Below are 72089 nucleotides of genomic sequence, written 5' to 3'. Positions count from 1 at the left end.
CACTCCCAACAATACGGACCTATTTATCCTTTTAACTCATGATTACCTTTAGACAAAATAAGAGTTAAAGAAGTTCACCAAACACAATGAAGAATCGTATGTTTTGTTTTGCTACTACCAGTTAATCTAACTCTGCCCTAAAAAACAACCTTACTTTTACACATGTAAGATAGCTAAATAATATTTTTGATATAATATATTCATTTCTAATGAAACATGTAAACTGATTAAGCTTATCCACTTAATTTATCTAACACGGTTATTATATACTTAGAAATGCATGAATGTCATATTCATGCTTCTATGGTCCAATGGGAAACAGTGTCATGGATCGACCAAATTATTATGTAGGGATATCATCCTCATATATATTTCTACAAGTAGTTTATACAAGCCTCAACAATGGTTTCCATTAAATCTTCTCTCCTTTCGGTCTCTATATTCAGTTGCTTCAAATTTCTAAAGTATGTAACGAATTTGACACTGAAAAAACATAAATATAGCAAAAAGAAATTAATAATTATTTTTTGGCACATATTGGAAATACAGAGAAGAAAGGTTACTGGAAACAAAATAAAATAAAAGCCAAAGAGTGAGAAGACATTCTTTGAATATATTTTGTCACTTAGAAATGAACTAATAAAAAAATTGTAGACACGCTTCATGTGCTTCAGGTTGAAGTCGATGGATGGGTGTTTCAGTTTTTTCTTTTCATGATAGATTTTACTTATGCCAAAAAAAATGCAAAAGACTTATAGACTAGCCCATGCAAATGCACTGGTTGGCGACTAGTGATTACAATTAGGTAATGCATGCATGTCTTATTTCCAAGAAATCAGACTATTTTTCAAAGGATGACGACAACGACTGTAATTCAAGAGTCTGTAGTGTTCACATGCTAAAAAAATATGCATAGGATGCTGAAAGGAACTGCCGAACTGCCCGTGTGGGTGCTACTTAACTCCTCAAATCGAGTCGTACTCAGGTAGGCACATGTCATGCTCGACATCAATTATTCAGGCATCACTGCATCCCATCGGTCCAGCTCACACTCACTCTCTCCTAGACGCAGACGCAACACATACGGCCTAATCTAAGGCTGCTGCCAATGCATGGATGCTTAGATGAGGTGCTAAGCACATTAAATAACTTAGCAACTATACTCCCCAATACATAGGTGCTTAGCTTATGGTTGCTAAGCTTGTTTTATTTAATGATTTAGCAACTAAAGCTCTTCATGTATTGGTGGGCTTCTTTTTTTTAGATATTTTGCCTAGGTTCATGCGCTTAGCATTGGTTCTTCCTGGGGTCACCACACTCATCTCTCTTCTCTTAAATAACTTGTCACATCAGATTTTTTACCTACGTGGAAGGCTTAGCACCTGTACAAGGTGGAGCATTGGGAGGGGCCTAACCAACTTGTCATCAATTTTCCACCAGCTCTGTTACCGAGGGTGCTCGTCACTCGTGAAGGCGGTGGTGGCAGTTCATGAGCGGCAACAGCTTCTATGCCCCCCCCCCCCCCCCCCCATGTAGCGGCGTCGGCCACGCCTCCAACTCCAGCAAGATAACACCGACAATGCAGCCACCCATGCTTCTCTGTTTAACACTTCCTTTCAAATTAGGAGTGTACATGCCCTGAGCATAGCTCGTGTATGCTTCTCTGTTTGATGTGGAGTATTCCTTTCCTTGAAAATTTTGGAAGCCTTAAATTTGGTGATATATTTGACATTTTTTTGCAAGACTCTAATTTCAAATATAGCATGCTATAAATGGTAAAGAATTTGAAGAAGGGTGACCCTAAATCTTTAGCATGCTATTTTTTTATTTGGGTGAGATAGGATAAGAAGCTTTGGATTATTGGTTCAAAGGAGGAGGTTCAAGCCAAACAACGCGAGCTCCTCCGCCTCCGTGACGAATAGGTTGCGCGAGATCCAGCAGCTGCTTCTGCCAGCCTCGTAGTCATTACGCGACATGACCCTCGAGGTGGAGGCCGACAACTTGCGTTTTTAAGGTGAAGGCGGTCGGCCAACTGCGAAGATGGAGGACAAAATTTCTGTTCTGACCATCTCTATAAACTTAATCACGAATTGACCTTGTTTTAAAAAGATTTTTGGATCTGACCTTTTTTGATTGCACGGCAGACGCCGGGGTGCGTGGCGTTTGGCCCTGGCCCACACTTGCCTGGTTGGCGCTGATGTGGGGACGCGGAGACGCCATCCATCTTGGCGTTTGGGGGGAAACGCCATAGCCCTTGGCCTTTGGTCCTACTCCATCACATAGGCTGGTCATAGTGGGAGTAAGGCTAGTCATAGTGGGAGTAACTAAGCTAATAACATAGCGCACTTCAATTTTTTTTTGCTTATGTGGCACATAGTTAATGGGAAGTGGTAACATAATATGTTACTGTAACATAGCGCTTCCCAAGGCAAGATGAGCCTACAAGTTAATAAATGAAGTCCTCTATGACATTACTACTATGTTATTTTGCACTATGAAGATAGTAACTTAGACTAGTGTCATATGCATGACACTAGTATAAGCTACTCCCCACCATGACCAGCCTAACTTAGCGAGTAACATAGCGCACTCCAAGAAATTTTTGCTTATGTGGCAAGTAGTTAATGAAAAGTAGTAACATAATATGTTACTGTAACGTAGCGCTTCCCAATACAAGATGAGTCTACAAGCTAATAAATGAAGTCATTTATGACACTACTACTATATTACTTTGCACTATGAAGGTAGTAACTTAGACTAGTGTCATATGCATGACACTAGTATAAGTTACTCCCCACTATAACCAGCCTTAAACAAAGAAAAGGCTACATGCACCATTAATGAAGTTGCTTCTACTAGTATACTAGTACTCCCGTAAAGAGTAGTGAAAAATTCTCTTGATTAACTCCCGTAATTAATGGCCTGCTTGATAGCCCAGCCCATGCTAGAGCATGTATGGCTACCTCATTCTGATTTGGTATCATGCACGCAAAAAGATAATGAGAAGAAAATCAAGAGATCTGCCTTCAATTTTAAGGGATTACATTTACAGTATTCCCTCCATTTCAGTTTACAAGTCCTGCGTGTATACTTAGGTTGTCAATTTTATCATCCTGATATAATCTATATAACATAAAAATTATACCGTTTGAAAATAGAACATCTGAACTTTATATTGGTATATTTTTTTATAATATACGACTTGTATTAGGTTGGTTAAATTGACGACCTCGAGTACGCGCACGTCCTGTAAACTGAGAGATGTCTTGACCAAATCACCACTTGTTCTTTTCTTCACAGAATTTGCAAGCTGCTAGAACACACAAATGCAGTCTTCATACATACCCATCTGGGTATGTTTAGCAAAACGAGAGAGAATGTTAAAAAAAGATCAAAGTTCAGGATTCAAACAAAATACCTTGGTCTTGGCATAGGCACGTCTAGACAACAAATGAAATACTGCTCTGCGTGGGTTTGTCAAAGCATCTACAATCAGACTTGGCAAATCTGAACCCTCAAACACCCGCAGACGCGTTTAGGCGCGTCCGTGGATAGTGACCGCTCATACCTTAAAAAATGCATTCCACATCCACGGAGTCCGCCCGCTGCCGTGCACGGGCCTCCTCCCGGGCGCGGCGGAGCGTAATCCGGATGACCATCTCCTCTTCGGGGCCACGTGGGATGAGCTCGGGATCGACGGATTTGGAGGTGAAGTACTCGGATCCACTGCCCGCCATGCGGGAGACGGTCAGAACGAGCCGGAGACGAGCTTGGGTGGCAGAGCAGAGTGGATGGAAGGAGAGTGAAGTGGCTAGGGTTTGGTCCGGCGAGCGGATGGGGAGGAATTTATGTGGGATCGGGTGCGCCAGTGTGGCCGGGTCCGACGTGGCGGGCGTGCTCAGACGCCTCCATATCTGCCCCATATTTGACATTGATATGAGGGATGCCGGTCAGTCCGGACGTTTGAGGGGGTCACGTTCAATGTAGGCGGCAGACGGAGGGACGGACTGCCGTAGTGTCGTTTGAACGTGGAACAGACGCCTGCACCGGGAAGCGGTTCGGGCGGTGCTCTTTCGGTCGGCGCCCTGCTTCAATGATGGTGCCAGTGAGTGGTCATGTCCGCTCTGGCCCTCATGAATGCGGACACTGACGCTCTGGATCCACGCCGACCGTTTCGAGCGGGAAGCATGCACCGGCGAGGGAGGAGCGCTTGGGTGGGCCGGGGATGTCAGAAGCGGGCATGATAGCTGGCCCGACTCCTGGAAAGCTCCCCACATTTTTTTCTCTGGTTTGCGGAAGAAAAATTGTCGGGACCACGCCTTGGACCGATACAGTTCCACGTTGGATGGATTCCTTGTCCGAACAACATGGTCCGGACGGTTCCGGAGGTTTGAGGGTCAGTGTTGGAGATGCCCATAATAGGCTAACAACCGCAGATATTATAGAAAAGTAAATCATCATGCGATTAATTAATTTAAAATCAAATCACCATATTAATCTCCTAGAAATCCGCTCCATCTCACCCTCACGCCTCATCCAAGCATCGAGTCCAATGTGCGCATAAAGAACAATAGAAACGTCCTCATAAACTTTTTCAATTGTGATGTTGATAGGAACTGCCCAACTGCATCTACGGATGTTAGTGTCACCGAGGCGAGGCACGGCACATGTCATGTTTGATACCAATTAGTCATGCTACGTGGCTTTACATGTATGTGTTTTCTTTCTACTCTGTTTTGTATGAACTTGTTGTTCGTCTGGTATGACAAAGCATGTGCGCTTCATATCAGAAGGTCTAGAATGAAGAAAAGTTAATTTGCACGGCACGTCTATGTTGTACTCTATGTTTGCATAAGCGTGAACGATATGCACTACCTGGTTGCCATTAGTGGGAATGCCTATTACTACACCACTGGAATAGTATTCATTTACTCCCTCCGTTTTTATGACTTTGCATATTAGATTTGATTAAAGTCAAACTCTGTAAACTTTGACCAAGATTATAGAAAAAAAATACAAAAATTTACAATAACAAACCTATATGATATGAAAATATATTCAATAATGAATCTAGTGGTGTTAATTTCTTATTGTATATGTTCATTTTTAGTCTATAAACTTTGTCAAAGTTTACCAACTTTGACTTTGACCAAAACTAATACGCGGAATAAATAAAAACGGAGGGAGTCTTCATTATATAAAGGGTGGTCCTCTGCTGACCAAACATGGAGACAAGAATTACCCACCTGCCTGCCTTAATTTGGTTGTGTGCATCTTGACCTTGTGTGGGTGGAGTGGCTAGATATATTTTGCATCATCTTAATGCATTAATATCATGCCTATTATGAGAAAGAAGATCTTCCATACAAAACTGCATGGATGAAAATCTGGAAAATGCACCATAGATCAGAAGATCTAGCATGAACAAAAAATAATGTGCATAATGCATCTATGATATACTCGATAATAATAATAATAATAATAATAATAATAATAATAATAATAATAATAATAATAATAATAATAATAACATATATCTTCACTGCTATATAAAAAAGACGTATGGTTTACTATTTCACCCACCAGCGTTTTGCTGGCAACCTTCGTCCAACCGACACCATGTACATTCTCTCCTCCCCTCCTCTAGAGCATTTAAGGAAACATATGACAATTTGGGTTTCGAACGCACAGAACTACCACATTCAAACTGTCAAAAAAAACCAGTTGAAGCATAATTTTTTGCTAAAAACTACCACTTTCGGATAGTGGCCAGTTTAGACGATTTAAATGCGTTTATGAAAGGTGAGACCCATTTGTCAAGGCAGACGTGACGGGAAAGCCAACTCCTTTTATTTTGACTATTATATTTACCGTTAGTACAACATCAACCTTCATCTTCCTCCTCCTCCTCTCTCTATTTGGCATTTCAACAAACAGCACCTATGCATGGGAGGGAAGCACAGGAGCTCCTCGGACGCACCACAATGGCTACTGAAGACTCCCCACCGCTCCTGATAGAGGAAGATGGTCCATAGGAGCTCCTGCACCTCATGCCCGAGTGCACAGACGGCGGCGACAACCACTTGTCTTCGTGCGGATAGCTATGGCTGGCTTGGTCGAATTTGTTCGTGTCCACTACTTGCCAAGCTTGAATCTGTGAGCATACGTCCCTTTCTCTCCTCTCATTCGCTCTACGGGCACATAGAATCGGGGAGGGCCTAGCAGCAGCACGACCATCGCGTTAATTTCTGCTCCGCGTTGCCGCACGCCTAGCAGCAGTAGCACAGGCACGCAGGGGCCGGTGGAGTAGCATGAGCCGTCTCCCACCTTGCGCGCCTAGCCCGGCACGCCGCACCCCACCACTATTAGCCTCGAGGGCCTGACCGGGCTGCCCCATGGACAAGCTCTCCCGTGCTCGCAGCATTGCTGGCGTTGGCAGTCACTGTAGCAGTTATCTGAAGAACCATGACGCACAATGGTGTGACCGGCATGGTGCCGCAGAAGCTCTTGGGAGCCCGCTATGGCTGCTTTCCCTCTTCCTCCTTGTCCCTCCTCCGCCTCGGCCAGCTGTATGCTGACACACCAGTGCCACCGCCTCTCCGCCACGGCTGGTGCTGGCTTATCCTAGATGCACACGAGGTGTTCGAGGAAATGCCAGAGAAAGAGAGAGACATTGATGCAGACGTGTGGGTCCCACCTATAATAACGGTAAATACAACATTCAAAATAAACGGATTTGACTTTTTCTCCACGTCAACCTTGACAACTGTGTCCCGTCTGTCATAGACGCATTTACATTGTCTAAGCCGGCTACTATCAGAATGTTGTTGTTTCTACCAAAAATTAAGGTTCAACTAGTAGTTTTTTGTTGACAGTTTGAAAGTGGTAGTTATGTTGGATCTAAACCCCAATTGTTGTTGTTTTTTGTTAAATACCCCCTCCTTTATGTCTTGATCTTTTCCCCTCCCACCTTTGATTTTTTTCTCACTGTTTTTTTGAAAACCGCACACGTGTTATGAACGAGGCTAAGGGGGGAAGTTCCCGCCCTTAACTTTCGGTGTTAGTAGGTGGGGAGAATTGAACCCAGATGGCTTGAGTAGAAACAGAACACACTTGGTTTACCAAATGAAGTCATGTCTTCTTTTGATAAGTCAATAAGTGATGATTCTTGTTGTTTAAGGCTGGTCACAATGAAAAGTACCAGTTACTAGTATCATGCATATGATACTAGCATATGGTATATTGATAGTACCTCCAGAAGGCATAGTATCGTAGCGGTTTATTTATTGACATGCATGACACATAATGTTACATCATTTAATATGATACCGTATCCTATCATGATACTCCATTCTCTTTTTCACATTTAATAATAATAATAATAATAATAATAATAATAATAATAATAATAATAATATGCACTTCATGTAAAGTGTCCGAAAATGTTGTTGGATGGGGCCATCAGTGGGAACACAAATGACTACAGACCCTTAAAATCATCATAATAATCATGGTGCGACAGCTCAACTCGAGGATGGTCCTCAAAAAACAAAAAGGTGGTCCTCCTGAAGGAGCAACGAGTTAAGCACCACTTACCCCCTTAGTTATCTATCCTACAATGTTATATATACACTCGCCCCAAATGGAGTTGGTCATTGCCGCTTCTACTTGGTCTTCCTCCCACGGGTCGGAGCCTGCGCCTGCCTCACCATGAGCGACCTCGAAAGTGGATTAAGGTTAGTCATTTGCTATATATTCTTGTCATATTTTCTTGTGGTAACTACTTTGCCCAGTAGGTTCTAATTTATCTGGGATTTTCAAAATCTCAGAAGCATGAAAACTTCCTAGACGGCTATCCTTTTCTACTTGTAGAACTATATCTAGTTTTCAATTGTACATTTAATAATTTTGCAGATCAAAAGCATCACCGGAACCATGGGATGTTGAGGTCGTTGAAACCAAAACCATGGCCTGCAGCCCTGTGAGGGGTTCGACCTCTGATGTCTCATATACACTGCGCCCGTCAAGCCCAAGTAGTACTACAACACATGCAGGTCCGTATCATTCAGTTATTTAACATGTCCAAAGGTGTGTGTTGTTTTACCACCTCTTCCAAGGCTATATATATTTTTAACGATGTGTTTTTGCGCTGGTCGCAAAGTTTTCTTGGAGGAAACATTGGTGAGAATGGCAAAGGCTGTTCCTACAAGACTAGGTGAGGCGCTGCCCACCATCTACAAGGTTCCCAAAGAACTTAAAAGGGGTGATATGGACAAAGGCTATGAGCCGTTCGCTGTTGGCATAGGCCCCCTTGCAGAGAGTAACAACAGCAGCACCGCCCAACTGGAGAACTATAAATGGTGCTGCGTGCGGCAGCTGATTGGCTGGCAGTGGCACGAAGACCACCCAAACAGTGACGAAGAGCACCCAGAGAGTGAAGTCACTGCAGGTCTCCTAAACAATTGCCTGGGGAGCATGAAGGGTCTCGAGCAAGAAATTCGGGCGTCCTACTCAGAAGAGATTGAGGGCGACAGCGATATGCTGGCACTCTGGATGGTACTCGATGGCTGTTTCATCCTCCGTCGCTTGCTCAAGTACGCACGCCTCGGGGAAGGGGAAGCAGAGGGCATCGCTGAAGACTACGATAGGACGCAGGTTATCGGCAGGGTGTGTGTGTGGAAATTAGTGGCAAGCGACCTACTGCTACTCGAGAATCAGATCCCTTTTTTCGTGCTGAGTAAGCTCTTTGAGCAGCTCTGGATCCCGAGTGGTGATCCCAGTGACGCCCTGGTCAAGGGCAGCCTTGGGCTTTTCCGCTCTTTCTGTCCCCACATGCTGCGAACTTCAGTTACTACCAATTCAGAGATTGATCACCACGGCTTGCACCACCTGCTGCACGTCATCCGCCTCTCCCTCGCCGGCCCAACTGAGGCTGAGAATGACAAGAACATCAAGCATTCCAGCCACCAAACACTCGATTACAGGGGCGTGCGTGTCCACCACCTGCTTCACCTCTTCTACCTCTCCGTAGCCGGCCCGAGGCCAAAGCCGAGCTACCAAGCATTCCAGCAGCCAAGCTGCTGATGTTTTAGTGCTGGATCTCCCGCCATGGATACCCTGTGCCAGGGAGCTGGAGGAGGCCGGGGTCCGGTTCATAAGTAGAACGGGGGCCGAGAGCTTCCTGGACATCGAGTTCGACAGCTACAGCGGCGACCTTAAGATACCACCACTGAGGCTCTATGATTTCAGCGACAAGCTGTTCCGGAACCTCATCGCTTTCGAGCAGACCTACCCACTCACCGGGCGTGACATCACCACCTACGCCGCCTTCATGGACTGCCTCATCAACACGCCCGAGGACATGCGGATCCTGCAGCTGCGTGGCATCCTTGTCAACCAGATCAACGGCGAGCAGGATGCCAGCCGCTTCTTCAGCAGGATCTGCGCGCGCTACGCTGTGGGCTACTGGCCGGACAACAACTACCTGAAAGATGTCACGGACAAGGTGAATAATTACAGGGGCTCCAGGTTGCACAAGTGGCGCGCCGCGCTTGTGCGCAGCTACTTCAGCAACCCCTGGGTGGCCATGTCGGTGCTGGCTGCCGTGCTCTTGCTAGGCATGACCATCCTGCAGACCACCTTCACAGTCTATCCCTACTTCAGCGGTTCAGCCCTCCAAAGTAAGAACCTGAAGCAAGAAGCAGCTACTTCCACTATGTCCATGGGGTCGGGACAACTGCTTGTACTTTCATTCCATCAACAACATCCAACAGGGCACGGCCGAATTTCGTTTCTTGTCACTGTAATTATATGTGCATGTACCAGACAAGGCTGTCCAGTTATGTGCTCGTCCGCTGGCTGCGTCTATGTGTATGAGTATGATAGTGTAAAAAATAAAAAATTTGAGGGTTGTGTATGATCGTGTAATGCCAGTGGCGATTCCACTAGGGAGGCTTCAATAGGCTTAAGCCTACCCTCCAAAATCCTATTTAAGCTAAACATACCATTTGACAAGTATATTCTGGTGGTTTACATGCAACAATTGCAATGCATTTGCTAATTAGACTTAGGAAATTTGTGCTTTAAGCCTACCCTCCAATGTCCTGCTAGATTCGCCACTGTGTAATCGACTAACAGCTAGCTGCATCCACTACATTAAAATCATGACTTGTCACGTATTTGGATGTAAATCGAGCGTAAATTCACCGGTACACGTCTTAGAGTATCTCCACTCGTTCGGGCCCCCAGCGCACCCGGCGAATGCGTTTTGGCGTTTGCGCCGGTGAATTTGAGTTGCCAGCCGCGACCCCAGGTTTCGGCCCCCAAATGCCCAAAAAATCAAACCTGTCTTTCCTGCTAGCAAAAAACACAAAAGTTCGGCGATCACCATGCCATAAGTCGGCGATCAACATGCCACAGTTCGGCGATTAAACATACCCGAAATTCGGCGATCAAAAGGAAGGAAGCATAGACAAGGAACACATCAAATGGCAGGCTCCTCTGGCGTGGGACTGTTGGGGTCGGCGTGGACGCAGGCATGCTCGACGTCGGCGTGGCTTATGTGCTCGGGCTGGTAGTCGACGTCAGCACAGCTTCATCACTCGGACTGGGCATCGGCGTTGGTGTCGGCATGGGCGTAGGGGCAATGGTTGACGCCGGCCCGGGCATCTGGTTCAAGATGAGGCTACGCTCCGCCAGGAACCACGCCTTGACTTGCTCGTCAATTGTCAACATGTCTGCTGCCATCAAGAACGCCAGGTCGGTGTTCCTCTTCTTCGAAGCGACGTTAGTCCGGAGAACATTGAGCTTCACCTCCTTCTTCGTCATCAATGCCGACCATCGCACGTCGGATTTCTCCTCCCTCTTTGCGGCGTTGTTCTTGGCGTCGGTGATGCATTGCTCGATGGATGATTGCAGCCTTTCGGCAGTGGGTGCCGCGTCCCTCGCCGCCTTGGCTCTTTTGTTTCCATCAGGGCGCCTATCTGCTGCCTCTAGGGTTTTCTCTCGCGTCCGGCTTGTACGTCTCCTTGGCCTTGGCGAGGGTGAGCCAGACCTCCCTCCACTTCCCGTATGACTCGATCCTGTAGAACATGTGAAGGAACTTGAACTCTTGGTTGTTGTTATCCTGGCGACACATGTTGAACATCCAAACCATCTGCACAGCCGAAGAACAAGTGTCGGTGAAGTACACGGCGAAAGAACTGAACTGGCGGCTGGACAAACCTGCCCCTCGACGTTGGCGCCGCTTTCCAGCGAGCCGAGACCTCCTCTATGATACCATGCCATTTGTTGCAGGCCGCCTGGATGATCGCCCAATGATTCGCCATGGCCTTATCGCCGCGCTTCATGTGGATGGTGGCGAAGTAGGGGTCGATCAACTAGCACTGATTAAACGCCGTCTTGATCTTTCTCCAGTACTTGTCAGCGTTCTGATTCGAGCCGGTGATCGTGTCGATGCTGACGGTCTTCAATGCTTCGGCGAGGCACTCATCTTCCTTGGACTTCAACTTGACGCGAGGCTCGCCTGGCCTGGCATTGGCTGCCCGCTTCTTCTTTCTCCCTTTCACCGCCGCCACCAGCCCTGCCTCCTCCTTCGCCCGTTCTTCCTCCACCTCCTCCTCGGCATCATCGAGCTCGTCGTCCATGTCGACGGCGATGACCATCGTTTCGTCTTGTGCATGGAAATCGAGGCAAGAAGCGGTGGCAACCGAGCCGCTCGTGATAATCTCGTCCATGTCGGCGTCAGTAGTAGAGGTGTTGTTGAACTGTGGTGCTGAGCCGTGTGCAAAGGGTAGGCCACCCCCGCGCAGAGGCGGCGTAGGAGAAGCTGAGTACACCGGCGGCGAGTAGCTATATTGGGTGTTGAGGCCGGCGGTGAACGTGGGGGAGGGAGTGCGCTGGTCGGGGTTCAGGACAGAGGGGAGGCACGCGACTCCGCTCCGTGCGGGAAGGTGATGTTGGGGTTGATCCATGCGCATCTCCGTTGGAGTAGCCGAGCGAGGGGGCGTACCCCCATTGCGGCGGCGGCGGCGAGAAGTTCGCCAATGATGCGGTGCTCGACTGGCTCCCCCAGGCGGCTTCTGCGCAGTGGCGGCGCGAGGATGAAGGAAATATGCCCTAGAGGCAATAATAAAGTTATTATTTATTTCCTTATATCATGATAAATGTTTATTATTCATGCTAGAATTGTATTAACCGGAAACATAATACATGTGTGAATACATAGACAAACAGAGAGTCACTAGTATGCCTCTACTTGACTAGCTCGTTAATCAAAGATGGTTATGTTTCCTAACCATAAACAAAGAGTTGTTATTTGATTAACGAGATCACATCATTAGGTGAATGATCTGATTGACATGACCCATTCCATTAGCTTAGCACCCGATCGTTTAGTATGTTGCTATTGCTTTCTTCATGACTTATACATGTTCCTATGACTATGAGATTATGCAACTCCCGTTTGCCGGAGGAACACTTTGTGTGCTACCAAACGTCACAACGTAAATGGGTGATTATAAAGGTGCTCTACAGGTGTCTCCAAAGGTACATGTTGGGTTGGCGTATTTCGAGATTAGGATTTGTCACTCCGATTGTCGGAGAGGTATCTCTGGGCCCTCTCGGTAATGCACATCACATAAGCCTTGCAAGCATTGCAACTAATGAGTTAGTTGCGAGATGATGCATTACAGAATGAGTAAAGAGACTTGCCGGTAACGAGATTGAACTAGGTATTGGATACCGACGATCGAATCTCGAGCAAATAACATACCGATGACAAAGGGAACAACGTATGTTGTTATGCGGTCTCTCGAAGTTGGAATAAACGCTTTGATAGTGTGATCAAAGCATTTGGTTTTATACAGACTTTCGGAGAAGCCTGTATTTACAAGAAAGTGAGTGGGAGCTCTGTAGCATTTCTGATATTATATGTGGATGACATATTACTGATTGGAAATGATATAGAATTTCTGGATAGCATAAAGGGATACTTGAATAAACGTTTTTCAATGAAAGACCTCGGTGAAGCTACTTACATATTAGGAATAAAGATCTATAGAGATAGATAAAGACGCTTAATTGGACTTTCACAGAGCACATACCTTGACAAGATTTTGAAGAAGTTCAAAATGGATCAAGCAAAGAAAGGGTTCTTTCCTGTGTTACAAGGTGTGAAGTTGAGTCAGACTCAATGCCCGACCACTACAGAAGATAGAGAGAAAATGAAAGATGTTCCCTATGCTTCAGCCATAGGATCTATCATGTATGCAATGTTGTGTACCAGACCTGATGTGTGCCTTGCTATAAGTCTAGCAGGGAGGTACCAAAGTAATCCAGGAGTGGATCACTGGACAGCGGTTAAGAACATCCTGAAGTACCTGAAAAGGACTAAGGATATGTTTCTCGTATATGGAGGTGACAAAGAGCTCGTCGTAAACGGTTAAATTGATGCAAGCTTTGACACTGATCCGGACGATTCTAAATCACAAACCGGATACGTGTTTACATTAAACGGTGGAGCTGTCAGTTGGTGCAGTTCTAAACAAAGCATTGTGGCGGGATCTATATGTGAAGCGGAGTACATAGCTGCTTCGGAAGCAGCAAATGAAGGAGTCTGGATGAAGGAGTTCATATCCGATCTAGGTGTCATACCTAGTGCACCGGGTCCAATGAAAATCTTTTGTGACAATACTGGTGCAATTGCCTTGGCAAAGGAATCCAGATTTCACAAGAGAACCAAGCGCATCAAGAGACGCTTCAATTCCATCCGGGATCTAGTCCAGGTGGGAGGCATAGAGATTTGCAAGATACATACGGATCTGAATGTTGCAGACCCATTGACTAAGCCTCTTCCACGAGAAAAACATGATCAGCACCAAGGCTCCATAGGTGTTAGAATCATTATAGTGTAATCTAGATTATTGACTCTAGTGCAAGTGGGAGACTGAAGGAAATATGCCCTAGAGGCAATAATAAAGTTATTATTTATTTCCTTATATCATGATAAATGTTTATTATTCATGCTAGAATTGTATTAACGGGAAACATAATACATGTGTGAATACATAGACAAACAGAGTGTCACTAGTATGCCTCTACTTGACTAGCTCGTTAATCAAAGATGGTTATGTTTCCTAACCATAAACAAAGAGTTGTTATTTGATTAACGAGATCACATCATTAGGTGAATGATCTGATTGACATGACCCATTCCATTAGCTTAGCACCCGGACGTTTAGTATGTTGCTGTTGCTTTCTTCATGACTTATACATGTTCCTATGACTATGAGATTATGCAACTCCCGTTTGCCGGAGGAACACTTTGTGTGCTACCAAACGTCACAACGTAAATGGGTGATTATAAAGGTGCTCTACAGGTGTCTCCAAAGGTACATGTTGGGTTGGCGTATTTCGAGATTAGGATTTGTCACTCTGATTGTCGGAGAGGTATCTCTGGGCCCTCTCGGTAATGCACATCACATAAGCCTTGCAAGCATTGCAACTAATGAGTTAGTTGCGAGATGATGCATTACAGAACGAGTAAAGAGACTTGCCAGGTAACGAGATTGAACTAGGTATTGGATACCGACGATCGAATCTCGGGCAAGTAACATACCGATGACAAAGGGAACAACGTATGTTGTTATGCGGTCTGACCGATAAAGATCTTCGTAGAATATGTAGGAGCCAATATGGGCATCCAGGTCCCGCTGTTGGTTATTGACCGGAGATTTGTCTCAGTCATGTCTACATTGTTCTCGAACCGTAGGGTCCGCACGCTTAACGTTACGATGATAGTTATTATGAGTTTATGCATTTTGATGTACCGAAGTTAGTTCAGAGTCCCGGATGTGATCACGGACATGACGAGGAGTCTCGAAATGGTCGAGACATAAAGATTGATATATTGGACGACTATATTCGGACAACGGAAGTGTTCCGGAGAAGTTTCGGATAAAACCAGGAGCACCGGGGGGTTACCGGAACCCCCCGGGGGGTTAATGGGCCTCATGGGCCTAAAGTGGAGAAGAGGAAGGGGCTGCCAAGGCAGGCCGCGCGCCCCCTCTCCCCCTAGTCCGAATTGGACAAGGAGGGAGGGGCGGCGCCCCCCCCCTTTCCTTCTCTTCTTCCACCTCTCCTACTTGGACAAGGAAAGGGAGGGGAGTCCTACTCCCGGTAGGAGTAGGACTCCTCCTGCGCGCCTCCTCTAGGGCCGGCCGCACCCCCCTTGGATCCTTTATATACGGAGGCAAGGGGGCACCCTAGAACACACAAGTTGATCTTCGTGATCGTTCCTTAGCCGTGTGCGGTGCCCCCCTCCACCATATTCCACCTCGGTCATATCGTTGCAGTGCTTAGGCGAAGCCCTGCGTCGGTAGAACATCATCATCGTCACCACGCCGTTGTGCTGACGGAACTCATCCCCAAAGCTTTGCTGGATCGGAGCCCGGGGAGCGTCATCGAGCTGTACGTGTGCTAAGAACTCGGAGGTGCCGGAGTAACGGTGCTTGGATCGGTCGGATCGGGAAGACGTACGACTACTTCCTCTATGTTGCGTCAACGCTTCCGCTTCGGTCTACGAGGGTACGTAGACAACACTCTCCCCTCTCGTTGCTATGCATCACCATGATCTTGTGTGTGCGTAGGAAATTTTTTGAAATTACTACGTTCCCCAACAGTGGCATCCGAGCCTAGGTTTTATGGTTTGATGTTATATGCACGAGTAGAACACAAGTGAGTTGTGGGCGATATAAGTCATACTGCTTACCAGCATGTCATACTTTGGTTCGGCGGTATTGTTGGACGAAGCGGCCCGGACCGACATTACGCGTACGCTTACGCGAGACCGGTTCTCCCGACGTGCTTTGCACATAGGTGGCTTGCGGGTGACAGTTTCTCCAACTTTAGTTGAACCGAGTGTGGCTACGCCCGGTCCTTGCGAAGGTTAAAACAGCACCAACTTGACAAACTATCGTTGTGGTTTTGATGCGTAGGTAAGATTGGTTCTTGCTTAAGCCCGTAGCAGCCACGTAAAACTTGCAACAAACAAAGTAGAGGACGTCTAACTTATTTTTGCAGGGCATGTTGTGATGTGATATGGTCAAGACATGATGCTAAATTTTATTGTATGAGATGATCATGTTTTGTAACCGAGTTATCGGCAACTGGCAGGAGCCATATGGTTGTCGCTTTATTGTATGCAATGCAATCGCGCTGTAATGCTTTACTTTATCACTAAGCGGTAGCGATAGTCGTGGAAGCATAAGATTGGCGAGACGACAACGATGCTACGATGGAGATCAAGGTGTCGCGCCGGTGACGATGGTGATCATGACGGTGCTTCGGAGATGGAGATCACAGGCACAAGATGATGATGGCCATATCATATCACTTATATTGATTGCATGTGATGTTTATCTTTTATGCATCTTATCTTGCTTTGATTGACGGTAGCATTATAAGATGATCTCTCACTAAATTATCAAGATAAAAGTGTTCTCCCTGAGTATGCACCGTTGCCAAAGTTCGTCGTGCCCAGACACCACGTGATGATCGGGTGTGATAAGCTCTACGTCCATCTACAACGGGTGCAAGCCAGTTTTGCACACGCAGAATACTCAGGTTAAACTTGACGAGCCTAGCATATGCAGATATGGCCTCGGAACACTGAGACCGAAAGGTCGAGCGTGAATCATATAGTAGATATGATCAACATAGCGATGTTCACCATTGAAAACTACTCCATTTCACGTGATGATCGGTTATGGTTTAGTTGATTTGGATCACGTGATCACTTAGAGGATTAGAGGGATGTCTATCTAAGTGGGAGTTCTTTAAGTAATTTGATTAATTGAACTTAAATTTATCATGAACTTAGTACCTGATAGTATCTTGCTTATGTATGTTTGATTGTAGATAGATGGCCCGTGTTGTTGTTCCGTTGAATTTTAATGCGTTCCTTGAGAAAGCAAAGTTGAAAGATGATGGTAGCAATTACACGGACTGGGTCCGTAACTTGAGGATTATCCTCATTGCTGCACAGAAGAATTACGTCCTGGAAGCACCGCTGGGTGCCAGGCCTGCTGCTGGAGCAACACCAGATGTTATGAACGTCTGGCAGAGCAAAGCTGATGACTACTCGATAGTTCAGTGTGCCATGCTTTACGGCTTAGAATCGGGACTTCAACGACGTTTTGAACGTCATGGAGCATATGAGATGTTCCAGGAGTTGAAGTTAATATTTCAAGCAAATGCCCGGATTGAGAGATATGAAGTCTCCAATAAGTTCTATAGCTGCAAGATGGAGGAGAACAGTTCCGTCAGTGAGCATATACTCAAAATGTCTGGGTATAATAATCACTTGATTCAATTGGGAGTTAATCTTCCAGATGATTGCGTCATAGACAGAATTCTCAAATCACTACCACCAAGCTACAAGAGCTTCGTGATGAACTATAATATGCAAGGGATGAATAAGACAATTCCCGAGCTCTTCGCAATGCTGAAAGCTGCGGAGGTAGAAATCAAGAAGGAGCATCAAGTGTTGATGGTCAACAAGACCACTAGTTTCAAGAAAAAGGGCAAAGGGAAGAAGAAGGGGAACTTCAAGAAGAACGGCAAGCAAGTTGCTGCTCAAGAGAAAAAACCCAAGTCTGGACCTAAGCCTGAAACTGAGTGCTTCTACTGCAAGCAGACTGGTCACTGGAAGCGGAACTGCCCCAAGTATTTGGCGGATAAGAAGGATGGCAAGGTGAACAAAGGTATATGTGATATACATGTTATTGATGTGTACCTTACTAGAGCTCGCAATAGCACCTGGGTATTTGATACTGGTTCTGTTGCTAATATTTGCAACTCGAAACAGGGACTACGGATTAAGCGAACACTGGCAAAGGACGAGGTGACGATGCGCGTGGGAAATGGTTCCAAAGTCGATGTGATCGCGGTCGGCACGCTACCTCTACATCTACCTTCGGGATTAGTATTAGACCTAAATAATTGTTATTTGGTGCCAGCGTTGAGCATGAACATTATATCTGGATCTTGTTTGATGCGAGACGGTTATTCATTTAAATCAGAGAATAATGGTTGTTCTATTTATATGAGTAATATCTTTATGGTCATGCACCTTTGAAGAGTGGTCTATTTTTGATGAATCTCGATAGTAGTAACACACATATTCATAATGTTGAAGCCAAAAGATGCAGAGTTGATAATGATAGTGCAACTTATTTGTGGCACTGCCGTTTAGGTCATATCGGTATAAAACGCATGAAGAAACTCCATACTGATGGACTTTTGGAACCACTTGATTATGAATCACTTGGTACTTGCGAACCGTGCCTCATGGGCAAGATGACTAAAACACCGTTCTCCGGTACTATGGAGAGAGCAACAGATTTGTTGGAAATCATACATACAGATGTATGTGGTCCGATGAATATTGAGGCTCGTGGCGGATATCGTTATTTTCTCACCTTCACAGATGACTTAAGCAGATATGGGTATATCTACTTAATGAAACACAAGTCTGAAACATTTGAAAAGTTCAAAGAATTTCAGAGTGAAGTTGAAAATCATCGTAACAAGAAAATAAAGTTTCTACGATCTGATCGTGGAGGAGAATATTTGAGTTACGAGTTTGGTGTACATTTGAAACAATGCGGAATAGTTTCGCAACTCACGCCACCCGGAACACCACAGCGTAATGGTGTGTCCGAACGTCGTAATCGTACTTTACTAGATATGGTGCGATCTATGATGTCTCTTACTGATTTACCGCTATCGTTTTGGGGTTATGCTTTAGAGACGGCCGCATTCACGTTAAATAGGGCACCATCAAAATCCGTTGAGACGACGCCTTATGAACTATGGTTTGGCAAGAAACCAAAGTTGTCGTTTCTTAAAGTTTGGGGCTGCGATGCTTATGTGAAAAAGCTTCAACCTGATAAGCTCGAACCCAAATCGGAGAAATGTGTCTTCATAGGATACCCAAAGGAGACTGTTGGGTACACCTTCTATCACAGATCCGAAGGCAAGACATTCGTTGCTAAGAATGGATCCTTTCTAGAGAAGGAGTTTCTCTCGAAAGAAGTGAGTGGGAGGAAAGTAGAACTTGACGAGGTAACTGTACCTGCTCCCTTATTGGAAAGTAGTACATCACAGAAACCTGTTTCTGCGACACCTACACCAATTAGTGAGGAAGCTAATGATAATGATCATGAAACTTCAGAACAAGATACTACTGAACCTCGTAGATCAACCAGAGTAAGATCCGCACCAGAGTGGTACGGTAATCCTGTTCTGGAAGTCATGCTACTAGATCATGATGAACCTACGAACTATGAAGAAGCGATGGTGAGCCCAGATTCCGCAAAATGGCTTGAAGCCATGAAATCTGAGATGGGATCCATGTATGAGAACAAAGTCTGGACTTTGGTTGACTTGCCCGATGGTCGGCAAGCAATTGAGAATAAATGGATCTTCAAGAAGAAGACTGACGCTGACGGTAATGTTACTGTCTACAAAGCTCGACTTGTCGCAAAAGGTTTTCGACAAGTTCAAGGGATTGACTACGATGAGACCTTCTCACCCGTAGCGATGCTTAAGTCTGTCCGAATCATGTTAGCAATTGCCGCATTTTATGATTATGAAATTTGGCAGATGGATGTCAAAACTGCATTCCTGAATGGATTTCTGGAAGAAGAGTTGTATATGATGCAACCGGAAGGTTTTGTCGATCCAAAGGGAGCTAACAAAGTGTGCAAGCTCCAGCGATCCATTTATGGACTGGTGCAAGCCTCTCGGAGTTGGAATAAACGCTTTGATAGTGTGATCAAAGCATTTGGTTTTATACAGACTTTCGGAGAAGCCTGTATTTACAAGAAAGTGAGTGGGAGCTCTGTAGCATTTCTGATATTATATGTGGATGACATATTACTGATTGGAAATGATATAGAATTTCTGGATAGCATAAAGGGATACTTGAATAAAGTTTTTCAATGAAAGACCTCGGTGAAGCTGCTTACATATTAGGAATAAAGATCTATAGAGATAGATCAAGACGCTTAATTGGACTTTCACAGAGCACATACCTTGACAAGATTTTGAAGAAGTTCAAAATGGATCAAGCAAAGAAAGGGTTCTTGCCTGTGTTACAAGGTGTGAAGTTGAGTCAGACTCAATGCCCGACCACTTCAGAAGATAGAGAGAAAATGAAAGATGTTCCCTATGCTTCTGCCATAGGATCTATCATGTATGCAATGCTGTGTACCAGACCTGATGTGTGCCTTGCTATAAGTCTAGCAGGGAGGTACCAAAGTAATCCAGGAGTAGATCACTGGACAGCGGTCAAGAACATCCTGAAGTATCTGAAAAGGACTAAGGATATGTTTCTCGTATATGGAGGTGACAAAGAGCTCATCGTAAACGGTTACGTTGATGCAAGCTTTGACACTGATCCGGACGATTCTAAATCACAAACCGGATACGTGTTTACATTAAACGGTGGAGCTGTCAGTTGGTGCAGTTCTAAACAAAGCATTGTGGCGGGATCTACATGTGAAGCGGACTACATAGCTGCTTCGGAAGCAGCAAAAGAAGGAGTCTGGATGAAGGAGTTCATATCCGATCTAGGTGTCATACCTAGTGCATCGGGTCCAATGAAAATCTTTTGTGACAATACTAGTGCAATTGCCTTGGCAAAGGAATCCAGATTTCACAAGAGAACCAAGCACATCAAGAGACGCTTCAATTCCATCCGGGATCTAGTCCAGGTGGGAGACATAGAGATTTGCAAGATACATAGGGATCTAAATGTTGCAGACCCATTGACTAAGCCTCTTCCACGAGCAAAACATGATCAGCACCAAGGCTCCATGGGTGTTAGAATCATTACAGTGTAATCTAGATTATTGACTCTAGTGCAAGTGGGAGACTGAAGGAAATATGCCCTAGAGGCAATAATAAAGTTATTATTTATTTCCTTATATCATGATAAATGTTTATTATTCATGCTAGAATTGTATTAACCGGAAACATAATACATGTGTGAATACATAGACAAACAGAGTGTCACTAGTATGCCTCTACTTGACTAGCTCGTTAATCAAAGATGGTTATGTTTCCTAACCATAAACAAAGAGTTGTTATTTGATTAACGAGATCACATCATTAGGTGAATGATCTGATTGACATGACCCATTCCATTAGCTTAGCACCCGGACGTTTAGTATGTTGCTGTTGCTTTCTTCATGACTTATACATGTTCCTATGACTATGAGATTATGCAACTCCCGTTTGCCGGAGGAACACTTTGTGTGCTACCAAACGTCACAACGTAAATGGGTGATTATAAAGGTGCTCTACAGGTGTCTCCAAAGGTACATGTTGGGTTGGCGTATTTCGAGATTAGGATTTGTCACTCTGATTGTCGGAGAGGTATCTCTGGGCCCTCTCGGTAATGCACATCACATAAGCCTTGCAAGCATTGCAACTAATGAGTTAGTTGCGAGATGACGCATTACAGAACGAGTAAAGAGACTTGCCAGTAACGAGATTGAACTAGGTATTGGATACCGACCATCGAATCTCGAGCAAATAACATACCGATGACAAAGGGAACAACGTATGTTGTTATGCGGTCTGACCGATAAAGATCTTCATAGAATATGTAGGAGCCAATATGGGCATCCAGGTCCCGCTGTTGGTTATTGACCGGAGATTTGTCCCAGTCATGTCTACATTGTTCTCGAACCGTAGGGTCCACACGCTTAACGTTACGATGACAGTTATTATGAGTTTATGCATTTTGATGTACCGAAGTTAGTTCGGAGTCCCGGATGTGATCACGGACATGACGAGGAGTCTCGAAATGGTCGAGACATAAAGATTGATATATTGGACGACTATATTCGGACACCGGAAGTGTTTCGGAGAAGTTTCGGATAAAACCGGAGCACCGGGGGGTTACCGGAACCCCCGGGGGGTTAATGGGCCTCATGGGCCTAAAGTGGAGAAGAGGAAGGGGTTGCCAGGGCAGGCCGCGCGCCCCCTCTCCCCCTAGTCCGAATTGGACAAGGAGGGAGGGGCGGCGCCCCCCCCCCCTTCCTTCTCTTTTTCCACCTCTCCTACTTGGACAAGGAAAGGGAGGGGAGTCCTACTCCCGGTAGGAGTAGGACTCCTCCTGCGCGCCTCCTCTAGGGCCGGCCGCACCCCCCTTGGATCCTTTATATACGGAGGCAAGGGGGCACCCTAGAACACACAAGTTGATCTTCGTGATCGTTCCTTAGCCGTGTGCGGTGCCCCCTTCCACCATATCCCACCTCGGTCATATCGTTGCAGTGCTTAGGCGAAGCCCTGCGTCGGTAGAACATCATCATCGTCACCACGCCGTTGTGCTGACGAAACTCATCCCCGAAGCTTTGCTGGATCGGAGCCCGGGGAGCGTCATCGAGTTGTACGTGTGCTAAGAACTCGGAGGTGCCGGAGTAACGGTGCTTGGATCGGTCGGATCGGGAAGACGTACGACTACTTCCTCTATGTTGCGTCTACGCTTCCGCTTCGGTCTACGAGGGTACGTAGACAACACTCTCCCCTCTTGTTGCTATGCATCACCATGATCTTGTGTGTGCGTAGGAAATTTTTTGAAATTACTATGTTCCCCAACAGTGGCATCCGAGCCTAGGTTTTATGTGTTGATGTTATATGCACGAGTAGAACACAAGTGAGTTGTGGGCGATATAAGTCATACTGCTTACCAGCATGTCATACTTTGGTTCGGCGGTATTGTTGGACGAAGCGGCCCGGACCGACATTACGCGTACGCTTACGCGAGACCGGTTCTCCAGACGTGCTTTGCACATAGGTGGCTTGCGGGTGACAGTTTCTCCAACTTTAGTTGAATTGAGTGTGGCTACGCCCGGTCCTTGCGAAGGTTAAAACAGCACCAACTTGACAAACTATCGTTGTTGTTTTGATGCGTAGGTAAGATTGGTTCTTGCTTAAGCCCGTAGCAGTCACGTAAAACTTGCAACAACAAAGTAGAGGACGTCTAACTTATTTTTGCAGGGTATATTGTGATGTGATATGGTCAAGACATGATGCTAAATTTTATTGTATGAGGTGATCATGTTTTGTAACCGAGTTATCGGCAACTGGCAGGAGCCATATGGTTATCGCTTTATTGTATGCAATGCAATCGCGCTGTAATGCTTTACTTTATCACTAAGCGGTAGCGATAGTCGTGGAAGCATAAGATTGGCGAGACGACAACGATGCTACGATGGAGATCAAGGTGTCGCGCCGATGACGATGGTAATCATGACGGTGCTTCGGAGATGGAGATCACAGGCACAAGATGATGATGGCCATATCATATCACTTATATTGATTGCATGTGATGTTTATCTTTTATGCATCTTATCTTGCTTTGATTGACGGTACCATTATAAGATGATCTCTCACTAAATTATCAAGATAAAAGTGTTCTCCCTGAGTATGCACCGTTGCCAAAGTTCGTCGTGCCCAGACACCACGTGATGATCGGGTGTGATAAGCTCTACGTCCATCTACAACGGGTGCAAGCCAGTTTTGCACACGCAGAATACTCAGGTTAAACTTGACAAGCCTAGCATATGCGGATACGGCCTCGGAACACTGAGACCGAAAGGTCGAGCATGAATCATATAGTAGATATGATCAACATAGCAATGTTCACCATTGAAAACTACTCCATTTCACGTGATGATCGGTTATGGTTTAGTTGATTTGGATCACGTGATCACTTAGAGGATTAGAGGGATGTCTATCTAAGTGGGAGTTCTTTAAGTAATTTGATTAATTGAACTTAAATTTATCATGAACTTAGTACCTGATAGTATCCTGCTTATGTATGTTTGATTGTAGATAGATGGCCCGTGTTGTTGTTCCGTTGAATTTTAATGCGTTCCTTGAGAAAGCAAAGTTGAAAGATGATGGTAGCAATTACACGGACTGGGTCCGTAACTTGAGGATTATCCTCATTGCTGCACAGAAGAATTACGTTCTGGAAGCACCGCTGGGTGCCAGGCCTGCTGCTGGAGCAACACCAGATGTTATGAATCTCTTTTTCCACCTCTCCTACTTGGACAAGGAAAGGGAGGGGAGTCCTACTCCCGGTAGGAGTAGGACTCCTCCTGCGCACCTCCTCTAGGGCCGGCCGCACCCCCCCTTGGATCCTTTATATACGGAGGCAAGGGGGCACCCTAGAACACACAAGTTGATCTTCGTGATCGTTCCTTAGCCGTGTGCGGTGCCCCCTTCCACCATATTCCACCTCGGTCATATCGTTGCAGTGCTTAGGCGAAGCCCTGCGTCGGTAGAACATCATCATCGTCACCACGCCGTTGTGCTGACGGAACTCATCCCCGAAGCTTTGCTGGATCGGAGCCCGGGGAGCGTCATCGAGCTTTACGTGTGCTAAGAACTCGGAGGTGCCGGAGTAACGGTGCTTGGATCGGTCGGATCGGGAAGACGTACGACTACTTCCTCTACGTTGCGTCAACGCTTCCGCTTCGGTCTACGAGGGTACATAGACAACACTCTCCCCTCTCGTTGCTATGCATCACCATGATCTTGTGTGTGCGTAGGAAATTTTTGAAATTACTACGTTCCCCAACAGAGGAGACACATATTTTTTCGGTGGCATGGCGCCAGGGTCAAATGAGGAGAATGGCTGGAACGACGGGGGGTAAGGGGGAGCAATGGGGGAAATGGAGGGAAATGGCGGGTAAAAACGGCGGGAATATGCCTGTTGTCGCCGACAGCGCGGCCCCACTCGCCTTTTCGCTTCAGCCGGTGCCTCCAGGCGCCCCCCGGTGCGTTGGGTTCGGCTCGGGTTCACCGATTGTTATTTCAGACCAAACCTGCGATAAACAATGACCTGGGGCGCAACTGGGGCGATTTTTCGCCGCTGGCGTTAAAAAATACGCCCCGGGGCCTGTTGGGAGGGCGAGTGGAGATGCTCTTATAAGCCTATGCGTCGAGTATCAAAATAAGAAAACAAGGCGACAAATTTTACCTGGCTTATAAGGCCGTAAAATATGCTCGGCATATAGGAAAACCTTAGCATATAAAAAAGGGCCATTTGCATTTCTGTCCCTAACTCGACCACCTAATCAGATATACCCCTAATTCGAAAGCCTGCTCAAATTTGCCCATCCGCCGTTAGGTGCCCTTACACAAACGCCCTTCTGCGCCGTTACCGTCCGGTCAAACAACTTTGACCGTCATGAAAAAATAGCAAAAAAAATCTAAAAGTCTAACTTTTTTTAGATCGAAGATACTCATGTGCGCAAGGTGTGTGCAAATTTTCATGTTATTTGGACATTTCAGGAGCTCGTGGCGAGGAAAAAATAGTTAATCTGCACGCTTGGGTGCACAAGGTGCTTGCAAGTTTTTGTGATCAAATGACATGCGAGGAGCTCTAGCAAGAAAAAAACAAAATAGTCATTTTTTCCCGAGCCAAATTTTGTTTTTTTCTCCACGAGCCCCTCCAATGTCCAAACACAACAGAAATTTGCACGCAACTTGCAGACCCGAGCCTCTTTGATGCCAAAAAATTTCATATTTTTTGAATTTTCTTGCTTTTTTTGAACTTACTGTTCACAGGCTTACATATTCATTGTTTTTCCTTTGACACGAGCTCATGGAATGTCCAAACAGCACGGGAATTTCCATGCACATTGCGAACCCGAGTATCTTTGATCCCACAAATTTTCAGATTTTTTAGATTTTTTTTGCTATTGGGCTTTGACCTGCTTTGACCGGACATTAACGACACAGAAGGGCATTTCTGTAAGTGCACCTAAAGGCGGAGGGGCAACTTTGAGCAGGCTTTGAAATTAGTGGTAAATATAAGAGTGAGCGCAAATTAGGGACATAAATGTAAATGTCCCTATAAAAAAAGAGCCCGACTCACATACCCATCTTTTTTAGATCACGGTACAGATGTACACGCTTATATAAATGCACATACACTCATCCCTATAAACGCACACATGCACACTCTATCCCTATGAGCACCTCTGAGAAACAGAGCCGATACATCATCTTGAGATTGATGAAGTAGCCATAGATGTCTTCGTACTTGACGGGAACGTCTCCCTCCAACTGAACGCACATCACCGGAAGAGTTGAAATAAATTCAGGAAAATATGAGTAGCAGTGTCAAGTCTAGAACTTAAACTTTGCTGGGACATGTGTGTTACCTTTTTGTAAATTTCTCTGCAATTTTGAAAGTTCAGTTTCTGAAAGTTCAAAATAATTGGAATTCATATTCGAGTTCAAAATTTCTAAAAGTTACAATTCTGAAAACTCTGAAAATTGGAAAGTTGAAAGTTCAAAATACTTAAGCTGAAATTATGAAACCTAAGTCAAGATTTGCCACAATTTATATTAGGTATTCTGCAAGTTCAGAAAAAAATGGGAAATTTCCGAAACTATGAAGCACAAAAAGTGTTAACTTTCCAACATTTGGCAATCTGAAATAGCCCTAAGTTTCTCTATCGGGCATTTAGAGACATTATATAAATGTGCACTTTTCCAGCCCTCTAACGCTGTCAGTATTTTTGATCGCCAGATATATATAGTCGTATCATTTTTTGCTAGTGGCAACCTCTGAGCGCAACGGTTTCTGCGAGTGGCACGGGCTGCCGCTCCCATAAAAAAATTGGCGTTATCTGGTTAGAGTGCGAGCGCGATGTTGGGCCGACACATGCACGGCGTGGCATCCCACCTATTTTTTTTCTCTTTTCTGTTTTTAATAGTTCGGGATTAAAAAAACATATTTGTAAAATGTTACAGAAATCATAATATGATCATGGATTCAGAAAAAAACATGTTCATGATTTTGAAAAAATGTTCGCTCTGCATATTCAAAACATGTTCACGTTTTTTAGTATGTTCGTGTATTAAGAAACTGTTCTAGAATTAGAAAAACAAATCTGCAAATTCAAGTCATGATTTTTTGAAAATGTTCATTAAAATGAAAAAAATGTGGTTTAAAAAAGTCTTCACAAAACTTCTAATAAACTTCACTGGAAAGAACTGTTCTCTGATTGAAAAGAATTCATGAATACAGAACATGTTAATGGATTTCAAAAAATGTTCAACAAAGCAAAAAAAAAAAAGTTCATGGATTTAAAATTTTGTTCACAAATTTGAGAAAATGTTCATGAGTTTCAAAAAAGTTCACAATTTCGAAAATGTTCACGAACTTGTAAAAGGTCACAAAGAAGAAAAATGTATATGATTACATTTTTTGTGAATTTGAAAACAAGTTCACGAATTTAAAAAATGTTCATGAAATTCAAAAAGTGTTCATGATTTCAGAATATGTTCAAAATTTTGAAAAGATGATCACAAAAAGGAAAAGGGAAAAATGAAAAAGAAAGAAAAAATAAGCAAAGAAAGAAAAACAAAAAACAGAAAAGAAACAAAAGAAAAAACCAAAAAGGGTTTACAGAAGGTAGAAGAAGGCTGCATCGCTTCACTCCGAGCCTTCGTCTTCACCAATCCAATCCCTACGCAAACCCTCGCTCCACCGCCCACGACCACACCATGCCGCCGCTGATCGACGACGCCACCGTCGAGATCCTCCTCCGCCTCCCGCCGGACGAGCCCGAGCACCTCTTCCGCGCCGCCCTCGTGTGCAAGCGGTTGCTCCGCATCATCTGCGACCCCGGCTTCCTCCGCAGCTACCTCGCCTTCCACGGCGCCCCTCCCCTCCTGGGCCTCCTTCACAGGCTCATGCTCTCCCAATTGGGCCCACCAGCCCCTCGCTTCGCCTCTGCCACGTCCATGCCCAACTTTCCCTACCCGGGCTCCGACGACCGCCTTGTGACTCCCCTCGATTGCCGCCACGGCCGCATCATCTCCTACCTGAGGCAGGACGATGGTTTGTATTACCATGTCTGGGACCCCGTCACGGGAGACTGCCACGTCGTGCCCATAGCGGGCATCGATTGGCTCATCTAGTCCGTGACAGTGCTCTGCGCTGTCAAAGGCTGCGACCACCACGACTGCCATGGCGGCCCCTTCCGCCTGCTCTTCGTGGCCACTCACGGGCACAACTACAAAAAAATTGCGAGCGTCTACTCATCGGAGACGGGTGAGTGGAACGAGCCAGTGGATCTTCACAATACTTGTGAAGCCTATGCCCAGCATATGCAGGAGGAGCTTGCAGATCCACATTGCTACGACCCCAAGTACATACCCTATATCCAGCTTAGGCGAGGCACCCTTGTTGGAGATCGTCGAGTATGACCTGGGCAAGGATCACTTATCCATGATGGACCCACCACCGGCGGCACGAGACGTGTGCTACATTTCCCTCATGGGGATGGAGGACAGTTCATTGGGCTTTGCCTGCATTCAGGGATCGAGCCTTTATACATGGTCAAGGAAGATGGATACAGCTGAAGCAGCGGAATGGCTACAATACAGGGTCATCGAGCTGGAGAAAACTATACCTGTTGCCAATCCCGATGACAAATGGTTGGCTTTGCGGAGGGTGTGGGTGTCGTCCTTGTTAGCTCAGGTGTTGGCTTATTTACCATCAAGCTCAATTCTGGGAACGTTAAGAAGGTTGACGAGTCTGGAATCTCCTTTACCGTCCTACCCTACATGAGCTTCTACACTCCAGGTATTATACTGGCACATTGCTAAATATGCAGACATAACATGTTGACCTGGTACTGTCCTGTTGCTGAATGTCACATCACAAACCCCGTCTCGTAACCACTGGAATTAGTACTAGAACCTAGCTCACCTGGAACAATGACTTAGAGTTGGTTATGAGTTTTGGCCATTAGATAGTGTACATCATGGCACATTGTTATCCGGATTATCACTATTAATTAAGGACTAACTGATCAATGTCCGCCCCTGGTTTCATTCTGCTACTATTAAGTATCAAGTCATTTATTCTCTGTTAAGCAGTTTGCTTGTGAGTCATATTATAGTTACTGCTTGCCTAATGCTTGACTCAGCTACTTGAAACAAAATTATGGGTAATCTATGCCGTTTCCCTTTACTTGACATTTTCAAATGACTTCAGTGCCTTCAAGAGGTCTGTACCAGACTTTTTGGACGAATAGTTGTTGATATAGGATCAAAATCATAACTTAGTTTCACCACAAAACTTTTATCATCTGTAAATAGATTCTAACAGGTTTTTTCACTCCACTAAAAATTTGGGAACTAACGTCAGGCTGTGCTGTCATAAAATTAAATTCACCTCTTGTTTCTGTGGCCATTTCTGAATTCTCTGGACCCATCTCTGATTATTTTTCTGTCGGAAAACCTTGTGTTATCCTATGAAGCAGTCCATGAGAAGCAGGTCCAATAAAATGTCTCCTTTTAGCTGTTGTTGTTGATTGGTCAAATAGTTTAGTTAGGTGAAGTGCCTGCTGGGTGAAAACAAAGATTGCTAAATATTAAGTCAACCTTGTTGATATTTTATTACCAGTTTACCTTGCTTCAATTTTCTTTTCTTAAGATGCATTAAGTTAGTTTCTGGCATAGCTGAAGCTCACATGTCCAATGCAGTCCTATAACTTTTGGAACTAGTTATAAGTAGAACAACACATCTAATTCTAGACTGGACAGTTGGATATGATTTTTGTGCTTGGTGTTTGTTTTTTTCCAGATCGTGGCAGATTGTTGTCTCTAGCGAGGACTCAGTGACCTCTGGTGTGCCGCTAAATAGTGGTGCATTCCACAATGGACGAATCTATCATCTTTAGTCTGCTGTTGTTGGCTTCCAAGCTACTAATATTAGGTTATTTTGTTTATGTAGAGCAGTTTAAGCATGAAGGGTGCGAGTCAATTGTGATTGTTTTCGTTCAATTTATCCTGATAATGTGGCTAGAAAATTGTGTTGCAGTTGATTAAGCGTGTTTCTGATCTGTTATGTAGTTTAAGTGTAGTGTGTAAGATGTTCAGTTGTGGTTGTCATGTCAAATTCGCCCTGATCACATTGAGTGCAAACTTCAGTTATGGCTGACTGTGTTTTTGTTGAATTCCTGTTGATCACATCATGGGAAAATTACTGCTGGTTTTTTGCTGGCTTTCTTTCTGTTAAGCAGTTTTAAGTATGAATGGCAAAAGTCATATTGTTCGATTGTGCTTGTCCTACTGAATCTGTCCCAATTATATTATTCACAAACTATATTTCTTTTCAGTATGTCAGGCATATTTCAGTAACAATTTGGTTAATGTTCAAATCAGCTCCATTAAAATTGAAATTATCTGGAGTCACGTTGTTTCAACTTTATAAAAACTGACATGTCATTCACTGCTGGTTTCCTGTCTTAAATGGTTGTCAATTAGGAGTGTAAGACTTTTTGGGCACAGGGTTGGAAGGTTATTTATACTGTCATAAGAAGCAGATCTTATTCTGCAGGCCTTTGAATTCAGGTCTACGTTTGGTATGGAACAGTCTTGTTAAGCAGGAACTATTGCATCATTACATTCTGGAATAAAATAATTCCTTTTTTCTGGAGTCGTCGATCTGCAAATTTGGGGTAGGAAAATTTTCAGTAAATTAACTGAATTTTTTTCTTTCTTGTGTGGTCATTTTCCGCGGACTCCAAGTCCATGTTGGCATTTTGGTCGTTTTTTGGTCTTTGTGGTGCACGCACACAGTCATCTCTTTTTGGGTGATGTGTGTTTTTTGCCCTGTCCTTTTTGTACTCTTTTCTTCGTGCTTAATGAAATGAAGCATACCGAGCAGCAAGCCCGGTTAGCTATCTCATACTTAGAAATGAAATGAAGCATAGTTTTCCCATGATAGCTCTACTAATTGAGAATGAGCCTCTATCTCTGGATTATGTACCAGTTGCCACTGATTTTATTTTTGAACTAGATGACATCCTCTTCTTGGTTGATTATGCGGATCAAATGAAGTGGGTGGAATCAGCAAGGAAGAAGTGCCTACCTTAAAAGTGTCTCCCCTGATCTTGATGCCACACAGGGACCGCTCACAAAGAGGAGCTCCCATGCATGTATTTCAGGATGTGAAGGAGAAAGGCTCCCATGATTGGCAGCCGCAAAGGCCTGCCACTGGTAGAAGCAGAGAATGGCGAGTGGGTCGCAGGAAAGTCGATATGCTTCCTTGACCAAGCATTCCACTCAGTTCCATCACCGAGGCACATTTTCTTTTTGTCTTTTTGCGCGCACGTAATGCTGTAACTACTATTGCATTTATCCTGATCCCTTGCCAATTCATCTAAGCCAATCTTCACATGGTATACAGAGCCTCCCTCTTCCAATTCATCTAGCCTCCATCGCCTTCCATTCATCCATGAGCTCGGCATGTATTCTTCCACCATTGCTCCTCTGGCCGGCCTCAATGGTCAGGTTACAGAGAAGCTCACCCGGACGAACTACGTCCTCTGGTGCATGCAAGTCACGCCACAGCTAATCGGGGCTGGTGTCTTCGGCTATGCCGAAGGAACAATCAAAGAACCAGAGAAGTTCATTGTCACCAAGGACAAAGACGGCAAGGAAGAAACCTCGACGAACCCTCGTCGTCAAGTCTGGGTGCGGGAAGATCAACAGGTATTGGCATATATGCTGGTTAATAACATCCACAAGGCACACGAACTCGGGATTGCGGTGGCGAACATGTTTTCCTCCTAGTCCAGATCGCGCGTGAACAACATCCGTGTCGCCCTCTCCAACGCAGAGAAGGGCACGCAGTCTGTGGACGCCTACTTCGCCTATATGCGCGGCCTCGCCGATGAGCTAGCGGCCGCCGACAAGCCTCTAGATGAGGATGAGCAGATCTACTACATCATCGTCGGGCTGGGTATGGAGTACCAGCCACTAGTGTCGGCCCTCGACGCCCGCACCGAACCCGTCACACTCGACGATCTATTCGCCCAGATGAGCAACTTCGATCAGCGTGTGGCGATGTTCCAAGGCAGCAACAACACCGGGTTCAAGTCCTCTGCCAATGCCGCCATTCGTGGTGGCCGTGGTGGCTTCCTTCATCGTGGTCCGTCGCGTGGCAAGAACAAGGGCAACGGCGGCGGCAACTTCAGCAATAGCAACGGTGGCGGTGCCTCTCGCACCAGTGCCGGCGGCCGACCCTCCTCGAACAACAAGGACCGCCACTCCTCCTCCAAAAATTGCCTCGATGCCATCTGCTGTCAGATCTGCGGGAAGCCGGGCCACTCCGCCAAAGACATATTACCGGTGAGTTGGAGCAAGTACTGCGGGAGAAGTACCGCGACCAAGATCAGATTTAAACATCCAGTGGAGCAGGTATGAGGATTAAACATGTTGGTCATTCAGTTGTTAAAACCCCTTTCCGTCTAGTTTGCCTTAGAAAGATTCTGCATGCCCGTAGTGCCTCTAAAAATCTTCTTTCTGTTCATCGCATTGTTATTGATAATCATGTATTCCTCGAGTTTCACCCCTTTTTCTTTTTGATCAAGGATCAGACAACGAAGAAGGTTTTGTATCGACGTAGATGCATTCGAGGGCTTTACCCATTGGTTCCGGAGTTTAGAAGATCCAATAAGCAAGCATATGGTGTCACCAAACTCTCATCGATGAGGTGGCACAATGGACTAGGGCATGCATCTTTTTCTTTAGTTGAACGATTGCTTAGGAAGAATAAGCTCCCATATGTTGGAGAGCATGATGTTGAAACTATTTTTGATTCTTGGCAAAGGTCTAAAAGTCATCAACTACCTTATACAATTTCCACTAATATTTCTACCAAACCCTTACAACTCATATTTTCTAATGTGTGGGGTCCTACTCCAAGTTTTGTTGGTAGACATACATACTATGTTAGTTTTATTGATAACTACACCAAATACTCCTGGATCTATCTTCTTAAGAAACGACCCGATGTCTTTCAAGTATTTCAAAATTTCCAAACACTCGTTGAATGAAAGTTTGATAGCAAAATTGTTGTTGTCCAATCTGATTGGGGAGGGGAATATGGGAAATTAAATTCCTTTTTCCAAACCCTCGGTGTTTCTCATCAAGTGTCGTGTCCACACGCCCATCAACAGAATGGGTCTGTTGAATGCTGACACATTGTTGAGGTTGGCCTTGTTCTTTTAGCTGGCGCCTCCATGCCCCTCAAGTTTTGGGATGAAGCTTTTCTAGCCGTTGTTCACATCATCAACATGTTACCTAGCAAAGTTATCAACAATGAAACTCCACTCGAAAGACTCCTTCATATAAAACCAGACTATACATCACTTCGCGTCTTTGGTTGTGCATGTTGGCCAAACCTTCGGCCATACAACCCTCGTAAACTCATGTTTCGATCAAAACAATGTGTTTTTTCTAGGTTATAGCCCTCAGCATAAAGGTGTAAAATGCCTAGATGTTCCCACTGGACGCGTCTATATTTCTCCTGATGTCGTCTTCGATAAAACTAAATTTCCCTTCGCTGATCTACATCCCAATGCCGGCGCCCTACTTCGCCAAGAAATCCTACTTTTACCTCCAAGTCTTGTTGGGACTCACGAGGAACACAACTGCAATGATCAGGCGACTAATCCTCCTAATGATCTACCTGAGTTGTGTGCTGATGCATAACAGAACAGCGAAGCCGATGCTAGAAACACATTTGAAAACGATGAAGAATTGGTCCAAATAGGGCAATATTTCATTTGTGGGGATCCAGGGAGCGAATCAGCCTCGGGATTGCCTCCCCGTCAGGTTAGCAGGCTATCCTCCTCAGGATCGTCATCGCCTGCAGCCGAGCGTGTCGTGGGCGACAGCGACCCGCACGCCAGCAACCGCCCCAGCCGCTATGGCTCGACCACGTGGTGCGGCTCCACTCGTTCGGAACCATCCACCAAGCCACTCCAATTGGGCACCGACACATCGCTCTCCAAGTCGTTTCCCGGAGTTGGTCCGTGATACGTCCATTTTGCATCATGTTTTCTTACTGTTATTTATAATGTTTTTATCCATAATAATGCTTTTTGGGGTAATTCTAATGCCTTTTCTCTCATAATTTGCAAGGTACACACAAAGAGGGAGAATTCTGGCAGCTGGAAATGTGAACCTAAAAAAGCTACGCCAGGCTACCTATTCTGCACAACTCCAAATGAGCTGAAACTTCACGGAGATTTTTTATGAAATACATAAGAATTTTAGGAGCCAATAACTACCAGAGGGGGGCCACCAGGTGGGCACAACCCACCTGGGCGCGCCAGGGCCCCCTGGCGTGCCCTGGTGGGTTGTGGCCTCCTCGGCCCACCTCCGGTGTCGATCTTCTGGTATATAGGTCGTTTTGACCTAGAAAAAAATAAGAGGAGGACTTTCGGGATGAAGCGCCGCCGCCTCGAGGCGGAACTTGGGCAGGAGGACTTTTGCCCTCCGGTGAAGCGATTCTGCCGGGGGAACTTGCCTCCCGGAGTGGGAAATCATCGTCCTCATCATCACCAACAACTCTCCCACCTTGGGGAGGACAATCTCCATCAACATCTTCAACATCACCATCTCATCTCAAACCCTAGTTCATCTCCTATGTTCAATCTTCTTACCGGAACTATAGATTGGTGCTTGTGGGTGACTAGTAGTGTCGACTTCATCTTGTAGTTGATTACTATATAGTTTATTTGGTGGAAGATTATATGTTTAGATCCATTATGCTATTTAATACTCCTCTGATCATAAGCATGTTTTCATTTGTGAGTAGTTACTTTTATTCTTGAGGCCACGAGAGAAATCATGTTGCAAGTAATCATGTGAACTTGATATGTCTTTGATATTTTGATAGTATGTATGTTGTGATTCCCTTAGTGGTGTCATGTGAACGTCGATTACATGACACTTCACCATATTTGGCCCTAAGGGAATGCATTGTGGAGTAGCAATTAGATGGTGGGTTGCAAAAGTGACAGAAACTTAAACCCCAATTTATGCGCTATTTCGTAAGGGACCGATTGGATTCCAAAGTTTAATGCTATGGTTAGAATTTATTGTTAATACTTTTCTCGTAGTTATGGATGCTTGCTAGAGGGTTAATCATAAGTAGGAGATTTGTTCAAGTAAGAACATCACCTAAGCACCGGTTCACCCACATATCAAATTATCAAAGTAGCGATCACAAATCGAACCAACATGATGAAAGTGACTAGATGAAATTCCCGTGTACCCTCAAGAACGCTTTTCTTATCATAAGAGATCGTTTTGGCCTGTCCTTTGCCTCAAAAGGATTGGGCCACCTTGCTGCACTTTTGTTACTACTGTCATTACTTGCTCATTACAAATTATCTTGCTATCAAACTACTTGGCTACTTATAGTTTCAACACTTGCTGAAAACTACTTGTCATTTCCTTCTGCTGTTCGTTGGGTTCGACACTCTTACTTATCGAAAAGAGCTATAATTGATCCCCTATACTTATCGAAAAGAGCTGCATTTGTGTTCTTGACATCCGAACAGTGCATACTCTATCTGGATATCAAGTGGAGGGCACTTTGTAAAGTTCCTGGGATCAGAACAGATGATATATTTGCGGATGAAGTGCACCCTTTTCTGATGATTTGGCCCCCCACATTCCCTCGTCTAAAGGATGATCTTGCAAGGTTTGTAATTTAGCATTTTTCAGATCATAAGTGTAGAGTGCCCTTGTTGAGGTTAACAACAAAGATTTCCGGTGTCCATCATGTTAATCTCTTGTAGGTTATGCTACTCTATTTTGCCACATGCTTCACACTTCGTTGAATTTTCTTGTTGAACAATACACCATTATAATCTATTATTGTATTGATGCAACAATGATGCTCCAATTTTCCAGTGTCCATCATGTTACTCTCTCTCTCTCTCTCTCTCTCTCTCTCTGTGGAAGCCGGCCAAAAGCGCTTGCAGCTATGGCGCCGTATTGGTTTTAGATACCGATTCATGCAGCGGCTGGATGAACAGAGAGATTGCATCCCCTAAATAGTAAATACACACTCAAGGAGAGGCAAAAACTTCCACAGCTACGAACTAAAGTTTCTATGACTGAAGGCATAGTAATCAATGAGAAGAAAGAGGTCCTGTCATTACGGTTTAGTTGCTCAAATCCTTAAATTGTTACCAGGAACCAAAATAATACTTAATCAGTTGCCAAAAATAACAGTTCAGTTGGCAATGTTTATGTATGGTTTTAGCTTTGGCAGTCGGCTCCTCACCCAACGATCCGCAACTCTAACGTTCTTTTCTCTTTCTGATTCACGTACCTGCGACCTTTAGAGCTGGGATGAATGCCTTCATCCTCCAGGAGCAATCTACCAGGCAAGAACCAATTAATGGACCTCTGCCGTCGAATTTCAAGCTCGAATTGGATCAATAAACAGATCGTGTGATGAGCAAGTCTCCCCAGCTAGGCTTACAGGGAGGTGCATCTTGTTGGCGCCGCCTCCTCGCAGCGCCGCTCTTCTTTCACCTCGAGCTGCCCCCACAACTCTCCTTGTGGTTTCTCTCTTCTTCTCTTCTATGACTTCTCTCAAGAACACACACACACACACACACACACATGTATACCAAGGAAGAAAAACAACTAGCTTTGCCGAGAGGTACTCTTCCTTGCCAACCACAAGTGCTACATCTTTTCACTGCTCAACCCTCTCGGCCTCCTCTTTCATTACTCAATGTGCAACATATATACACCGGCCGGGTGGAGCATCCATGCCACCCAACTCACGCTACAACATCGGTCCACTAACTAACTAAGGACCATGCACTAACAAATCACTAGCTAGATGCATGCCCACCTCCACCACTTACGCAACCTATCCTATCCACAGGACTCGGCCATAATCACACGCATGCTGCTAACAAACTCATAAGCTTATTCGCAAAAAAAAAAAAAAATCATAAGCTACTACTTGGACCAACCAGACTACATGCATGCACTAACCAACTCGACCAACTCTCTTGGTCATTCAGCCGGTCCTCTCCAGCTCCTTGTGCGCCTCGCCGCATCACACGGCACCAGCATCACGCCTACCACATCGCATCTCACAGTCGCCGGGCATCTAGCTTCCTTGCGCACTACAGCCGAGACTTCTAAGCTAAGCTACATGCAGAACGAAAACAAAGTAGTATGCAGATACATAATCAAGATTAAGCCTAACACATCTTTCATTTTAGGTCAGGGTTTTCCTTTTGTCTTCGTTTTTTACTCTCCATGAGAAAATTCCCACGTTTTTATTTCAGGCTGGGCTTGTAACAGGACGACGCGTATCCGGAGGACAACGCATACCTAATGCATTATACCCAACTCGATCCCCTCTTTGCCCTAGGAACTCCCAAACCAAAACCCAACAAGATCATCAAACTGTTAGTCGAGCGGCGATTGTGATGGCGGACGCCGTGTCAAACATGCTGGAAGACGACGACCTCCTCACGGAGATCCTCCTACACTTAGGATTTCCCACCAACCTCGTCCATGCCGCCCTGGTCTGCAAGCATTGGCTCAGCTGCGCTTCCGACCCCGGTTTTCTACGTCGTTTCCACAAGCTAGCTACACCCACCTCGCCTCCTCGGCTTCTACTTCAGCAAGGCTCCTACAGCTACATACTTCATCCCGATGCTACCTCAGCCTCCAAAGCTAGCTGCCGTCATGTGCCGAGTAGCCAATTTCAGCTTGGATACATACAATGGTGACAACACATGGAGGTACATCATCGACTGCCATAATGGCAGACTCTTAACCTTGTGAAGGAGCCTTAGCAGATGGACCATTCAAGTGTATAGCTTTCTGCGGGATGGGAAAGGCATGGCCATTATCCCGACTTTACGGCGCGACAAATATGACATTTACCAAAATTTGGGTATGATTCTCCCCGCGGAAGAAGTTAACGACTTGTCCTATCTATATTTGTCGGTGGAGTGCAACAGGGAGAAAATGGAATCCATGGTGCACGTACATGTGCTAAAAATGGCATCTGGCGCATGCACACAACGGCTGCATGCCACCTCATTCCTCCAGGGTCAGAAATAAAATTTGCACTTGTCCACAATAAAATATATGTCGGATCCTTGACAAACATTAATGTCTTGGATTTGACGAGATCAAGTCTCTCCACGATTCAACTCCCACAAGGAGTAGAGTTTGGCGATAGACGCACTGTGTTGTCACGAACTGATGATGCTTCGAGTGTATATCTCATCCATGTGAAGAAGTTTCAACTTCAGATTCGTGAACATATTTTGAAATTGTTAATATTTTTTGAAATAATAAACGTTTTGCACCTACATGAACATTTTTCTGAAATCATGAATATTTTTCAAAATCGTGAACATTATTTATAAATTTTGATCATTTTTCAAATTCACAAATATTTTTGTAATTGCGCACATTTTTGGACAATGAGAAAAATTGTTTTGAACATTTGAACGCTTTTTGAAAGTATGAAAATCTTTTTGAATCGGCCAAACAATTTTTTTTAATTTGTGATACATTTTCAGAAAATTCCTGAACTTATTTTTAATTCGTGAACATTTTTTTAATGTTGCAAAAAAATTTGTAAATGCAAACCTTTTTTGCCTGAACATGTTTTGAATAGATAGATGTTTGTTTGAAATTCGTGATTATTATTTTTAATTCCTGTATAATTTTTGAATTTCTTGAGCCAGTTTTAGAAAAACACGAATATTTTTTAATCATGAACATTTAAGATTTCTGGTAAATTTTTGTCACAATTTACATTTTCTAAAATTTCAGAACCTTTTTGTAATCCCAAATTATTTTAACATAGAATAAAAAACAGAAAATAAAAAAGTAAAAGTAAAGACGGAAAAAGGGGCGTCATGCACCGCAAATGGGCCAGCCCAAACTGGGGCACAGCGAGAAGGGAGGGTGTGCGTTTGCATGATCCCCATCTTCCCATCGCGAGTTCGCCGCTTCGCGACGATCCTATTCCCCCGAGGGCCTCGATCGCGAGTCGCGACGCCGATGTAGATTGCTCTCTACCATGCGGCCGACTGTTCTTCCTCCAGGTCCCCGGTCCCGTTGTGTTATCCCCCGTTCGTGAGATGCCTCTCATGTGCAAGACGAAGCCACCCCACTTATAAGGTCGTCCCTAACCTCCTCTTTCTAGTTGGTCATGTTCATATGGTGCAACAGCAGTCAGATCTTAGATGGTCTCGCATATGATGCAGTACAAAATTTTAATTTTATATGCCCGTTGCTCTATTTCTTACTTCAATCTGGACTTTGTCGGCACAACACCAATCGCCTTATCTATTGAAAAAGTTGCCTGCTATGTGTTCGACTGTCGTTCTTTGCATTCTCTCTCCAAATTATCATGATTGCAAATTTAACTTAAAAATTGGAAGAAGGTCTCAGCTATACACATATAACTTCAATCCAAACATGGTTATATAATAAATCCACTCAGACTCCCGTAGTCGTCGGGTAGGTAAATGATCTTTTATTATTGCAAATGAAGCTTTTAAACTTTAAACCTTTCATCTTGATGTTTGCCCTCTATCAGGTATTCGATTTGTCTAATTAAGTAAAGGAATACACTACTTACAATTTTTGTTTTATTTTGAAACAATAGAAAATAATAAGTTAGGTAAAGGAATGAATCTAAAAAGAAATGAGATTATTATTTTGATCTTTATTGTAGGGTCCCCGGGTTATAATTTCGCCCTGGGCCCTCGAAATATCAGGACCGGCCCTGGATATAGCCAACAACTAGTAAAAAGAGACGCCAATGCCAGGGCCACTACATAGCATGCTCCTGCATGGATAGGGAAGACGCCGAGGCACGGATTTTAGAGAGCAGAAGGTCGAAAGCGTCCTGGTATTCCGTCTTAGTCAATGATCTCCACTGCTGCTGCAGGAACATGCAAGATTTAAATAAGCAATCAGCAGGTTTAGGAGGAAAAACATGCTCGATGGTAAATTTGTTTCTAGTAGTCCACAAGGTCCAGCGGATCGCCCCCACTCCTACCCAGAAAACTCTCTTAGTGACCCCAACATAGTGAGGACCCGAAGCTCAGAGAAAGAAGATGGGGCCCAAGACACCTGGATCCATGACCTAACACAGCTCCAAACCAACTTAGTCAACACACAATGAAAAAAGATAAGATGTTCCATTTAAAATGACACGTGGGCTTGGTTCAAATCCATGCACGCAATGCACGACGCCAACCAGAACAGAAGGACTAAATATATTTCTACCGACGAAGCATTCCTGCCAATTGCAAATAGATGTCCCTGGTCGAAATTTCGTCCCTTCATCTATCTATTGTCTACAGTCTTAGTTTATAGTCTGTTACATTATAGTTAGAGGAGCAACAAGTATGCACCCTATTTCATATCAGAAGCAGGGCAATTGATTGTTCTGAGTAATTATGTGCACGTCATAGCTGCTGCATTATTGAACACAAGCCAGTAAATATTTTTCAATTAAATATTGTCCAAATGAAAGCTATTCATTATTGATTGCAAAGCCTTCGCTACCAATATTGGACCCTTCAAATGTACAATCGCTCTCTCGTTTCTCAAGCCAATTAGTTCTTTTGACCCAAAAGATGCAACTTGTAACTCATTTAATCGTCTGCTTTCCATGCATGTTAGCTGCTCATCCAGAATTATTTTTTTGCAGGAAATTTTCGATCTATTCATCTTCAATCATCGAAGTAGAACGAATAACAGAAATAATAAAAATTACATCCAGATCTATAGACCACCTAGCAACGATTACAAGCACTGAAACGCCGCCGTCATCGCCCCTCCATCACCGAAGTCGGGCACAACTTGTTGTAGTAGACAGTCGGGGAAGTCCTCGTGCTAAGGCCCCGTAGGACCAGCACACCAGAACAGCTGCTCATCCAGATTTATTAGGCTGTCAACATAAGTTTAAGTTTGATAGCCCTTGTAGCTTGCCCATTCTTACCGCCATCCATGTTCATCCCATATTGCTAAATCCAAGTTGCAGCTAGTTAATTTCATGATCCGGATTCCAAGTTACAGCTAATCTTCTGACCAGAGTATAATATATACTTAATGAGCTGGAGCGTGGTGGTCTGACAGACACAAGTTGGCACGATTCCATACCACAGCTCCTCACATCAGTCACATGCATGCATATGCTGTACCGCTCCCAAGACCATGCTAGTTAACTTGACTAGAAGACTTGATTAAAGTTAAGGCATGCACGACACAAAGAGTTGAGAAACCAATTGTTTATTGTTCTATGATTTGATTGATGTTAGCTTCAAATATATGCCTTGCTTAATAAAAACATTGTCAGCTCTTTGTGTCAGCCAGCTTAGGATGGATGAAATTTGTTCCAATAATACGTCCATCCATCCTAAGCTGGCTGACACAAAGAGCTGACAATGTTTTTATTAAGCAAGGCATATATTTGAAGCTAACATCAATCAAATATATTGTATGCAGTTGCCTCTTCTATTCTCTTCCACTATATTGGTCAATGACATTACCTTTCTACTGTACTTTGACATGACTATGGGGGGGGGGGGGGGGGGTGGAGTGACCATGAACCAAAATTTATTAGGCCATCACTAGGCATCAGACTACTGATGACTAGCATCCTACCAGACTAGTAATCAACCATTGGATGGGATTCGGCACATCCTTTGGATAAGCAAAGCACCTCCTGTTGGGAGTTTCCAAAACAGGACCCAGTTAATGCTAATTATGTGGGATTTGCTAACTATAAATCAGGAAACTGATTTTCCGATTACGTTGGATGTGCTCATCACTATCCTGCACGATATTTAGGAAGTTATTTTCTGGATGGTGTGGAAAATAATAACACTAACAAAATGTGATTATCGTTTGCTTCCTCACTAAGTAAAACTCATTTATGTAGTTATTCAATTTGCTTCCAACGATATTGAAATTTGTTCCAATTTGAGAAAAAAATCTTTACAACACTTAAATTTATGTTTCCAGCGGTAGGAAAGTTAGCTTCCATCTTTAATGATGTTTGCATATGTAGACTATATGTAGTATGGTGTGTTTGTAACATTATATATTGTCTGGAAGCATCAGGACATTGCTTCCATCCAAAATAAAAATATGCTCGCCTACATAAATATTGCTTCTAATTTTCAAATTGTCTCCATCTTGTATTTTGTTTCCAATGTAGGAAATTTGTGCGTCGGGCGATTAGAAAATTATAATGATGTAGCATTAATTTTTTAAATGAAAACAAATATGTATTTATATCAACATGATGGCTTCCAAAAGAGAAAAAATGTTTCCAAAGAAAATATTCTTTGCTTCCAAAGAGTCGCTTGCAAAAGAACAAAATATAATTTGATTCTGAAAACAATAGTGTTTGCTGCCAGAATTATCTTTAGGATACAACAAAGAATGGGACACATGCTTAGGTTGTGTCATATGAGCATGTAACCACCATGGTCCAACTCGATGGCACGATACGTGTGCGGGGGACACGTCGGTGCGACCATGGCAGCAGTAGGCTTCCTTGCCCGTCACAGTGAGTACTGAAGTCACTAGATAGTTTCGAGACATGCCGACGATATCGAAGAACACCCGCTGCTATGATGCATGCTTGAACATGTGCACCTCTTTCTAGACAGGTGTTGTCGAGGAAGGAGGAGTGTCGATGTGATCAAAGCCACGACCACGAACAATGTTGTTAGAAGGGAGAGATGGATGGTGGGATAGTTGTTTGTATTGCTTGAGCCTTGTGGGCATATATATAGGAGTGCATGATCATCTTTTAGTACAAGGCAAGGTAGAATAATATCCTACGCTATCCTAGCTTTCCTAATAATCACGATACTCAACATCCCCCCGCAGTCACAACGGTAGCAACGCAGACGGTGAGACTGGAGAAGAATCCGAGGGTAAGCCGACGGACACCCCCCAGAGTCGTGACGGTCGATGCATCATGGAAGTCGTGGCTGGAGTGGCAACCGACGAGGTTGCTCAAGCCAGGTGGTAGACCCATGTGCCGTTTGTCGAGGTAGCCGAGAGTGGGTGTGGTGGAGCCGTGGTTGAGGTAGCCATGCGAAGAATGTCGTGGTTGATGTCGAGTCGGGGTGGCCGGTGTCGAGGAAGTCGACGTGGAGCCGCGGGTGCAAGGAGGCGCCGAGTTAGTCATGGGCGCAGTAGTGTCGAAGTAGTGGTGCGCCGGGGAGAAGACGTTGTTGACAACGCGTCGCGCTGGGGTTGCCAAGCCCGGGGATACATCGTAGATGAAGGCACGTACCGGTGTTGCCAGCACCGAGCATGCGTAGACGGGCAAAGACGAAGTTGGCGAAGAGCCGTACCAGGCTTGCCAGGCCCGGGGCCACGTCATGGACGAAGGCACACTTTGGTGTTGGCAGCACCGGGCATGCATAGATTGTGACCTACACGAGCTGTACACCATGTCGGAGAAGTCGGAGAGGCCAGCAGAGTGGGACTCGACGACGGTTGCGGCGCCAATCGATGCGGGGCCGATGTCACCCGCGGTTGTCGGAGTAGACGAAGTGGTCGTGGTAGATGACGGCGACGCTGGCGATGGGCTGGTGCTGGACGAAGATGAAGGAGGTGGACAGGCGGCGGCGGCTACGGAGAAGAGTGGCGGCGGCGGCGGTGCTCGAAGTAGGCGAGGAACCCGACAGCGTGACGAAGACCAGCGCGGACGGTGGTGTTCCCACGCCGAGGGATACGGCGCGGCGCGTAACACGGAAAGTCGACGTGCGGGGACGATGAAGTGGACCGCGGGCCGTGGGGCTACGGCCCGAAGGGGCGACACAACGACAGTAGGCGGGTCGGGGCGACGGCGGGAAGACCTGGGGCGGCGGCTGGGACTGCGGGCCACGACACTACAGCCCGAAGGGGCAGCGACGCGGCAGAGCACGGGTCGGTGCAACTGCGGGGACAGCCTCGGGCGGCGGCGGAGGCTTCGTGCCACGCTCGCTACGGCCTGATGGGGCGACGCAGCAGCGGCACAAGGATCAATGGAGCCACGGGGACGCCTAGAAGGGCCACCTCGGGGCGGCGGTGGATCGTGGGCCGCGGCACTACGGCCAGAAAGGGCGACGCAGCGGTAGCGCGCGGGTCTATGCAGCCGCGGGAAAAACTACAGGGCGACGACGCTGCAGCCCGATGGGACGACGCAGCGGCAGCCCATTGCTTAATCGAGGAAGTACACTATTCTCGGAGACGATCTTCACACGATTCGATGCAGCAGCGTTTGGTTCATCGTACCGAAAGCACGGCGAACGAGATCCAGAAAATGCGGCCAAGAGACAAGGCAGCGGCGACTTGCATCCGCGGTCGGACGTACCAGAGCGGGCAGCCAATCTCTACTCCTAATGGATGACTTGGTGAATAGTCTGCGTGGTTTTTTTTGCTGATTTTTTTTCGTCATCCTCCCACCTCCGTTTTATTTTCGTCATCCTCCCACCACTTTCGTCTGGGTTTTTTCGCCCCCCCTCCCACCACCCCATCAGTTTATTTTTTCACTATTTCCTTCTAAACAAACACTTTCCTACCGTACAAAAAGACACAGATCTAACTTTACTAAATTACTCAAATCAAACGATCCATCTCATCAATGCAATTTGCTTTAGGAAACATATAATGGATGTGAAGGAAACAAATAATAGACTATCCAAATCAATCGATCCATCCCATCAATGCAATTTGATTTAGGAAACATATAATAAATTTTAAGGAAACAAATAACAGACTTTAAAGAAAAATCCAATTAACTAATCTCTACTCTTAAAGCCCCTCGATTGATTTTTGTCCCTCGCTTCCTTTCCCAGCACTGATACAATGAAAGGAATTATAATCAAACGATCCATCTCATCAATGCAATTTGCTTTAGGAAACATATAATGGATGTGAAGGAAACAAATAATAGACTATCCAAATCAATCGATCCATCCCATCAATGCAATTTGATTTAGGAAACATATAATAAATTTTAAGGAAACAAATAACAGACTTTAAAGAAAAATCCAATTAACTAATCTCTACTCTTAAAGACCCCTCGATTGATTTTTGTCCCTCGCTTCCTTTCCCAGCACTGATACAATGGAAGGAATTATAATCCACCTATTTGTTTTCCTATATATCCGTGCAGGCAACACAACATAAAGCGGTGAAAAAAACACTCACCTCGCACGTCCCCCTGCCTGCAATCCCGAGACGCCGCCATCGCTCCAGGCTCCAGCCTCCGCCGTCCTACATCTTGCCCCTCTCCAACCTCAGAGACCTCCGCCACCGCCGCCATCTCGGAACCCCAGTTCAGGGCAGGACTCAGGGAGGGTGTGGCTGTGGACGACGCTGCCGTCGTCGCAGAACCCTAGGGCAGGGCGTGGTCGCGTTGCGGGCAGTGCGAGCGGCCGTGCGTCTCCCCCGTCAGGCTGTCCTCGGCAGGAACTCGGGACCTCCTCCTGACAGAGCCAAGGCCCTCCGAGGTCCAAGTCGCTGTGCGGCGTGCACAGTAATCTCCCCGGCCTACTCTCTCTTCACGTCAATGCTCCTGTGCTCCGACCCTCCCCGACCCCTCCCAGCAAGCAGCAGAGTCTCTCGGGTTCGAGCTCCACTGGGCCGCCGGCGGCGGCGTCCATGTTCGTTGGGCGGTAATGCAACGGGGCAACGCACGTCCATGTTTGTTCCTATCCAAATATTACACGGTCGCATAATTCTTCCCTAACTTGCAGATGCTATCCAGGCCACATTATCCTTCCCTGACATGCAGATGCTATCTAAGCATTTGTGTTCTAACAGAAATAAATAACTTTTTTCATTAAATCAATAAGAGCAGCACAAAGTCTAGGTCCTTGTCTCGGTGGCAGACGGAAGGAGGAGAAGGATTGATATGTATGAGAATATTAATATTAAACTCTTAAAGTTAATGTGGCCCCGTTGCAACGCACGGGCGTTCTTCTAGTCTGTGTAAGAGAGCTATAATCATACACGTGCATGTATGCAAGCACGAACATGTAACGTGCTTTGAACAGCATGGAATCCAATGCCAAACGCAGCCACACGGGATTTTTTGTTGAAAGAGACCATCTGCCCAACAAAATTGCCAAAAAAGACCTGTTTTGGATGAAAGTGACAAAAAAGACCCCCTGCGCCGTGGCGGCGGGCGCGCCGGGCGACACGTGGCACCTGCCGCCACAGTGCGAGGCGGCAGCCCCTGCCGCCACGGCGCCAGGCGGCAGGCCGGTGATTACGTGAATTGGCACGAGCAACGGAACGGGATGGCAGTGTGGGGCCCTGCCGCCTCAGGTGGTGGCGGCAACACTGTAGTAGCAGGCCCTGCCGCCTGGGGGCTGGCGGCAGGCCTGTGCGCTGCGTACCGCCGTTTCCCATGCCGCTCGTCGCTTTCCCCCACTGCGTTTAATTCGTTTCATTGTGTTCGACGGGGCCAAACAGCAACGCCAGCCCGTCCTGCAAATTATCTGCTCCCAATGCATTACTAGCAGTAGTAGCTGTGCGTGTGCTGTGTATGACCCGTTTTCCCCATCGGAGAATGTTGTTGTTGCCTAACCCAGAAAAACGACGAGCGGCATGTGAAACAGCGAACGAAACGGCACCGTGCAGTGCACAGGCCTGCCGCCAGCCCTCCAAGCGGCAGGGCCCGCTGCTACAGTATTGCCGCCACCACCTAAGGCGGCCGTGCCCCACACTGCCATCCCGTTCGGTTGCTCGCGCCGATTCCCGTAATCACCGGCCTGCCGCCTGGCGCCTTGGCGGCAGGGGCTGCCGCCTCCCACCGTGGCGGCAGGTGCCACGTGTCGCCCGGCGCGCCTGCCGCCACGGCCAGGGGGTCTTTTTTGTCACTTTCATCCAGAGGAGGTCTTTTTTGACCATTTTGTTGGGCAGATGGTCTCTTTCGACAAAAATTCGCCACACGGAAAACCAATCTCGCGCGGGTGCCGCGTGAGAGCTCTCAGGGCCACGTGGTGCTGGGCGATGCGATGGACGACGACACGCGATGCAGACGACAAGCGACTATGGGCGACTCAATCCGATCATGAATCGGATAACCAAAGAAGAATAACACCGATCAATCGTTTGGCGAGAATGAAAACCCCAATCAATGGATCGGGAAAAAGACTCTCTAGAACAGCTGATCAACGGCGAACAAACTCTAGGTACGGGCGGCGCAGCCATCTCGCGGCGGTCATGGAGGCCGACCGCCCAGAGGGCGGCGCGCGGGTGCGAAAGCTGCGACGGCTAGGGTTTAGGGTCGAGGTAAGGTTGATACCATGTTAGAAGGGAGAGAGGGATGGTCGAATTGTAATTTGTATTGCTTAAGCCTCGTGGGCATATATATACGAGTACATGATCATCTTGAAGTACAAGGCAAGATAGAATAATATCCTAATCACGATACTTAACAAATGTAGACAATGCCGATGAGGAACACGAGGGGCTAGTGGATGACCTCTCGCTGCTACTAGTGAGCCTCCCGGCTGGAGTGCTTACCCTGTTGGTGAAGGGCGGCCATGAGGAGGGGAGGAGCAGGTGAACAGATCTGACCAGGTGGTGGGCGGCGTATTTGTAGATCTGAGCAAGTGCTTACCATGCAGGTGGCAGACGTGGATGGTTAACTGGGCGACGCATATTTGTTTTGGGGAAAAGGGGCGACGTGACGGAAGTATCCTGACCGTGAGATCACACTAGGATTGGCGCTTGACTGGTCTGACGCATTGCTTCTAATAATAATACAGATTGCAAGTGTTTTCCAAAGATAAAGCAATACATTAGCAATCCAACATAGACTTCATATTCCGTCACCAGTAAATAGAAAATACTTCCTCCGTTCCAAAATCTAGGACCTTTTAAAGATTCCACTATGACTAGATACGGTTGTATATAGGACATGGAGTAACTGTGCCCTAGCTCAAATGAGCTCGCTATGTAGGCCGTTCAATAGTGCATGAGGATCTGTGCCGTTCAATAGGAGACTCTATCTTTCCCTGTGCCTCCCATGCTATCTACAGGCTTGAAATGGTGGTTCTCCTTGAAGAGAAACAAGGAGAGAGTGCAATATAATCGACTTCACAGGGTTCACGCATGATCATAAGAGGTGCAGGTGACAGCTATCACCACGATGCACGAGCTCTGGGCGGCACTCGCGGGCAGGTTCTTTTCCTAGTCCCTTAGACGTGACAACAACATGCGCATGGCCCTGGTGAACACACAGAAGGGCACCCAATCGGTGACGGCCTTCTTCGCGCACATGCACGACCTCGTCGAAGAGCTGGCCATGCAAGATGATGAACTCATCTCCTACATCCTCCATGGCCTCGACATGGAGTATCAACCTCTAGTCTCGGCCCTCGATGCACACACCACCCTGGTCTCCCTCAACGAACTCTTCGCCATGCTGAGTAATTTTTACCAGGTAGTGGGGTTGTTCCAGGGATCGGGCGGCTTCAAGTCTTTTGCGAACACCGCGACTCTTGGTTGTGATGGCTCCTTCACTCGCCACCGTGATCCTCGCCGCTCCAAGGGAAAGCACGGAGGAGGCGGCAACAACTCCAACTCCTGTAGCGGGCAACCCTCCTCCTCCAACAACAAGGGTTGTCGTGCCGGGTCCATCAAGTCGCATCCGGATGTCGTGCGCTGCAAGATCTGTGGTAACTCCGAGCATACGTCCAAGGACTGCTGGTATCGTTTTGATGACGATGAAGCCTCCTATGAAGATGATGACAAGGTCGCTGCTGCTGTTGATGGCTCCTACAACATCGATACCAACTAGTACCTTGACAGTGGCACCACCAACCATTTCATCGGCGACCTCGAGAAGGTGAAGTTGCGGGAGAAGTACCACGAGAAGGACCAAAACCACACTGCTAGTGGTGCAGGTATGAGGACCCGTCACATTGGTCATTCAGTTATATGTACCCCTCATCTTAGATTTTTTTTGCATGTCCCTAGTGCCAACAAAAGTCTTCTTTCAGTTCATAGAATTGCCATTAACAACCATGTCTTCCTTGAGTTTCGTCCTTTCTTTTTCTTGATTAAGGATCAGGCCACAAAGAAAAATACTCTATCGAGGTAGATCTGTTCAAGGGTTTTACCCATTGATTCCGGAGCTTAGAAGATTCAATAAACAAGCTTATGGTGTCAAACTTTCCTCAACATGATGGAAGAATCGCTTAGGACATGCTTCTTTTCTTTAGTTGAACGTTTGCTTAGGAAGAATAAGCTCCCGTTTGTTGGTGAGCATAATGTTGAAACTATTTGTGATCATGCCAAAGAGAAAAATGTGATCAACTGCCTTATCCTATTTGTACCGGTGTTTCCACTAAACCATTGCAATTAATCTTTTCTGATGTTTGGGGTCCTGCCCCTAGTTCTGTTGGTAGACACACATACCACATGAGCTTTATTGATGATTACAACAAATTTTCTTGGATCTATCTTCTTAAGAAATGATATGATGTTTTTCAGGTTTTTCAGAACTTCCAAGTACTCGCTGAAAACAATTTCGATAGCAAGGTCCTTGTTGTCCACGCACCCCTTTGTGTATTCACGCCCACTAGCAAGCCTAGCAAACAAATGAGACCGTTGCAACACATTGATATCATTGAGAGTATCCGGCATACCAAAAATCAATGCCAAATCCATGAATCCTCGGATGCTACGGCCTCTAGCACAATTGTTGCATCACGGCACTTGCCACAATACATTCCCTGCCATGCCTTCGGGTAGTTTTTCCATGTACAATGCATACAATCAATGCTTCCTAGCATGCAAGGCCAACCGATTCTCTCACTTGATGCCATCAACCTTTTTTATCTTCCTCGTTGGATGTCTGAAGATATTCAGGACCAAAGACACGGATGATCACTTTGGCAAAACTACGCAAGACTCAATGGTAGGATCTTCACCAATGCAAAGGAATGATGACTGCTAGAACTGCGTCGGTATTTCCCCAAAGAGGAAGGGATGATGCAGCATAGCGACGGTAGATATTTCACTCAGTGATGAGACCAATGTTATCGAACAAGTAGGAGAACCAAGCAACACTACGTAAACAGCACCTGCACACAAATAAAAAATACTCGCAACCCGATGTGTAAAAGGGGTTGTCAATCCCTTTCAGGTAGCGGCGCCAGAAATTGGCAAACGGACGTGAGAGAGTTGTAAATATTGATAGATCGAACGCCAAATAAAATAAATGGCAGCAAAGTATTTTTGTATTTTTGGTTTAATAGATCTGAAAAAAGGCAAACAAAATAGACCGCAAAGGCAAATAATATCAGAAAGAGACCCAGGGGCCGTAGGTTTCACTAGTGGCTTCTCTCGAGAATATAGTAAACGGTGGGTGAACAAACTACTGTTGGGCAATTGATATAACTTCAAATAATCATGACGATATGCAGGCAATGATCATTATGTAGGCATCACGTCCCAGATTAGTAGACCAACTCCTGCCTGCATCTACTACTATTACTCTACACATCGACTGTTATCCAACATGCGTCTAGTGTATTAAGTTCATGGAGGAACGGAGTAATGCAATAAGAATGATGACATGATGTAGACAAGATCTATTTATGTAGAAATAGACCCCATCATTTTATCCTTAATATCAACGATACATACGTGACGGTTCCCCTTCTGTCACTGGGATCAAGCGTTGTAAGATCGAACCCACTACAAAGCACCTCTTCCCATTGCAAGATAAATAGATCATGTTGGCCAAACAAAACCCAAATATCGAAGAAGAAATACGAGGCTATAAGCAATCATGCATATAAGAGATCGAAGAAACTCAAATAACTTTCATGGATATAAAGATAGATCTGATCATAAACTCAAAGTTCATCGGATCCCAACAAACACACCGCAAAAAGAGTTACATCATATGGATCTCCAAGAGACCATTGTATTGAGAATCAAACAAGAGAGAGGAAGCCATCTAGCTACTAACTACGGACCCGTAGGTCTACAAAGAACTACTCGCACATTATCAGAGAGGCACCAATATGGACATGATGCACCCCTCCGTGATTGTGTCTAGATTGGGTCTGGTGGTTCTGGACTCTGCGGTGGCTGGAATTGATTTTCGTCAACTCCCCTAGGGTTTCTGGAATATTGGGGTATTTATAGAGCAAAGAGTCAGTTCAGGGGGCACCCGAGGTGGGCACAACCCACCAGGGCGCGCCTGGGCCTGCTGGTGCGCCCTGGTGGGTTGTGCTCCCCTCGGAGCTCCCCCCAGCCGCTTCTCCAACCCATTGGATGTCTTCTAGTCCAAAAAAATTCCACAAAAAGTTTCACTGCATTTGGACTCCGTTTGGTATTGAATTCCTGCGATGTAGAAAACATGCAAAAAACAACAACTGGCACTTGGCACTATGTCAATGGTTTAGTACCAAAAAATGATATAAAATGACTATAAAATGATTATAAAACATCCAAGAATGATAATATAACAACATGGAACAATCAAAATCATAGATACGTTGGAGACCATAGAAACTTTAGCATTATTGAGTTGCTCATTATCATAAACCCTTTGATTTCGGCAACAATCCAAGAGTAATGTTGATTAACGTTATTGAAAACTTGTTGGATTATGTCTAAAATTGGTACTTCCTTTTTAAGATTCTCATCAAAAAATTATTATCCACAAGTAAATGTCTTAACGCATAATCACTATTGTAAGGAATTTCATCTATCATGGGCTTTTCACGATTCATACCATAAAAATCAAAGATTTCCCAAATTTCCCATCTTATGTAGTCAAAATCATTCATAAGAATGAGAGTGGCCAACTTATTAGCTTTAGGGTTCTTTATAACGGGAAGCTCAAAAAACAATCTATGAAAAGTATGATAGGTACAGATAAATTTACTTTCAAGTTTCATAACTAATGCTGAGATAGCATCCACATAAGATCTAGTATTTCTAAGTATAGGAGCATCATCAAGACTTAGATTTCCCACACAATTGAAAAATTCTTGGATACGTTCCTTTCCCATAACATTTCCTTGCCCAAGATAAAAGTTTTAGCATCCAAATTGCTCGTACGTCCAATCTTAGGAGTTAGGCCATCATCTGTTGTTGCCATACCAAAATCACTCATGATTGCAAGCAAAGGATAGATCTAACGAGAAAAAGGAAAATTTTTGTGAAGTGGGGGAGAGGAAAACGAGAGACAAATGGCCAATGGAAAACGAGAGGTGATGAGATTTGTGATTAGGAACCTGGTAGATATTGAAGATCCTCCCCGGCAACAACGCCAGAAATTCCTTTTCATGACTGCTAGAACTACGTCGGTATTTCCCCAAAGAGGAAGGGATGATGCATCATAGCGATGGTAGGTATTTCCCTTGGTGATGAGACCAAGATTATCGAACCAGTAGGAGAACCAAATAGCAAATACTCGCAACCCGACGTGTAAATGGGGTTGTCAATTCCTTTTGGGTAGCGGCGCCAGAAATTGGCAAACGGACGTGAGAGAGTTGTAAATATTGATAGATCAAATGCCAAATAAAATAAATTGCAGCAAGGTATTTTTGTATTTTTTTATTTTATAGATCTGAAAATAAAAGGCAAATAAAATATATCGCAAAGGCAAATAATATGAGAAAGACACCCGGGGGCCGTAGGTTTCACTAGTGGCTTCTCTCGAGAAAATAGAGAACGGTGGTTGAACAAATTACTGTTGGGCAATTGATAGAACTTCAAGTAATCATGACGATATCCAGGCTATGATCATTATATAGGCATCACGTCCAACATTAGTAGACCGACTCCTGCCTGCATCTACTACTATTACTCCACACATCGACCGCTATCCAGCATGAATCTAGTGTATTAATTTCATGGAGAAACAGAGTAATGCAATAAGAATGATGACATGATGTAGACAAGATCTATTTATGTAGAAATAGACCTCATCGTTTTATCCTTAATAACAACGATATATACGTGTCGGTTCCCCTTCTGTCACTGGAATCAAGCACCGTAAAATCGAACCCACTACAAGGCACCTCTTCCCATTGCAAGATAAATAGATCAAGTTGGCCAAACAAAACCCAAATATCGGAGAAGAAATACGAGGCTATAAGCAATGATGCATGTAAGAGATCAAAGAAACTCAAATAACTTTCATGGATATCAAGACAGATCTGATCATAAACTCAAAGTTCATCGGATCCCAACAAACACACCGCAAAAAGGGTTACATCATATGGATCTCCAAGAGACCATTGTATTCCAAATCAAACGAGGGAGAGGAGGCCATCTAGCTACTAACTATGGTCCCGTAGGTCTACAAAGAACTACTCATGCATCATCGGAGAGGCACCAATGGACATGATGCACTCCTCCGTGATGTTGTCTAGATTGGATCTGATGGTTTTGGACTCTGCGGCGGCTAGAATTGATTTTCGTCGACTCCCCTAGGGGTTCTAGAATATTTGGGTATTTATAGAGCAAAGAGTCGGTTCAGGGGGCACCCGAGGTGGGCACAACCCACCAGGGCGCGCCCGGGCCTCCTGGCACGCCCTGGTGGGTTGTGCTCCCCTCGGAGCACCCCCCCAGGTGCTTCTCTGGCCTATTGGATGACTTTTGGTCCAAAAAATATCCACGAAAAGTTTTGTTGCGTTTGGACTCCGTTTGGTATTGATTTCCTGCGATGTGAAAAACATGCAGAAAACAGCAACCGGCACTTGGCAATATGTCAATAGGTTAGTACCAAAAAATGATATAGAATGACTATAAAATGATTATAAAACATCCAAAAATGATAATATAACAATATGGAACAATTAAAAATTATAGATACGTTGGAGACGTATCAAGGTACAACATAGTCAGCCGGAATGTCGTATGCAATTACCCGCATAGCTGTCGAATTTTTTTATCTGCACTAAATCAATTCAAGCCCGCGACATTTCTTCTTTGAGTAAAATACCGCCAATTGGCCTCGCAAGCTTGCACTATTTTTACAAAGAGTGATCGGCGCATTCGTTACCTTCTCCGGAAAAGGTGCATCGGATATGTTGGATTGTCCGCGAAGTAGTCTTGCATCAACATCTCGTTCCCGAGATGACTATTGCGAGGAATGCAAAGACGGCCGACCGTCGATCCTCGCCGTCTCTTTCGGTTCTCATCATCGTGTTCCTTCATGGCGAGGGCCATCACCAACATCTGTTGCCGATGGTTCTCAAGCAGCGTGTGAACATCCGAGTCGTCCAAATCACTCAAACATATCCTCGAGCAAAAACCTCTCGCGAGGGCTCAAGTCCATCTAAAATCACAAATACGAACGCCGCATGAACCAACTATGCATATCTCATCCGAAAGTACAAGCACAAGTACTCACCGGCGGCTCAGGGAGGTGGCTCTATGGTGGTCGATCCGGGGGCGGCGACGGCAACTCGGAGCGGCTCGGCTTTGCTCGGCAGATCCGGGGAGCCGGTGAAGCGGCTAGGTGGAACTGGGTGAGGGGCACCCCGGCGGTGTGATTCCGTCCGCAGATATGGCTAGAATCGCCGGCGGCGGACGGGTGGAACCTATGGCGGGCGGCTGCAGAAGGGGGTGGGGAACGCGCGCGGGCTGAAATGTCCCTCCCGGCAACTGCTTCTCTGAGATACAGGGCACCGTCGGGTCGAGGGGGAAACCTGTGTTTTCGCGGGTTGGAGGTGGGATTTTACCGCGCCCCTCAAAACATTTTACTAGTCCGACGCGTTTACAGTGTCTGATCGGGCGGCTTTTTTCACGCGGACCCATATTTCGGCAGTTATTTTACGTGTCGGGGCATTATACAGGTTCTGCTAGAGATGCTCTTAGCCTTGCGGAGTTATTCATGTATATACTTTGCTATTGAAATGAGAAGTTATAATGTAGCATCAAAAAATAGAAGCTGGACAGTTTCTTTAACAAGGAATCAAACTTTCTATATTTATCTTGTCAAATATGTGAAAACCTTGTGCAAGTTGTTCTCAAATAATGTTTGGCTGCCTACTTGAATTCTGTTTTCATAAGTTAACTAATCTTGACATGTTTTGATAGAGAGCACTTGGGATGAACTTTCTAGGATGATACAGACTGATCATATATTGCGTGTAATCTTTAGAGGCGGCTTCCAGTTATTTTATCAAAGACTGGATGTGAACACTGAACAGTGGAAGAATCATTAATTGCAGGCAAATGCAAGCGCGCAGTTTCGTATTTCAGGTAAACTTGACACTCATGAATCAGGTCTTTCACAAATTAATGCAAACAAGTATAGAAGCACAACATAACCCAAACATCAATTCGTGTTCAAGTTTCTCAAGTATGAAATTAAGAGAATAAGAATACCATCCATGGGAGCACCTCATTCAACTTAATCAAGTACTCCCTCCGTTCCTAAATATAAGTCTTTTCAGAGATTTCAATACAAACAACATACAGATGTATATAGACATATTTTAGAGTGTAGATTCACTCATTTTCCTCCGTATGTAGTCCCTTATTGAAATCTCTAAAAAGACAAATATTTAGGAACGGAGGGAATAGAAGATTTCAATTTTTGGTTCATTCAACACAGCAGAATCTGAAACCTAGGATATTCATTTGAAGGTAACATGTAAAATAGTCTTAGCAATATCATATAGAAGTGATGAAGGTTCACAGTTAAATGGCTAGCTTGTTCATATTATGCATTTATAATGTAGCATGAGAAAACAAAGATGCATGGGCATATTCTCACCTGGTTAATTACAAGCAAACGAAAACATCATCCCCTCTCTCATTTCTATAATTTCCAATTCAACGAAAATAACAGTACATGTCACAAGTATCGTTGTATGAAAATGTTGATGTAACCCCATGGTAAATGATGTCCGTCATCCGACTGTGCATGGGTCATGTCGGAATAAGCAATAGGCACGTACCCTGTTGAGACCTAACCCTATCAATCTGAGATCATCTGCGGTAGTAGGAGCAGATAATATTGGTTTTCGACTCTAATACAATTTCTGCTACCAGCTACAAAGGTACAACCTTGCCATGAACTTCCTCATGTCCTTGTTCTTTACATGGCATTTCTGCTCCAAGCTAAAACAAAAGGATCCAGGATGCAGGTTACTGAGCAACATCAGCAACATTGCAAAAATATTGTGTTAGCACCACTCTCGTACGAAGGAATCATAGTTCAAAGATTCATGGGGTACAACCGTACAAGGAAGAAAAACGGAGAACTTTCACCTGATTAATCAGAGAGGAGGAGCGAGAGACAAGCTCAAATTCATTGACAAAGAGTAGATCATCCTTGACCTTATATGGAGCATAGTCCCCCTCAAATTTGCTCATTTAACAATATCAGCCAATTACCGGCACCAGTGTAGAACTGTTAGTGATCCCAGTTATGTTTTTTTTTTCGGGGAAGTGACCCCAGTTATGTTACCAGTGTATCAGCACGGAATGACAAAATAATATGGAATCATGACAAATTTTCTACTGCAGCAGTATCAGCATCAGTGATCTTAATGGTAGGCAAAAGAATTGAAATACCAAAACACTCACTAAATTGACACACACAATGGCTTACTGGAACATGCTATGCACAAGATTTGTACACTTGTTTCAGCTTCAGCAGGACACCTATGATCCATCTAGCGACTGATATTGCAGTCAAGATGATGAAGCGAGCGCCATGGCCGTCCATGTAGAGTAGACAGACTGGCCTCAAAGAGAAGTTTTTTGTTTTATTTTGCCTGTTAAATTAGAGCTACAAACAACACAACTAATAAAAAGAGCAAGCAGCGGAACCATAGGACCGAATGACCCAAGAGCATACAGGGACTCTTAGTCACAAAACCAAATTTGTTGGTCACAAGTAGGCATGGTACCATAGGGATAGGACTACCTGCTCCAGTTATACATCACCTCAAGTAATACACTATGAGTTATAGTGAAGATGGTAAGAACTGCTGCCAAGGAAATGCAGTTCTCTGCTCACCATAGTCGCTGACCATCCAAAAACTTCCTGATATCATCCTCCTTCACATGGTATTTATGGTTCAAGGAAACAGAGGAAGGATCAGGATACAGTAGAGGTAATTCAGAATCAGAACATTTTATTACCATTTGTCAGTCAAATGCTCAGAAATCCAAAAATCAACTTTGTCCAGCAACATTGGTTTTTATTTATTTATCAAAAGCTACAGCAAATACAGCTTAAATGGCATTATATATATTTACAGAGCAATGTGTTTCCATTTCATAGTTTGTACTTGCCGCACCCGATCAATATGCTATGTGTATATGCCTTTTTTTATTGTGTGTGATGGAAAATAAGAGTCTCATGAGCATACGATATGTGATCATAACTTTGTAGTCACAAAAGCATAAGGCATGCATAGGAACAATTTGGAAGGGATACATTTATTATCACCGTGAGTGCTACATCTTGCAAGATGGTAAGTACACATTGCCATTTTTTTCAAGCAGAACTGAACATTACATTCATTTGTAGCCTATATCATTCCAGTGGAACCTCCCGCAAGATTAGTACCTGCGATGAAATGATACAAAGTCTTTGCAAAATGTCGCATGTGACCCAAGTGCATAGCGCTATTGTATCCAACAATGTATTTGAACAAATAAAAGAGGCAGCAATATTACATGCATTTGCTTCAAAATTGACTATCGTGGCTCTGTCAGTACACAAAAAGGTGAGTGAAAGTAGAAATAAATTTCTCAATCAATCATATGTCCCCTCTTCCCTCCCATATATTCTTCCCTTTTGTGATGTTAGATAATGATTTTCATGGGAATGTTTCATTGCAAGATTTCATATGCAAAGTTCCATTTGTTAAAATAGTAGATCAAATAAGGTCATATTGATTGGTATCAAGGACTAAAGGAAAATATCAAAGAATGAACTAATACATGGCAACATAAGTAGTATTAATTAAATGGATATTTCTTCAATTTAGATAACATTTTTTTAAATCGAAGCAAACCTTTTTGGTCTAGTGTATATTCTAGTCATAACTTTGGTAACCACCTCGTAAATTTTTAAAATAGAATGATACGTCGAAATCATACTCCATGCTATGTCAAATGATAACATTCATTTCTTTCAACAATCGATTGTGGTGGAATGCCAAAAAATAGTTGTACGGGTCCATATGAATAAAAAAGTAAATAAAAATGAATGACTTAGTAACTGAAAACTAACATTATTTGGGCATACATGCAAGCTATAGAACTTACTTGTGAATAAGGGAAACTATAAGTGCTAAAATGTAAAATGACCGAAGAGATAAGGTTATCCTGTGGTGCTCTCCGCCTGTGTGTGGACAGAATAGCGTTAGCTCGCATTCGCCGACTCGCCGGCGTGAGTTACAGAGGAGCAGCCACACCACAGATCCCCGCTCACGGCCACTACGTGCACCATCCGCCGTCGCGTCGCGAGCTCCGCTTGGCCGCGCACTGCGGTAGTCACACGTGAGCTCTGCCGACACCCAGTGCGTACGGTCGACCTGCGAGCCACCTGCACCGCGTTGAACCTCTCCATGGCCTCGTGCTCGCTACCGCAGTGTCGCGCGTGGCCAGCGTTGGCTGTCGCCATGGCTGCGGAGCGGGGCAAGATCCACAGAGCTGCGCATGGGGTGAGCATATCGGCCCCATGTTGCTAAATTCTGGCCGGCTATAGTTTGGGTTGAGCGGCGGAGATGGCAAATTTCAACACCGCAGGTGGCTCAGGTTTGGTTCCTTTACCTCACTTGTTGTTTTTGGTTGTTATGTGTTTCCTCGGCATGTTCTGCCTGAATTGAATTTCCCTGGAGAGTAATGAGCTCCTAGGTGGATGCTAAGAATTAGAGACGTGTATTTAAGTTTCGTAAATAAGAGTAGTGATCAAGTTCTTATAATTCGAGGTGGCCCGACATTGTTATGTAGTTTCCTAATAATAATAGTGATCAAATTCTTATAATTCGAAGTGGTCCGACATTATTATGTAGGAAAAAGAAACTTACAAGTATTGCTTTCTGATTTCCACTACACAACCTTCTTCTTGTAGACATTGTTGGGCCTCCAAGTGCAGAGGTTTGTAGGACAGTAGCAAATTTCCCTTAAGTGGATGACCTAAGGTTTATCAATTCGTGGGAGGCGTAGGATAAAGATGGTCTCTCAAGCAACCCTGCAATCAAATAATAAAAAGTCTCTTGTGTCCCCAACACACCCAATACAATGTTAAATTGTATAGGTGCACTAGTTCGGCGAAGAGATGGTGATACAAGTGCAGTATGGATGGTACATATGAGTTTTTGTAAACTGAAAATATAAAAACAGCAAGGTATCTAACGGTAAAAGTGAGCGTAAACGGTATTCCAATGATAGGAAATAAGGCCTAGAGTTCATACTTTCACTAGTGCAAGTTCTCTCAACAATAATAATATAATTGGATCATATAACTATCTCTCAACATGCAACAAAGAGTCACTCCAAAGTCACTAATAGCGGAGAACAAACGAAGAGATTATGATAGGGTACGAAACCACCTCAAAGTTATTCTTTCCAATCAATCCGTTGGGCTATTTCTATAAGTGTCACAAACAGCCCTAGAGTTCGTATTAGAATAACACCTTAAGACACAAATCAACCAAAACCCTAATGTCACCTAGATACTTCAATGTCACCTCAAGTATCCGTGGGTATGACTATACGATATGCATCACACAATCTTAATTCATCTACTCAATCCAACACATAGGACCTCAAAGAGTGCCCCAAAGTTTTACCGGAGAATCACGACGAAAACGTGTGCCAACCCCTATGCATAGGTTCATGGGGGGAACCCGCAAGTTGATCACCAAAACATACATCAAGTGAATCACGTGATATCCCATTGTCACCATAGATACGCACAACAAGACATATATCAAGTGTTCTCAAATCTTTAAAGACTCAATCCGATAAGATTACTTCAAGGGGAAAACTCAATCCATTACAAAAGAGAAGAGGGGGAGAAGAAACATAAGATCCAACTATAATAGCAAAGCTCGCGATACATCAAGATCATGCCAAATCAAGAACACGAGAGAGAGATAGAGATCAAACACATAGCTACTGGTACATACCCTCAGCCCGGAGGGTGAACTACTCCCTCCTTGTCATGGAGAGCGCTGAGATGATGAAGATGGCCACCGGTGAGGGTTCCCCCCTCCGGCAGGGTGCCGGAACAAGGTCTCGATTAACTTTTGGTGGCTACAGAGGCTTGCGGCGGCGGAACTCCCGATCTATTCTCCGTTCTGAAAGTTTTAGGGTACTGGAGTTATATAGGCGGAAGAAGTACGTCAGGAGAGCCACGAGGGCCCCACGAGGCAGGGGGGCGCGCCCTAGAGGGGTGGGCGCGCCCCCCATCCTCGTGGCTTCCTCGTTCCTTCCTTGACGTGGGGTCCAAGTCCATCGGGTGGCTTTTGTTCCAAAAATAACTTCTCTAGTTGATTTCGTTCCGTTTCGACTCCGTCTGATATTCCTTTTCTTCGAAACACTGAAATAGGCATAAAACAGCAAATCTGGGCTGGGCCTCCGGTTAATAGGTTAGTCCCAAAAATAATATAAAAGTGGATAAGAAAGCCCAATATTGTTCAAAACAGTAGATAATATAGCATGGAGCAATCAAAAATTATAGATACGTTGAAGACGTATCAAGCATCCCCAAGCTTAATTCCTGCTCGTCCTCGAGTAGGTAAATGATAAAAAAGATAATTTTTGATGTGGAAAGCTAGTTGACATAATTTCAATGTAATTCTTCTTAATTGTGGTATGAATATTCAGATCCGAAAAATTTAAGACAAAAGTTCATATTGACATAAAAATAATAATACTTCAATCATACTAACAAAGCAATTATATCTTCTCAAAATAACATGGCCAAAGAAAGTTATCCCTACAAAATCATATAGTCTGGCTATGCTCTATCTTCACCACACAAAGTATTTAAATCATGCACAACCCCGATAACAAACCAAGCAATTGTTTCGTACTTTTGACATTTTCAAACTTTTTCAATCTTCACGCAATATATGAGCGTGAGCCATGGACATAGCACTATAGGTGGAATAGAATGGTGGTTGTGGAGAAGACAAAAAGGGGGGAAGATAGTCTCACATCAACTAGGCGTATCAACGGGCTATGGAGATGCCCATCAACAGATATCAATGTGAGTGAGTAGGGATTGCCATGCAACGGATGCACTAGAGCTATAAGTATATGAAAGCTCAACAAAAGAAACTAAGTGGGTGTGCATCCAACTCGCTTGCTCATGAAGACCTAGGGCATTTTGAGGAAGCCCATCATTGGAATATACAAGTCAAGTTCTATAATGTAAAATTTCCACTAGTATATGAAAGTGACAACATAGGAGATTCTCTATCATGAAGATCATGGTGCTACTTTAAAGCACAAGTGTGGTAAAAGGATAGTAGCATTGTCCCGTCTATCTTTTTCTCTCATTTTTTTGTTTTTGTTTTTTTTGTTTGGGCCTTTTCTCTTATTTTATGGCCTCTTTTTTTCTCTTTTTCTCTTTTTTTATTTTTTGTCCGGAGTCACATCCCGACTTGTGGGGGAATCATAGTGTCCATCATGCTTGCCTCACTTGGGACAGTGCTCTAATAATAATGATCATCACACTTTTATTTTCTTACAACTCAACAATTACAACTCGATACTTAGAACAAAGTATGCCTCTTTATGAATGCCTCCGGCGGTGTACCGGGATATGCAATGAATCATGAGTGACATGTATGAAAGAATTATGAACGGTGGCTTTGCCACAAATATGATGTCAACTACATGATCATGCTAGCAATATAAAAATGATAGAGCGTGTCATAATAAACGGAACGGTGCAGCTGGAGGACAATATTATATGGGCAATTTTTCAAGTAAAGATGTTCCTACGGAGGAGGAAATAAATTCACAGTGGCTACCTTGTACATACCATAACATCTGCCACATGAACGCTTTTGTCAATGAAATGGTGGGTAAATTTTGGTCGATGCAAAGGACTCGTACATTTTTGCATTTTCTCATGTACACGCATGTCTCCACTAAATATTGTTATTTTCAAAAAGCGAAACAGAGCCCGCCATAGCCTGAGAAACTCCTACTCTATTGTTCCTCGTGCGCATTCAGCCAGCATTTGCAACGGTGACAAGAAGAAGGTCATGAAATCAGCAGGGCATCTACGCAGGTGAGCTTTTGCCTTCGCACTCTCCACTCCAGTTGTGGCTGTTGGAAATAATCAGAAACGTGGTTTCCATCCAAGTCAGATACGGAGTACAAGCAAAGCTAGTACTAGTTGTTGACCCGGAGTCAGTTTGCTGTCCGTGTACGAGTCCCGTAATCTGCATCTATTTATGTAATAAAAGAGAAAATAATCTGATTTGTAATCTAGTGTGTCTGCAATCAAGATCGATTCATACTTGTACGTGCTCAGTTCTGTCGGCCCAAGGCGTTGGCGAGTAGCACCAGCGTACAAAGGCAACTCAATTCGTCTACCCATGTGCAATCTGATCTACATCAGGTGTGCCTTGTTTAGTTTCTGATAGTGGCCACCATGGGTCACCGCCACGCTGGCTTGCCACATGAACGTCACATACCGCCACATACGATATGATGCACCGTATTTGCACTTTTCCTGGTTGAGGCAAGTTTGCGCACCAGCTTCATGTTTTTACAAATTTTTAGGTACCAAAGTGACCGTCGAGCACAAATTTAGTCACACCCAGTTCAGGGTGGATGAAACAAGGGATCTTTTGGCCCGGCTCGTGGCCCGCTTGGTCCTTGTCGGCTCGGTCCTGGCCAGCTAAAAAACGAACTGTCCGGTCTGTGTAAAATGGACCAAAAATCTTCGGTCTGTTCTGGTTAAAGCTCGGTCCTCTCGGTCAGACAGACAATATGACAAAGCCCAATTTCTATACACCTATATAGTGTGCGAATAACTTTGAAAGTTGGTCGTTAGATGAAGCTAATCCGACAGTATAGAGATGGCAAATCCGAGCACTACTGGTCGTTGGATATCATCTACATTCCACCAGATTCTACCACATGTACAATCTAGAAGACTCCATGGTTGAACTTAAGCATAATGCACAAACCTCAAAACACAAGCACTTCACCTATGTTCTCTAGAATCTTCATATCTTAATTGCCCAAACTTTTTTTTTCTAAATGAATTGTCACTTTTTGTTTTTACCTTTACAATGCATAATTCCATGAATCTTAAAATAGATTTTTATACAACTAATTGATTTTGGATAAGAATTAAACGAACATCTATATCATGCATATATGACTCAAAGCTTACATGCTATAGTGTGGTATTTATTCATAATTTGGTTACCAAATCTCATACGTGCAATGCACGTTGTACCTTACTAGTACAGGTAAGAAGCCCATCCCACCAAAGCACCCTAGACAGCCCAAAGTGACCGAGAATAATGCACTGGATTACTTCTTGACCTATTGCTCGGTCGCTGCCGCTGTTCTGGCCATTGGAATTTCTGTCGTCGTCCACCATGGCTCGCTCGAGCGGCCACTCACCTTGCTGACTACGACAATCATGTCTAGTGACGCGCCCCGCATGGATTTGTCCTCTCTGCTGAATGAGTCGACGTGGGAGGCCCTACATCACCGCATTGGCCATGATCCATTTCACCTCTGTCCACCGGCTGTCGCGCCAAATTCATCAACGCCATCGCCACGCTTTGGCACATCTCCTTGGATCCCTGAGCTCCCTATGGTGCTCCTGAAGATTCCCGACATCCCCTGATTAGCTGTCGCTCTCTCAAGCGCCGCCTCCCCAGTGAGCAGCCGTCGCCGGAGAGCCGTGACCATGCTCCTGTCCTGCTCAAGCCTATCGGCGTCTATGTGAGTTCCATATCATCCTACGTACATCTGCCATGTCCTTCAGTGCCCTCTCGTAGTCCAGTCCAAGCCTTGCCACCGCTGATCCGGTCTCTGAAAACAGGACCGTCAAGATGCTCGGTCCGGACCGGTTCGGGCTGCGGGCGGCCGGTCCAAATGCCGGCTCCGTGACGGACCGGACCTGTCCACCCTGACTCCCAGTGTATTTACCTCTAACTTGAATGCAAGTGTGCCTACCGGATACAACTGACTGACGGTGTTGTACATTTGCACCAACGGAGGCAGTTGCTATGAACCTTTATGAGAATGACAGGTCACTCGTCCAAGCAATGAATTCCTTCTGAATGTTTTGCTCTGAACATGCAACCAAGATGTAATTCTGAATTTTTTTCCTCCAGGCAGTATGCAAGCAGTAATCGAGTTGTTTCAATACAAAACCTATTCTTCATGCTTTTCTTTGAATACCAGTGCATTGGAGTTTGTTCTGAAGCTCTAGACCCCTTCAACTTCTTACACTTTACTACTAAGGTTCAATCGTAAATCCAGTACTATTTGTTTGTGTTCCGAAACTACTTAATAACAATGGATATCTGTATATATCAACGAATCTGTTTGATGTACTGATAAGATATGATCATTGTGAAATTTAAGTTGAACAGGTCATAGATGTATGCGAGTATGCATGCCACCATGGATTCTTATGTAGTAGTTTTAATTTAGAAGTGAGCAGTAAGTTGAAAGATGTTTCAAGAGTTTTGATCCAAAGATTTGGCAAAACTCGAGTTCAGTTATATTCCAGAAGTAGGGAAAAGTAATTGGGTAAGCTCAAACTCGGAAAATTCTAGGCATGCCAAAAGATTCCATGCAAACAACCAAACAAGAGGTTTTTCTCCCACCTAGACCTATCCGCAGCAAGCTTGGCTAATCTGGCATTGTGGTACGACGTAGGGAACTGATTGATGTAACCAGATACTTCTGAAGTGGATGTATACGTTTTGGCCCTAGAAACCCTGCTAAAGAGAATGAAATATGTGATCCATGTGAAGAAGATTCCACACCACAAATGACCCTTCCTCTACCAGTGTGTCTCATGCCCAGTGGTCGGAAACTACTAGAGGTTCGTAGAAGAACAACACCCAGCAGGATCTCTTCCTGTCTCTGCGCCTCCCATGTCACGCCCGAAATGGTTCTCACTTGCAAAAAAGAAGAAGAACATATCGGAGGTGATTCAAGGTCTGCGCGGCACTAAAGGTCCTCTTATACAGTGTCTACCATGCATTCAGACCCATATAGTAGACCGGTAGCTAGGTTGGATGAATGCTAGAGTACTTTATTGCTAGCTGCAACCACTGTTTCAAATAGCCCGCTATAGCTCCGCTATAGCACGCTATAGCGTTTACAAAAGGTCTTGCGCTAAGAGACTTTGGTCCAAACAAATGAACAAACATTTTAAATAGCGCGCTATAGCTCTGGTATAGCACGCTATAGCATTTGAAAGAGGTCTGGCGCTAAGATGCTTAGCGCGCTATTTAAAACTTTGGCTGCAACCCATAGTACCTTTTTATGTTGGGATAGCTCGGCATGTGTATGGACAGATAAAATAGGATCATGTCAGATCGCATGTGGACGAGTAAAAAGCGTCACAATGCCCACTGATGACTGTATGCTTGTTCCAGCTGATGCGGTGTCAACAAATCAAAGCTCCAAAACACTACATGCTCACTCCTATTGATGCCGTGTCAAGCAATCAAAGCTCCAAAACCAAATTTTCGACATAATATGTCTCTTGCACATTCAGGGATTCATGTTAAGTTGTCTATTTCTCAACTGACAAGTGACAACTCTACTGAGGGCTGTGATTGATTCTACCACAAATTCATAACACGACATTTTTACCTTCATCACACGATACGTGAAGCTTCTTTTCTTCAAATATTGGTGCACTGGTAGGAAGTCGGGAACTAGTTCCATGAACTTGCGGTTTGGACGTTGTTCATGACAACATGAAAAGTGGCAAAACAAATATTTCCGTATGCTTAATTATATCCATGCTGAACCTTCCTCTGTTTTCTCTAAAGCAGCAATGACATGTGAAGAAGGATATGTGGGAGCTTTTGGATGGTGATTGACAAAGGCACCAACAAGGAAGATCAGAGAGTTGCATTTCCTTAGTAGCAGTTCTAACTGTCTCTTCTATACCTTGTAGACCATAATGAAATAATTAGGACGCTACGGAACTGGAGTTCTACCACTATATGTATCTTTACTGTCTGCGACCAAGATGTGTGTTTTCTCCCGTTTGTATATTTATTTGTATCGTGTGATCCACTTGCGTAGTGATGACATGCTTGCTCTACTTGTTCTGTATGGTATTTGTGGAATTGGTCTTGTTGCTCACCCTTGCCGAAATCTGTTTCAGTTAACGATGTGTATGTAGCTCTTGAGGATAAATGTTTTCTGCTACACATGGTGGTAAGAGAATAGAGTCCTCACTCCTGAACAAGCTGTAAGCTCAAGTAAATGCATCCTACATACCAGTGGGTATGAGAATGATGTGTTGGTGAATTCAATTAGCAAGTAAACCCTACAGTATTAAGGGAGCCGCAAGGTTGATATACTCTGCCAGTATTAATTGATGCCTGATGTTTTTATTTCAAGGATGAACCAAATACAGTTGCATTCAGTAACAAACATGCTAGTACTGAAGCTGTGTTGCCATCCGAGGGGATGTCGTTCCTTGCAAGCAAGGTAAGCTGGTGTGACATAAGGTATGCACATAGAGCATCAGTAATACTTGAAAATAGGTGTAACAAGACAAGTTGCCATTTAGAATCTTTATATATATGCATGAGGCAGTTGATTGTAAAGTATTCAGAAAACTATGGAGAACATACGATTGAAAGAATTGATGGGCCAGTACTCCCTTTGTTTTCAGCTAGGGCGCAAGAGTAAATCCTCTTTGGTATTCTGAGTTCTTAATTAAGTTGTATGTGAAGAGGCCAGGAATGCATGCTTCAGACAAAATAACTAGAAATGTATATGCACCCGTAGATTGGATGATGAAACTGTGAAGAATAAAGATGAGGAAGCATCCGTAACAAGGATGCATGCATGCATGGCCAGAACATGAGTGCCTGCAGTTTCTTCACTCTTCACGCTGCACATGACCAGAACTAATCTGCCATTTCCCTTGCTAGCAGCTTTAACAAAGCATTCATTGCTACTTTGCTAGTCTCATCATCATCACCACAAGCAAAGAGCTAGCACACCAGATATTCCCAACAGCAACAAAAAAATTGTCATTTTTTTATTATTCTTTGCATTAAAGAACATCAAATTGGCTTTCACTAGACACTGCTAAAATGTACTGACTGAGTTATTTCATACTCTGCATTAACAAAGCAAGCATCGAAATCAATATAAAATACCACTCCATATAGATATATATATATATATATATATAGCCTTACCAAAACAAGGAGAGAGATAATTGACATGCTATAGCCGATGAGAGGAACTGATACATCAGTCAGAACAAGTTAAAAACATACTCTAAAGAAGTTTCAGTTTCAACAGGTCGCTAGTAAACAAACTATCACACATGCATGCAGTAACATGCAACTTGCTTCAGATATAGGTACTCGGGGGAACCAGTTCACAATTCACAGATATGTATATTTAGAGCATAAACGTGTTGAGAATTATAAAGTGTGGGTGCAGAAAAATCCTCATATTAACAAATCATGATTGCATTATTTAGAAATAACCTACCAATGGTAGCTATTTATGGGTCACTTCCTTGTTCCATAAGCCAATTTATTGGTGATTCAAGACTGGAATTACTTTGACTGGAAATACTTGATAAGATCAATGGATTATTTTCTCCAGTTCATTCAGCTAGATATAGAAGAAAAACAAATGAATAAAAGAAAAGCGTCGGCATAGCATTGCTATTAAATCACTTACTCAAACAATACGATGGTTCAGTAGCCAGTACAAATTTGATTGGTGAGACCAGAGAACCAAATAGATGACTTGCGAAAAGAAAAACATTTTGAATATCGGGTATAAGACATTTACCACCCAAAGCTTGATGATTTATTAATTGGGGAAGAGTCCATCTATCCTTAATTTTCAATGTATCTGCCTCTTCAACTGCGCTGATAATTCTGCCTAAGAAAAGATTTTCATGGCTTGTAACCTATGGGACAAGTCAACCTCAAATAGCAAGGAGGGGTCCAGGTGTTGCCTACGTATTTCCTTTGTCTGCAAGTCAAGGACCATGAGCACACAGCGTTGGTGGTGAATCCGCAACATCATCGCATCGTTCCTCTCCCCCGAACGCTCGAACTGAATCATCACATTACCAAGAGGAACGTTGGGTTCCAACAACCGCAGCTTCTCCTCCATGTCGATCACGGCCTCCTGCTCCCAACCATGGCCACCAGGTAGTTGTATCCACATGGTAATCATGAACACATCAGCCACGAGGAACCGTAGCCTCCGGTCCGGTGACATCCTCAGGTGACGCATGACTGGTTTGTTGTTCGTGGGCATGACTGGGAGCTCCACCGTGGTTAGCTTCATCGTCGAGACGTCATACGTGAGGATCTGGCTGCCATGTTGGAGCCAGTGGATGAAGCCGCCAGGGAGTACAACGGCGTCATGTTGCTCATCGTGGTGTTTCCCTAAGTGGGCGCCAAAGTGTTCAGTGACAGGACCCAGCTGACATTGCCGTTGTCGGACAGTGCGGCTGTCTGGATTCTCATGGAGTTTGTGCCCTTGAACCGGCACCAGGCCCGGTGGGCGAAGAATAGCAGGAAGGAGGAGCCGCTTATGCCATCTGCAGCAGTGAGTAGAAGGCACGGTTGACAACAGCATCGAATACAAGACCTGTCAAAGGAGATGTCCGGCGGTGTGGAGAGGAAGGCGCGGTCGCCGGTCATGGGGTCGTACACGCACAGATCGGAGTTTCTGTGCTCGTGGACATAGTGGCGGCGGACGAGGACGATGAGGCCGCCACGCGACGTCACAGGGTCTTACCGGCCGAGGAGGTCGTCAGCGGCACTGCGTGCCACGAAGGGGGCGAGGTGCTTGTTGGCGAAGCACAAGGCGGCTGGCGTAGCCGGATGGACCAGAGAGACGAAGGGCTTGCGGCGGTGGTTCTGGCGCCTGTGGCGACGGCTGTAGGCTATGAGGATCCGCGTCGGCACGACGCCCGTGGTAGCTTGTCGGATGAAGGAAGGATCCGCGATTTCGCGGCGGAGGGACTTGCTGGTGGCGGCGCAGCGGACGATGGTTCTGGGGTCAGAGCGCGCGGCGATCGCCGGCAGGAGGTCCGCCGGTAGCATCCGCGACGCCCGCGGCGCGCGAGGGTTGTTTCTCCGTTGGCCTTTTCGTGGTGCCATTTTGGCTGTGGATATGCAGCATGCGTGAGGCCGAGCGATCTGACGTTCGTTACTCAGTTTATATGCGAAGGTAAGATTACAAATTAGTTACGGCTGTGGATATAATAGCAACCAACGCAATCTTATCATGTTTAGAGGAAACACGAATCTTTAAATTATTATCTCTTAGGAACAACCAACGCAATCTTATCATCTTATATTTATTTATGGAACCGAAACGTAAATCAGGAGATGAGGTCCTTAATATCCCTCAGCAAACGGGATCCGCAATCTACATACTCCCTCCGTTCCGAATTACTTGTCGCAGGTATAAATGTATCTAGTATATTTTAATTCTAGATACATCTATTTCTGCGACGAGTAATTTGGAACGGAGGGAGTACCTTCTTGCTATATATGATTTCAAAAGGAGACGAGGTCCTTACTTATCTCTTGAAAGAAGTTACATGCAATGTACACAATCATTCTCCGTCCAACAAACATCACATAATTATCTTTCAGATAAGATCGTGAAAATTGTACGATTCGTACAATTCAGTTGACACCCCTAAAAAAATGACACTAGCTACGTGGTTGGGTCCATTGTAAGTTAGATAAAAATGATGTACCCTTATAACTAGATATTCCTTGTTTTTTAAGGAATGCCTGGTGGCGTTTTATTGTGTGTTCGAAGTAATAATATCGTCTATTACATCAGGCATGACAAAATTAGAAGGATCCCCATCCCAAAATAAAAGAGTGTTGGAACTCGTCCACATAATCGATCACATCAAATCACACGATAAGACCGCACATGAAAAACTTATAGCCAAGGGCCTTTGTCAAGGGCCCTTGGCTATCAGTTTAGTGTGCGCCTGTTCATCGTGATTTAATGTAATCGATCCAGTGGGCGAGTTCCAACAAAGAGAATCTGAATCAAATGCATGGCTTCCAATAGTATGAGTCACCTTTTTTGCATCCCTTCACTAGTAGAAAACAGGGCTTTGGTTCGGGCCTGGCCAGCCCATTAGTCCCGGTTCTGCATGAACCGGGACCCATGGGGGGCATTCGTCCCGGTTCGCGAGCCTAGGGGGCCGGCCGGGGCCTCGTGGGCATTGGTCCCGGTTCGTCTGGACCCATTTGTCCCGGTTCTAGGCAAGATCCGGGACCAATGGGCCTTGCTCCTGGCCCACAGCCATTGGTCCCGGTTCGTGACTCGGACCGGGACAGAAGGGGGGCCTTTAGACCCGGTTCCAGCCACGAACCGGGACAAATAAATTGCCTAAATATACCTCATGGTCGCAGCAGAGCACTCCACAGTGCTCTGTTTTTTCTGGCCGGCGAGGGGAGGGCATTTGGGTGCTCTAGCTCACCTCCTATGCACATGAGGTGTTTGATGAAATGCCCGAGCCACACTAGTTAAGCTTTCTCCTCTCGAAGCTCGACCTCTGAGCTCCATTTTTCTCGAGATTTGTCTAGGTTTAGTGGTCCGTCACGCCCCGTCTCCGTCTTCACCGTCGTCGATCACCTGCGCCGATCTCGTCGCCGGCACCATCGTGGCGAGCCTCTTGTTCTTATCTTCTTTCTGAAAGAAAAAAAAATTCTTGCTTTAGATAGATACTTGTCTAATTTTCTTACTTTTGACACACATAATTATATATAATGCACGCAGATGAACCGGCAATGGATGTACGGTGACAGACACACCTCCGAGTACATTAAGGGCGTGCATAATTTTCTCGAAGTGGCTGAGGCAAACAAGCAGAATGGTTTTATGTGTTGTCCATGCCCTAAGTGTGGGAATATGAAGTCTTACTCTGACAGGAAAATTCTTCACACCCACCTGCTTTATAAGGCTTTCATGCCACACTATAATGTTTGGACGAGGCATGGAGAAATAGGGGTTATGATGGAAGGCAGCGAAGAAGAAGAGGACGATGACAATTATGTGCCCCCTGAATACGGTGATGCTGCAACGGGGGAAGCTGCTGAAGATCAAGAGGAACCAGACGATGTGCCCGATGATGATGATCTCCGCCGGGTCATGGTCGATGCAAGTACACAATGCGAAAGTCAAAAGGAGAGGCTGAAATTCGATCGCATGTTAGAGGATCACAAAAAAGGTTGTACCCCAATTGCGAAGATGGCAACACAAAGTCCAGGGGGTAGGGCACACCCTCCACCCTCGTGGCCAGGTGGCAGCTCCCCCGCGGTAATTTTTGCACAGTAAATCCTCAAATCATCCCGAAAAAATCATATTAAATTGGCATGGCATTCTGAGGACTTTTATTTTTGGGATATTTTTATATTGCACGGATAAGCCAGGAAACAGACAAGAAAATACTATGTTTGCTTTATTTCTACTAAATAACAGAAAGTATAGAAGGGGTACCGAAGGTTGTGCTTCTAGTTTCATCCATCTCATGCTCATCAAAAAGAATCCACTAACAAGGTTGATCAAGTCTTGTTAACAAACTCATTCTCATAATCATGAAACCGGAGAAATTTCGAATAGCACTAGGTTACCTCAACGGGGATATGCACTTCCCCAATAATAAGTATATCATATTTCTTTTTGACAGTCGCAAGGGGAAATTCAAAACCTCCAAATATAATCGATGGAATTTTTCCAATAGAGTTGATACTATGAACTTGAGGTTGTTTCCTTGGAAAGTGTACCGTATGCTCATTACCATTGACATGAAAAGTGACATTGCCTTTGTTGCAATCAATAACAGCCCCTGCAGTATTAAGAAAAGGTCTTTCAAGAATAATAGACATACTATCATCCTCGGGGATATCAAGAATAACAAAGTCCGTTAAAATAGTAACGTTTGC

General features: G+C 44.7%; 1 protein-coding gene, 1 long non-coding RNA gene and 2 pseudogenes across 2 annotated transcripts; all 4 read left to right on the top strand.

Annotated features, from left to right (window-relative positions):
* The first annotated feature begins 6465 nt into the window (after positions 1-6465).
* On the top strand, positions 6466-9785 carry LOC123129259 (uncharacterized). Its single transcript, XM_044549495.1, has 4 exons — positions 6466-6686; positions 7605-7736; positions 7915-8054; positions 8162-9785. Exons 1-4 carry the CDS (start codon positions 6466-6468, stop codon positions 9082-9084), a joined length of 1416 nt encoding a protein of 471 aa, XP_044405430.1. The 3' UTR covers positions 9085-9785.
* A 22021-nt stretch (positions 9786-31806) lies between these two features.
* On the top strand, positions 31807-31945 carry LOC123132820 (uncharacterized; annotated as a pseudogene).
* A 16296-nt stretch (positions 31946-48241) lies between these two features.
* On the top strand, positions 48242-48327 carry LOC123132823 (uncharacterized; annotated as a pseudogene).
* A 9972-nt stretch (positions 48328-58299) lies between these two features.
* Positions 58300-66200, top strand: LOC123131599 (uncharacterized). The gene is made up of 2 exons (XR_006464202.1): positions 58300-58695; positions 65946-66200. It is a non-coding gene; the product is annotated as an uncharacterized lncRNA (long non-coding RNA).
* Positions 66201-72089: the final 5889 nt, after the last annotated feature.

This window comes from Triticum aestivum, chromosome 6A (genome assembly GCF_018294505.1).
Source record: "Triticum aestivum cultivar Chinese Spring chromosome 6A, IWGSC CS RefSeq v2.1, whole genome shotgun sequence".
NCBI classification, from domain to species: Eukaryota; Viridiplantae; Streptophyta; class Magnoliopsida; order Poales; family Poaceae; genus Triticum; species Triticum aestivum.
This window is presented reverse-complemented; position numbering and strand designations above follow the sequence as displayed.

Excerpts from the sequence above, each read along its gene's own strand:
- LOC123129259 (XM_044549495.1), top strand. The coding sequence starts at position 6,466 with ATGACGCACAATGGTGTGACCGGCATGGTGCCGCAGAAGCTCTTGGGA. Across the intron at positions 6,687-7,604 it reads AGAGACATTGATGCAGACGT|TTATCTATCCTACAATGTTA; the intron begins GTGGGTCCCACC and ends TTACCCCCTTAG. Across the intron at positions 8,055-8,161 it reads TAGTACTACAACACATGCAG|TTTTCTTGGAGGAAACATTG; the intron begins GTCCGTATCATT and ends CTGGTCGCAAAG.